We start from the raw sequence: 62,529 nt of genomic DNA on the forward strand, positions 1-62,529 counted from the left end.
GACGAAATTATGAGAAATCGCCCAAAAACAATAGTGTGTCTGTGGTGAAATGTACCCATAATCCAATAACTTGTTATTGCCTCATGTTCAAATGTTTCAATGAATATTTCAGATAAATAGCCTAACAGCTATTTCACATCATTACTGTGCATTGAGGAATATCCATTCTGATTATCCTCCTGCATTTTGCTTTAAATGTCCTTTTTTTGCATTTTCGTTTTATATGACCTTTTATGTATTTCTTGCACTTGTCTTGATGCTTTTAATGTCTAATGTAAAGCATTTTGAATCGCCTTGTTGCTGAAATGTGCTATACAAATAAACTTGCCTTAATTAGTCTATGCTGTGATTCCATCTGTATGTTTATGAGCATAGACTGTTCCTGCAGCCACAAAGCTCCCCAAGTCAAGCTAATCTCCCAGGTTCCCCAATTCTGTCTAATCAGGCTCTAAGTGCAGGACCTAGCTGTCAAAGAGGAGGGATACTGTCGTGTGTAATACGGAGTGGTCCTGACTGCCTTGTCACCGAGACCCCCGTGTCTCACGCCCCCATGCAGGCAGCTGCTGGTCTCATTCACATTTAAAGAGCTGCGTTCCTCTGACACCCTCCTCCACTGTGGTGCCAGCCTCTTTGATCTCCTCATGTTCTCCAGCTACTGGTGGCCTCCATCTTACCCAGTCCTCCACCTTCCCAGCATGCCTGCCTTTCATGGATGTGGTGCGGTCCCCTCCCTCTGCCCTGGGGGACTCCACATGTACTAGGTTGTTTGGATCCAAATTAGTGGTGAGGGACTATGGTGTCCCCCAGAGAACAAACTTTGTCTCTTCCTGACCTGACTCCAGCTGTGGCAGCGGTTAATTGTGGTAGTACAAATATTTTGTTTGTTGTTGGAAAAGTACATTTGAAAGAGTTGATATACTGGTTGTAATTCATTAGGCGTGATTAATTCACTCTGACAAGTATGTCAAGTCTGTTGTTTAGGGATCTCAGGTGAACTGTATCATGTGTATTCATCCTCAAACTAAGAAACAAGTTAGAGTGAATTTGATGAATTACTATGAGCTTAAGTGAAGCTTTGATAGATGAACATGCTTAATAAAGTGCTTTGGGCTTTGGGCAGCTGTTCATAAAACTAAACTTTTAGATGGCATTACGGTTTGATTAATGACACAGTTTTACCGTCAGAAGAGAGAGCACTCACGCTCCTTGTTGCAACTATGTCCCAGAATTCTTAGTGTTCTAAATCAGAGGGGGATCCATACAACTGCACAACTGCTACAAAAGAACACCTCTCAGGGCATTAAGAATTGATACACCTAAAATGCTGATGTCAAACGAGAAGCTTATTAACACCAACTGCACCCCAGACAAAAGTGCACACCAAAATCACACACTGCACCATGCAAATTGCAAAACAGTTGTGTTAAACAGTAGTGTTAAAATGCAGGCATAGTGATGCTAGGCTACACTGGTGCAATAGTGCCCCCTTTTGAAATAGAGATTTTTCTGATTTGGAGCAAACTGCTGCACCAAGCCAGTCTGTCTGAAAATCAGCCCATCTCTTAATTGAAAACAAAAGATCAAGAAATTTCATAAAGCCAACAAAATAAGAAAAAGCAGATTCTGTTCCATACAGAGAAAGAATCAGTTCTGTACAGAGGGACCCCACATAGTTTGGTCAGAAGAGTAGATAAGAGCTATTCAGGAGAGACCGAGGATCAAGCCAAGTTGGATAATACTATCTTCACTGGGATCTTCCAACAGGATGTATGTAATTGGAGAATTGTCTCACATGCACACTCAGCTAGAGCCTGCTAAGTATATCAGCTCTGGCAATCAAGACTTGATTAGACCAGCCAGAGCTTCCTCTGCCCAAAAAAGAAGAGGGAGTTAATCTCCGCACTCAGGCTTTCAGCAGAAGCTGTTTGTTAAGATTTATATGCTCAGCCCACCAAGGCTCTTGGGTGGGGAAGTAGAACGGACTGGATGAAGGAAATCAGTCCACACTTTCAAATGAACTGTAAACGGAATCATTTTTGGTCTGAATCACAAGCCTATTCTGCAGAGCTAAGCCTCTCTGCAGAGGTATGGTATCTTAGGGCACAGTTTGCATGAGTTGTGGTCCTCTTCTGCTACAGTAGGCCTTTTCAGGAAGATTGCCCAAAAACTCACATTTATCATTAGGACAAACTTCAGTGTTTTGTCTGAAATTAAAGAAAAATACCTTTAGCTGTGATTGTGACATTCATTAAAGTCAGCAGCTTGCTCGTTCACCATAGTAATGACCAAATAAAGTGTGAAGTGGGATGGGTGAAAAGGCTTGGCGTCGGCATTAACCACCAAACCAAAATGAAGTGAGAACAGAATTAAGGCAGAATCTAAGCACATTTATCAGAGAGAAAAATTCCTTGGGGATCAATAAAGTCTTATCTTATACATGCACATTTCATATTATTAAAAATAAATGACAGACATTTTTTAAAGTTTTAAATATTTTTTTTATTACATACAATTTACATAGGACACACAACTCCTTGATTGACACTGGGACCCGGGAAGAGAACTTTCTGACTGGATGGCAGTCACATGTAATCGGCTCCTCCCCCCACTGAGAGGACTCAGCAGGTAAGGAAGGGTAGAGTAACCAATCATTTACAGCTATTCTACAGAGTGGGTCTCTTCACTTAAACCAGATGTTCGTGTCTCCTACATCTGCATTGTAACCAGCTGCGTACTTCTTCCCAGGGAGCTGTGGACAGAGAGAGGAATGAATAACAGGGCAGGGGGAGCAGAGAGGATATGCCCGCTCGCATACTCTTGCTGGGAAGGTTGAGAATGTGGAAATCAAATCTTGTCCAGGTTAAAATAGGGCTCACCGTCACTGTTGTTATCTGCCTGAACTAAATGCACGGTGGCCCTGAAGTGTCACAACACATTAAAAAGGTACAGCACATTAAAAAGCCCCAAGACATAAAACAAAGTCATGACACACTGAAAAAAGTCACATTAAAAAGGCGCAACACATTAAAAAGGTGCAAAACATTAAAAAAGGCGCAACAAATTAAATAAATGCACAACACAAAAAAAAAAAATCACAATACATAAAAAGGTGCAACCCTAAAAAAAAGGCACAAAAAAAAAAACACACAACAGAAATCAGTCACAACACAACGGAAGTGAGCAACAACACCGGAAGTGACCAACAACACTAGAGAAGTGAGCAAGTTTTTTTGAGCAACTATGGATGCAGTTTTCCGGTGGACTACCATTGTCTACGTGGAAGAGGAATGTTCCATCTTGCCCGTTTCAGAAGTGAAACAGAATTTGTAACATTAGTCTAGCCTAGTTTACGATGTATGTGTGGGACTCATGTTAATGATCGGCATAAGATTGGACACCTTTCTTTTTGAGTTTTTGTTCATTTTTATATTTTTGTAATATCTTGTTTTCTAATATGATGTCCACTCAATCTGTAATGCAGATGTATTTCAAATAATAGATGGTTAATGTGAGTAATACTCTGACAGGCATATTGTTGTGCCTTTTTAATGTGTTGTGCCTTTTTTTAATGTTGTGTCACGTGTTGACTTTTTTATTTGCTGCACCATTTTAATGTGTTGTGTTCTGACACTTTGTGTGTCATAAAAACGTATGCATGGGCTTCAGTTGCCTTTGCTAAAGATCACACGATCCCAGGGGAAAAGGTCAAAGGGGAATCACTTGGGTGGACACTACTGTCAGACTCAAGGGTACATGGGCAGGTGTCTGATTTAAGGAGCAAGAGCTCTTTTTCCCCTTTAAGCTTTGAAGGAGTAGCCGCACAAGACTCATCCATCCCTGGGTGTGGGATGACAGTCCAGAATAATGGTATAGCAAAGTGCTTGTGTCACTGAGGGCGACATTGCAGTCCATCACCCCCGAGCTTTGGCAAACAGCATGTTATGAGTTACTGCTAATGTAAAGCCACATCAGTGACAGAGTGATAGACAGCCGGCCTGCTCTCCGTCAATTGCATTCCGCAACACCATTAGTCTTGTGGCCGCAAAATCGGAAAATAACTAGTGTTAACTGAAGCTGGCACTATTGCTACTTCTGTTCCACCTACAGTACTACACAATTAGGGCAGGTAATGGCGACACTGTAAGCATAAGCATCAGTCAGGACTGTGAAAGCAGTATGAGGTCGGTGCTAACTAGGCTGGGTTAAAAAAAATCGATTCTGAATCAAATTATTCTGAATCGATTCATGAATCTCAAAATTGATCTTTTATTGAATAAATGAATGAATAAATGAACGAATGAATAGTTCATTAATTCATTCAATGATTCATTCATTCATTCATTCATTTTTGGAAATCAGTATCGATACCCAGCCCTAGTATTGATGTGTTGCATAACTTGGCAGTCATGTAATTAAGGTTACGGGGAAAAAAACAAAACACTAACTTAGTAACACTAACCGAATCGATATTGAATCGAATCAAATCGTGATAATCGATTCTGAACCTTGTGAATCGGAATCAAATTGATTCTTGAAATTGGAATCGATACCCAGCCCTAGTGCTAACATAGTTGGTCTGTTAAAGCCACTGTAAATATGCTCCATTTCCTCCTGTCACACAAGTAGGGGAGAGAGCACATTCCTGGGCAGTATCTTATCCTGCTCTCAGACAGAAGTCAACTTCATCGACGCAATGCCAGCAGGAGAAATGCAGACGGGCTCAGCCTTTACGTATCTAAGAAGCTCGCTCAGGCATGGAGCGGCTCGGAGCAGAATGTCAGCTCCTGTAGCGCATTACATGGCCCGGTTTCTGCAGCCGGGGAGACAAAACCGCTCTCCAGTTAATAAATTCTAAAGGTCAAAACCGAATGTTTCCCTGCGAGACTGATGACTTGGAGAATATTCTGCATCTGGCTGGCATTTCCCTGCGTTTCCTTCCTCATCCGATATTTCAGCAGGAAAATAGTTTGTTATCAAGGCATTGCTGTTCTCCTGAGAGAATAGGAGGGAGCAACTGAATTCGTTTTGGAGAAAGAAAACAATAGAAATGATTTAGAAAAGGGTAGAGAGAAGGTGGATATCTGTGTGTTCTACTGTTGCATGCACCTCATATTCTACTTTTCTCTTATTCTTCTCATGGCAGGTCACAGGAAAGGTTTGGGGATTTTTTTACATACCGATCTATAGGCGTAGTAGTTGGCATCATATTCGTGGGACCCGATGGTAACCTCTGGTAGGAACTTAGGTATGGCGGGTAGTTCTGCCACCTTCTGTTTATCCTGCACCCTGGGGAGAGGAGCAGGAAAATGGCAGGCTTAGAAGAGGGCCTCCACAGGTAAACAGGAGAACCTAAAAGATCAGGAGAACGGCAAGGGGAGGCTAATACAGTATGTAATGTTTTGTGGCGGCCACGCACAGGGAACAAACAATCACTTATGACCGGCTGATAAGATAATCCTTTTCATCATTCAACAGTTGGATTCTCACACTGTGCTCATCAAATATTTCATAAAATAAAGCAACAGAATTGTCAGCAGGTAACTAATCAAGCTAAACTAGTCACAATGGTAATATTTGAAATTGGCTCCGTTGGGTTGTGTTGAATTAAGCAATAAACCACAAGAGGCCATGGGTTACAGCAATTTTAGAACAGTTAGGGGGCATTGTTAGGCATGACGTGAAACGGTTTATTGCTTAATTCAACCCAGTTCTGCCTCCCTGCAGGTTAACTGTATATTATGTAGATGTCCACAATGCTTGAACTGCCTAGCTATCATCTGAGATAATCTTATTGCAAACTGAGCCAATTTCCAATATTCCCATTGTGACTACCGTAAATCCTCCAATAGTGGCCTGTATTCAATTATAGGCTGGGTCTCTTATAATGGCCGGGGGCACGGTCAACACAGACAAATACAGGCCGGGTCAAAAAGTGAGGGGGAAAAAAAACTCTGGGCTTTACGGTAGTTTTGGTTGCTAGGCACGTTGTTTGAGGTGGTAACAAACGTGGCGCCGACCAGAAGAAAGTTTAATGTGAAATTTAAAGAGAGCTTTGCAGTATGCTGCAGAACATTCGGGAGAGCAAGCTGCAAAGCTCTTTGGCATCGACCCAAAGAGAATCAGATACTGGAGAAAGAAGAAGAGAAGCAAATACTGGAGAAAGCAGAAGGATGAACTGACAAGTAGTTTAGCTGACAAGAAAAGAGCAGGGCTAGCTGGTGGTGGGCGGAAGAAAGTTAGCTTGGAGCTAGAAGCTAAACTTTCAGACTGGATCTACTCGTTGCGGGACAAACACAACCGAGTCTCGAGGAAAATGATAGCGTATAAGGTGGTTTTAACACCTGCGCTCGGGAGAGGAGGTCATAACGCCCAAACGCAGTGACAAGACTGAGTTCTGGGCTTGTGCTTGCGACATTTTAAACTGTAATGGAAAAGTAAACGACTCTCCTACAATTATATATCATAGACAGCCTACCTTCATATTTTCTGCTTGTTATGTGCATATTTAGTTATATAAAAACGACCACAAATCATCACTATGAATTCTGTGAAGTATAACCCTGAAAATATTGCTTGGCGATGCATGTCATTGTATGGGAATTCCATATTACTGTACCAACGTTACTGTACATAGGAGTTGGTGGAATGGGAGTTAACGCAGCCCCCCTCCAGGATTCCAAATTGCAGCGCTATCGTCCAAATTAGCAACCCAGTTTTAAACCGACTCAGCGCCGTTAGATTTGAAAAACTGAATTGTTTAGAAGACATTTTGAGCTACAAAGTAGAGAGCTACAAAGTACATTATCATCACCAAACGTTGCCTGGCTTTATACATTTACGGTTTTTATGACGTTGTCACGTTAGAGTGGGCGTTAACGGCACCCCTTCCGCTACATTGCAAATGTTTTGTGTTGGCATTCTAGGATGCCGCTTGCTACAATGTTCCAGCCCTTTCTGAACATCGCACAGAATGCACTCTGGAGCTGCGCTTGTTGGTGGCTGTCTGAATTGATTTGGGGGGCATATCTCCAACTTGCTACATGATGCAACCAGCATTAAATCCATGTAAATCACTGTTTGTTTAATGATGTTGTGAAATGTTAACAGGATTGGTTGGCGCATTAATACTAAAAAATATTTGTTATGCGGTTACAGGTGTGTGGTTATAGAGTATTTTAAAATGGCTTCCAGCCAATCAGAATCAAGGACCGGAACCACCCGTTGTATAAATACAATTTCAAATACTTTAGCATTCGCTTAGGTCTGCCTGGTGAGGCAAGTGGATGGAGTTTGCATATTTGTTCCATTGTGCCAGTCAAGAACAATCATACAAAGAACTATTTCAAATAATATTTCAGATTCCCAGAGGCAAATTAGTTAAGTATTTAAGTGACTTACAGCATCCTCATATGGTGGAAGGTGACATCATCCTGCTCCAACCATGGTCCTTTCTCAAACTTCAGGTATTCTATGTCTTCTGCTACCTACAGGTGAGGAAAATCATCATCACAGTGGAGTCTGGTTTGTATAAGGCAGAGAGAACAAGTGTCCAATTTGCACATTCATAGAGTAGCATTCTGAAGAAATAAAATAAAATAAAAAAAGTATTGTAAACTATGACAAATGTAGACTAGTTAGTCATTATGGTCTTATTCACACCTCGGGTCATTCTTACCTTCTCAATGTCTTCTGCCTGGGTTGTGTCATATGCAAGCAGTTCCGAACTCTCGCTGAAAAATAGAATATAAACAATATCAAGCTGTGAAGTGAAATACAGTGCCTATGAAAGGTATTCACCCTCCTTGGACTTTTTCTACATGTTATTGTGTTACAACATGGAATCAAAATGGATTTAATTTAAGGATAATATTATATGGTCTGATTTACTTGAAATCAAATTTTTGGCCTCAACACAAGCACTATGTTTGGCGCAAGCCTAACACTGCACATCAACCTAAGAACCCACCATGAAGCTAGGTGGTGGCAGCATCATGTTATGAGGAGTATGTGTATTTCATGATGCATTAGGTCTAAATATATCAATATGGCTCTTCTGGTTCACTCACCTGATCTTTGGAAGGAATGACTTCTTGTAGGCGTCCTCAATGCTCTTAAGGTAGGCTAGGGGTACATTTTGGAGATATGGCTGAAAAATAAGAGAAAAACAAATCTACTTAAGTCTAAATGCATCTCTCATCATCTAATTAAAAAGGATATCAAATTATCAGGCATTTATCAAGTATTTTGTGGACAGCATATCAAATTGTAAAACACTTATCAAGTACTTTGTGGACCCTAGGGAGACCTGTAGTCGCCTAAGCGGCAACTAATGGGAGAAATCATTGAATTGTATATTACAATTAATATAATTCCTTATCGGAGTGGCTGACTGTAGTGGCTGAACATACAGTGGGCTCCAAAATTACTGGTGCTGTCAAGCCAAATTGTGTCCGTTTGTCAAATAGTGTCCGGAGGGATGTAATGGTCTGTCGTTGCTATACCAACGTAACATGCTAGCATTCCTGAGTAGCGTTCGCAACAGGAGAATCGCCATTGATTACTGGGCTAGCTATAAAAATGTATATAATATTTGCATTTGCAGTAGCTTAACCTGTCTATGGAAAAAAATGCAGATATCTTCCTTACAACAATATTGAGGTAGCAAGGCAGTTTTTTGTTTATACGTGTGGTATTTATTCAGTTTGGGAATCCCACGATCTCTCCGAAGCAGTAATAGTGCTGCCTCAGGATAGATGGAATGCTTTGTAACGTTGTGGGATTCCAAAACTGAATCAATACTACACATATAAACATAGAACTGCCTTGATAGCTCAATCTTGATATCTGCTGAAAAAATATTTTTCCATGGACAGATTTAGCAACTATGAATTATGGCTGAAGCGATTCTTCAACTAACTCAAATAACTACATTTCTAAAAAGTGTTTGCATTTAGACTTTGTTTAATCCATATTATATACAGTCACTGTGTTTTGTGCAAATTAGTATTACTGTTGCACAACACGCTTCTGCTGTTAGCAGGTGAAGTGAGAAGATATTTTGGATTTAATGGAGCGGATTGCAAAAGAGAGAAATTTTGCACATTGCGCTTTCACTGTGGACTGTGGACAGGTGAAGTGAGCTCGACAGCCTAGTCAGAGAGAAAGCGAGGGACAAAGAAAAGAGACAGGCCAGAGAAAAAGACAAGTGTCCAAAGTTTGGGATCATCTCAAGCTTAAACAAAACGAGAACACTGTACAGCGTATTGCAAAGCCAAACTATCTTTCTAGAAGAGCAGACGTCAATGCAACAGAAAGCATCCAGTCTAACGTTACACATGCAAGAATCCGAAAGACTTATTTATAATAACGATAATGAGTGTGTAATGTTGGATGTTGTAGAATGACACGAAGACGAGTAGAATCAGAACAGTGGTTTAATCGTTTAGGTCACATACAGCTATATTCATTCCTTAAAGGAGTAGTAAAGGGAAAAATCATGTTTAGCCCTGTTTTAAGGTTACTTATGATCATTATACAATGATGATCATTATCCAGATCAAAAAGTTGACAAAACTAGCACTTTTGAGAAAGTCTGCACCGTTTTGGTCATACAATGGATGTGGGTGGGCACCGTGAAAAAACATTCAAAAAACATGTTAAACAATGTTGGACAACAAAGGGTTAATGCATGCGTGCCAACTTATTGTATACCCTAGTTGATGTAATGGCTGACTTAAATAAGTAGAATTGAATACCCGATTTCATTTTGTTATTTACTTAAGGGTCCCATTACTTGTGAAACCTTGTTTTGAAGGAAATATTTTTTATTTAATCAAAAAATTGTGTTGTTGCCATTTACATTAATGGTACAGTATTCCTCACATGTTGGTATTTGGAGTTTCTCTATAATTAAATGTATACTGTTTGTGCATTGACTGTCAGGCATGCCAGTAATTTTGGAGCCCACTGTGTGTTTGATGTTTTGTTCCAATCACACAGCTATGAAGCTTACATAGGCTTAACGTACATTTTAAGGACCCCATTCCAATGTGTGAATCAAATGGCGTACAAAGTCAAGAAGAAGTTCTGAGCTTCAAGCACTGGGCCCCAAACACTAGTTATTTCTGGCAGGGTGTCTGGCACAATATTCAACTCAGTTCACACTAGAATTCCTCCACGCCTCTATGATTAGCTTTAAGGAGAGTATTTTTGCTGGGGCCACCATTACTTAATGCTAATTCCTAGCAGGATGTGTGAGATTACCTGCCTGCCAAATGCGAGAGGTCTCAAATGGCCAGTGCTAACATGAAAGCAACAACTAATTTCTGCAATAATTAAGTGTTACAAGAGGCATTTGACTATGGGACAGTTCCAGTTAAGCCGCTTTCCATTTTCTTTTCTTATCAAAGCCTGTGTGTCCTATTTTCTATTTTAAAGAGTGACACAACACCATGGCAGAATATTTGGAAGAGCGGTCTGAGATATATTTACAACATAATCAGTACAGGGACTATTATATCCAAGCCAGTAGTAAAACATGATGGCAAAGAAAGTTTAACTACAGGAAGATACATTAGGCAACAGGCAGGCAGGCGTACAGACAGAAAGAGGATATCATTAGTGGTGAAGTCGGCCTACCTTGCCTGACTCTTTCAGCTTCTTCTGCACCTCTTCGACTGGAGAGTCCACATAGATGACCAGGTGAGGAGGCAGGAACTCACAGATGCTGATGTGTTTGATCTCATTGTAGTGGTCCACACCTGTATTCCAGAGCACAAGGGAATCAAACTCAAGTCATGTCAAAAAGGTTGTTGTTGTGGCATATGGATGGGAAGTAGCTTCTGTAACTACATCACCCAAAATGTACTTAATGACAATGCTGGGTTGGTGTTGGCCTTTGACGGGCTGCTCACACGCAGTTAGATGCGTGTCCGTCAACATATGGCAGAAGGCATGTCTGCCGCACGCAACAACAACCAATCACATTGTCCGAAACTGCGCTCACAACAGCCCGTAGATTCCCTTTCATCTGCGCCGATTTGAATCGTGACACAAAAAAATAGATTTTTAACTACATCGCGAGGCATCGTTACATGCCTACTGATTACCCAAAACACGTTTTAATGCCAGGTGTAAATGGGGTCAGAGTGAGCAGGGGTTGTGGTCTCTGGGGATGAGAGCTGCCTGTCTAACAACGCAGATTTGCGTGCAAAATACGAGTCACCCTGCACTAGCTATGAGAGTGGAATACTGCTAGCTAACGTTAGCTAGCCGCCAAGAGCTAAATCATGTTGCTGTCATCCTATTTCTTTTTGAAAACGCTTCTTATATCCATCAGCGAGCTAGCTAGCACCAAATGCTAACAACAAGCTATGCAGCTGGTGCACACTCTCTCTCTCACACAGAATCTGAACTTGACAAGTAGTGTAAAGTAGGCTAGATCTGCCACTTGAATGATACATAGTCATGTTTTAATTTTGTGAGGGTACTAAAAAAAAAAATCCCCCCCGCACACGCATGAACATGCTGACGCCGGGCCTGACATCTTTTCTGAACACAAGCAAATATGGAAAAACCCATTCATAACCATACTCACACTGCTTCCTGATGTATCCCTGTTTGTACATTGCTTCCACAAACACCATGTCACTGAAGGGAGAGCGCTCCAAGATTACCCCTTGGCCTGTAACAGAGTAAAGACATCAATACAATACAGTTACAATGGACCTCATTCCTTAATATTTTCTTGAGTGTCTTCTTAAGCGTCTTCTTACGACCTTCGTAAGACCAACCCTAAGAAAGATCCCCGCCGGATTCAACGCATGGAAATGTTTTCCTAAACTGCCAAAATGTTCTCAGCTGTGCTCCCCTTCTTAAGTTGAATGTGTGTTCTCGTACACCTGAATTTGCAAACATAAATGCCCCGCCAACTCCTTACTACAGGGTCGTGTGCACACAGAATCCCCAGACAGCGCGGAAAAAGTTGATTGATGTTCAAGTTGACGTGCAAATTCTACGATCTGTGTCATGAGTCAGATATTATTTTGTTGATGTATAGAAATATAAGAAAATATTGTTTGCAAAAACAGCAACTGAATTGCGTCCTGATTATAAAGATGAATTGGTTGAGCTGGCCATACCAGTGGTGATGAGATGCTCAATGGCATCGGAGTACTGCAGCAGCCTCATGGTGTAGGTCCAGTACTGCAGGCGGTAGGAGTTGCCGTCGGCAGCCTTGGGGTCCATGTAGAACTTCTCCATGCTGCAGTTCCCGTTGAAAACTGATGGCAGTGGCTCCTTCTCACCAGTCATCTTGTCTGTGTAGTGCGTGTCTGGCTCTGGCATATAGAGCATCCCTGCAAAGAGCATGGTACCACTTAGACTCTCTCTCTCTTTAGCACTCTGTGGAGGAACTCTATTAGGAAATCGAATGAGCCTATTGCAGGTTCCTATATGATTACAGCTAGCCTCACAGTCAGGCAGGTGATTGTATGTAGCGTTTGGGTACAGGGATAGTTACCCAGCTTGTCAGCCAGCTTCTGTGCCAACGCTCCCTTCCCAGATGCCAGATTGCCATCGATGGAGATGATCTTGCTGTGCTCTGTGAACCTGGGGGTGGTCCTCTCGCCCAGGATATATGCCCAGTAGCCATACTGCAGGTTCCTCACTGGGCTTGTATGGATGGCAGCCTACATGCAGTCAATATGTTCAGTTGGAGTAAGAGTTTCATCAGAGAATATAATGTGTTAGCTAGGTAAATGCAGCAGGTCTGGAGGCCTGCCCAAAGAGAAACCACAGGATGAGTTTAACTTCCTGTTTGAGGGATCACCAGCTAGCTAGCATCTATGCAGCTCTACTGACAAATAACTATCGTACGTCAGCTGATGTTAACTTAGCTAAATTAAACTTATGGAGAATACATTTGACACAGTTAAGATAGCTGGGGTGCCCTGTAGATAATCTCTACAGTGAGCAACGTGACTGTAAGCTAAGCTAACCCCGTCGCATTGCTAGTGATGCTAGCAGCATGGACGCCCTTGTACTGTTCCTAGTGAACTTGAGGACCCTGCATCCACGCTTAGTTTGCTTTATAGATGTTTCATTAGGATCTTACCCTCTGTTTAGTTGTCCCTGCCTTGAACACCGCTGCCCCCGAGGGGATGACCAGTCGGATCACCCGGAGAGACATTGTTATTCTCCACCAAAACCTCAAATGACCCAAATATCACTCGTTCGCCCCGTACTTTCGAGGCGCGATAATAACGCGTCAGAGGGGTCTTTCGGTGTGGTTGCTTGAATATACGTCACATGTTTGTCTGAATCACTGCCTGAATACTTCAAACTCTCAACAATGTGTTCCTCACAAAATAAAAAAGCAATCAGAACCATGACTTTGTGCAATAGTTTTAATAGTAGTAATTACGTGAAGTTATTGCCATATTATCGCATCCTTATCCATGTTCAAGTCGTCTTTTATGGTTCTAATTTATTTGTCCTGTTTTTATTATGCTATTTCTTTAACGTTGCTTCTTCTCGTTTAGTGTTCTCATTGTTTCATGTGTATGTAAGATGAGTTATGTTTGTGATGATACTATGTGCTATGCATGTTGACAGCTTGAGAAAAATAAAAAGAATACCAACTTCGCCCTAGAGAATACTGGACTTTAGTAGGTCAGAGAAAAACACGTGTGGGGATGAACATCATTGCAATATAATATAGCCTACTATAAAATTATAAAATAAAGACCGTGTAGTGAAACTTTTTTTTCCATTGTTTTGCGGCCGATGACAGTCTTTACATTTTCATGCCAAAATAACATTTCTGAAAGCCCATGTTGTGTTATTGTTGAAATGCCCTTGAGGCCCATGTGAAAATAACCTGTAAAATAACCAATAGAATATACTATAGTACAACGATATTGACTGCAGACCTGCACTCCATCCAATAGATGGTGCTAATTGACTATTAACCAGTAACAAAAATCTCTGACCACTGGGGGGGGGGGGGGGGGGGCGTAGCTTGTTCTGTCAACATCACCTAACATAGCATGACAAAATAAAGAAGCAATGGGATATGGTCTGTTAATTCAAATGTTACAGAGCCTTTTCTGCCTGGAAGCAGCCATGGTCAGGTTCCATAGCTTAATAAATAAGATGCTGTTAAGGTCATTCAACAAAGTGTACAGCATATACTGTAGGTTGCATGGTGCTGATTGATTCAGATAACGATAATGACTCACTGCAATGCATGAGGGTTAAGGTGGTGACAAGTTACTCCCACAATAGTTCAGCTTTAGCCCAAACTTGACAAATGGCATGAATCATAAAGAATGCAGTGGGACAACTCTTCTCCTCTTTTGTTAATAGTATTTGTCATCTTCTTTCTTTTCGTAGAGGAATAAATTAGGTTGAAAACCTTCAAAGCTTAAACATTCAACATGAACATAAAAATTTAACCCAAAACAATATTAATAACAGCACTTGAAGTGAGTTGATATTCATTAATGATATTAAACATAAATGCTTACTATGTTTCATTCAACAACCCTTTAACCTGCTTTACCATAGCATTAAAGCAATGCAAAACTCATATACAGCATAGTGCAACAACTACCGTTTCACATATACTCATTAAATCAAATAAACACTTCAATACAGTTCATTGGATCTCATTCAAACAAACATTTCAGTACACCCTTTCCTAACAGTAGCGTCTTTATGCTCCCAAGCTGAACAGTCCTCTGTTGTCTCTGTCTCAACAAAGTAGCTACCTTTCTCTCTCCAGTGCAGAGCCATGCAGCAGACTGTACAAGGTGTTGTAATTTACCTGGTTGCCTAATTTATCTGAATGCTTGGGGTTTCTTCCCCTAGCAGGGAGGGCATGCAATGCTCTGCTTGGAATGTAGGTGGCATAACGCTATGGCTGACTGAAGGCTGTTTTATACTTCTGCATAAATGGACAGCGCACAGATGTGTTTCCCACATCCAGAAAAATGTCACAACGCGACAAGCTACGCAGAGCCCGCAGAGGTTTGATTTCTTTCTTTATTTGTAAAGGGACAGTGTACATTAGCTAGAAAGTACATTTCCTGGAGAAAATGTGAGGTGGGCTATCTGCTGCAGCTGTATGTAAAAGCTACTGCTGGAACTACTACGGGCCGGGCAATCTCCATGCACCCACCGGCGAAGACCGTGCGTCTCTAGCCCACTCAGGGGCTGAATTGTGAGGTCTGTGGCGTGGACAGTGGCGTGGTGGTGAAACTCCGCCCCCTCAGGTCAGAGCTGGTCGGGGACAGTGAACCCCTCTCCGGGCCACCTACCCGCCTACACCGGTGAAGACCATGTGTCTCTAGCCCACTTAGGGGCTGAGTTGTAGGGCCTGTGGCGGGGATAGTGGCGTGGTGGTGAGACTCCGCCCCCTCAGGTCAGAGCCAGTCGGGGACAGTGTACCCCTCTCTGGGCCACCTACCTGACTCCACCGGTGAAGACCGTGTGTCTCTAGCCCACTGGTCGCCTCATCAACGCCACACAAGCTGTTAACTTCTTGCGCAGTAACTCGAGGTGTCGGCGGAACGTGAGTGACCTGTCCAGTGTCACACCGAGATAGGTTGGTTCGGCGCTGTCTGGCAGGAGTGTTTCATCAATGTGCACTCGGAGCTCATGTTTTGCTTCCTTCTTGTTAAGGTGGAAGGGCGCTGACACCGTCTTTGCCTCGCTGAACTTCAATCTCCATTTCCAGAGGTATGCCGCTAGTGTCTGCATGTCCTGGCTCAGTGTCTCCTCCAAGGCCTGCCAGTCTCCAGCTGAGTATACCAGCGCAAGGTCGTCTGCATAGGCATACTTCCTGGAGACTGTGGTCGGCAGGTCGTTGGTGTAGATGTTATAGAGGAGGGGGGCCAGGACAGATCCCTGGGGGACGCCGTTCTTAAGGTGTCGCAACCTGCTTCGCTGTCTGCTACCGGTGGTGAGGGTGAACCTGCGGTTTTGGACAAGCTCCATGATCATGCTGACCATGTGCCTGTCCGGCAGCAGGCGGAGCAGCTTGCAGGTGAGGCCGCGGTGCCATACGGTGTCATAGGCAGCCGTCAGGTCTATAAAGACGGCTCCGGCCTTTTTAACCAAAAAGCTGTCCTCAATGTCTTGAGTCATCAAAGTGACTTGATCTACAGTCGATCTCCTGCGTCGGAACCCGGCCTGCTCCTGTGGGAGCAGCGGGTCAATGATTGGTTTGACGCGGGCGTAGATGAGACGCTCGAGGATCTTGAAGGAGATACATAACAGAGAGATGGGGCGGAAACTCTTGAGGTCCCACTCAGGCTTGTTCGGCTTAGGGATCGTAACAACTAGGGCTCTTCTCCAGATTTTGGGGATCTTGGGTTGGTGCAAGCAAGAGAGGAATGCTCTTAACCAGGACTTCAAGGCAGGTGCGGCATGAAGTATAAGCTCCGGGCAGATAGAATCAGGCACTGGAGCTTTCCCTGGCTTTACATGCTGAAGGGCAGCAGCAAACTCTTCTGGTGTGAATTCACCGGAGATGTTACCGCCACTAAGAGTTGTGTCCTTCCAGAGGTCAGACACTTTTACCATGAGACGTGACAGTTTGCGGTCTTTGCCCTCGTATGTCCCACTTTTCACAAATTGTGATGCGATTTTGTTTGCAGAGATGGGGCAGTGACGGGGGGAGTGTCTAGACCTACCAGTGAGGTTGTTAAGGATGCTCCATCCCTTGCGGCTGGAGTGTGATTAGTCGATGGAGTAAATGGCCTCTTCCCAGCGCTCTTGTCTTCTTCGGCCGAGTCTAGACAGCAGGGCTGAGGCAAGTCTTTCAGCTATTCTGACGTCCGAGTGGGATTGATTTTTTGGGCGCTTTCACCGCTTTCAATCTTATGTAAGAGTAGCCAAAGCTTCCTGGGTCTCCTTTCGGGCCAGCTCTCCCTAACGGTAGAGAAATTATACTGATGTAGACTAGTGGTTATACCCCGTCCTCCCAGCTCTGAGTCCTGGCATCTATGGGCCTTTCGTTAACCAGGTTGGCTGCCATGTAAAGGGACGTATGAAGGTCTAGGTTATGCAGGCCTCTTTTCACGACCCAAACAGCTGCTTTAGCGGCTCCATTCCTGTGAGGTGAGTCCGCTGGATGGATCATCCAGCTCCAGTCTGTTCCATTTTTGGCCGCCTCGTTCTGGAGTTAGGGTCAGTAGTGTGTATGTCCTCCTCTACCCCTGCAACGTCCCTCCCAGTATGTAGGTGTGCCCCTCTCCTGGGGGCTGTTGCTCCAAAAGTATGTTCTCATTCAATTTGACTCGTTAAACAAGGTGATTAAACTGTACCCAGCTCATTGATCATTCTACACAGCAGTTGCAGGTATAAAGCTTTTCATTCATTGCATTTGACTACTATCTTTTTCTTTTGCACCCTAATAGGCTACAACACCAGCAGGTTGGAACACCTATAACCACGGCCTGTAACTCATGAGTTCTTACATAACCCTTCCAGTCTGTCAGCTTGTATGGGCAATTCGGTGGCTAATTGCCCTGTAGTCCAGGAAACCATGAATGTAAACAGTGCCAACTGTCGGACTCACACCCTACACGTGTGAATACATTTCTCTAACATTTCTCATTTTCCCGAAAGTAAAATCTGCAAAAGGAGAAAAATATGTAAACATTGTTCAGTTTCTGCTAAGACCTGAATGGAAATGGTTGGAGAGAACTTCAAGAGACACCTACAGTGGTTATGTACAAATAAAACGTAATTTATACTCAGTCAACAAGTGTTGTACGAGAAATGTCTGTCGACAGAAAATAATGCGACATTAGAATGTTTGATGGGTGCAAGACGCCCCTGTCCAACACAAAAACGTGTCGACAGTGACCTAATTTCTGTCTGTCGACACTTTCAAAAGTGTTGTACGACCAAATATAAATTGGCCTTTAGTCATATATACACCATGAAGCCAAAAGTTAACATTTCAAGTGTAGGCCTTTTGAGGATGGATAGAGGGTACAATGGAGTTATCTACTGTAACTTACTTTTACAATAAATGTTCATACTTTTACACTCAATATTTATGTTAAAATAAACATAATATATGAATATGTTAGTCAATACTTTTGCTGCACACAAGCTGCAGTGGAAGGCTAAACTACCCATGCACAGAAAACACAAATCACACAGACGCACATTCATCTCACAGACATACTGTAGAAATACACGTCTGCCAGCATGTGCACACACACACACACACACACACACACACACACAGAAACACACACGTACACACACGCGCACGCACGCACACACACACACACACACACACACACACACACACACACACACACACACACACACACACACAGGAAGCAAGGTAATTAGTAAATAAAGTACAGTGCAGTAAAACAACAATAAGCCTCATTCAGGTCTCACGGCTAAAGCCCTGTGAGGCCAGTTGAGGGACCTGGCTGTGTATCTCTGCCAAATTTCCTCTGGTTTTATGGCAGGTTTTTATTTCACTTTTGTGCAGCTCAGTGTTTTTAACATTGCCAGTGGGAAGGCTTGTTTTCTACTTTGTTTATCATTAAAACAACTGGACAACCATGGCAACAAAAATACTCTAAACCTTGGGACAAAACAATACAAAAGGGAAATATATAATCTTGATCTTGATTGCTGATGAAGCCCCATTTCATGCCCCTCATGTAGTTACAGCTCAGGAACTTTTGTTTTTGTGTGTAACAGACGAATGCAGCCATAAACCTTTTCTTTCACTATTACCCCCCACCCCCACCCCCACACACACCTTTATAGTGTAATACCACAATCAAGAAAGGAGCTGTGCTGGTGTGAGCCTGAAATCTGTTTCCTGTCCAGAAGAGAGGAAGGCCTGGCTTGAAGAGAAGACAAAGGGAAAAAATTAAACATGGGGCAACAATTATGCCCCCACTCATCCCCTCTTGACAGCCATTGTGGTTGCTCCCCTCACCTCCCTTCTAGAACACACAGAAGCAATTGCCATAGTTAGCTAATAACATCACCCTGTACAACTGCGGTCCAAACAAGCACACAACATGACGCTCACTGGACACATTATAGGACCAGCTGTTAATTGAGCAACTGTTTTACAGGCCTTAACAAGGCTGTCACATCACACATGTTATAAATGCATTTCCATCCTTCACACGCTACTGCCTTCCCACAAAGCATCTTGGACTCTCTCAGGCCACTGTGGTGTGTAGGACCTAGACTTTATTGGTCTGCACAATCACTGTGACTGGGAGAACTTAAGGTTGTGTGAGCAGATAGCACTGAATTTGAATGTATATTTTAAAGCAAAAGCCATTTGTTTTACTATATGTTACTAAAGCAATATGGAACTCGAAGCCGTGGGATGTCACGGATATCGCCACGGCTAGCGGGAGTGGTTAGACACGACGCGCAGCGGAGTGCCGTTACACCCCGCTAGCCGTGGCGATATCCGTGACATCCCACGTCTTCGAGTTCCATAATGCTTTTATACAACGGTTGCCACATTTATCCGTCAATATTTCAAAAAGAAAGACAATACGAACTTTAGAATGTATTTTAATGGAACTATTTGTTAATCATTTGCGGATACTTCTGCTGAAAAAGGGAACATTGCCAGACAACGACAATGCTACAGCACATCTTTGTAAACATTCTGGACACTGCCACGGATACTAATACGAGGTGGATTGATATTAAAAGATGTGTGAACATTCCATTTTAGCGTGGGGATATCGTGGTTATCGCCACGGCTGGAATGCAAACTGACCAATAGAGACAATGGATCGGATCTATACCGTTGTATAAAACCGTTTAACGCACACCTACTCATTGATTATACGGTATCAACAACACATGGAAATAGGGTAGAACATGTCATACATGTTCTAAAAACAAAAATTTCCTAGATTTGATAAATAAACAAAAAATGTTTTGATAAATAAACAAAAGCTTGTCCATATTTTCTACTGCCTGCCTGAAACCCTCTTTGATTGTCAATTCCATTGAGCTGCTGATATTCTGTGGCCAACACTTCATCTGTTTCATTCAAGCACTAAAAACAATAATTCACAAGTTGTATGACTCAGAGCCCTGTCAGGAACAACAGTAACAGAGAACAGAGTTATGTTTTTCAGCTATAAAAGCTCGTAAAGTAGTGTAGGGACGTGTAGCAACACAATGCGCTAACAGTTGTCATTGCATCACTCGTCAATGTTGCTTCCTCCATCACTTCCCCCAAGCTGGGTTCAATATGTAACCACCTCCAGCAAACATGACTTAAGCCACCGAAAGACGTGGGCCTAGCCACCTCTTAAAGGTTTGGATATGTATAGTACTGCTAATATTACTATACAGACACAGTCGTGTGATGTCCCTGTCATAAGTACCTGACTGTAGTTATGTCCCGTTAGTCATGCATGTATGTATTGAGAGGACACACTTGTGACCTTTTATGTGTCATGTGTCATGCTACATAAGTTGTTCTTATGCATGTACAATAGGGTTATGATTACACGTTAACATTATATTGTATTGTCAGTTGGTTTGATAGTTATTAAAGCGGGTGTGGATCCTCAAAAATTTTGGGAAAACCCTAAAAAAAAAAAAACTAGCAAATGTAAAGTGAAGTTAATACAATTTTAATCCTTCTTATATTGTATTCCAATAGACCTAGAGATAGAGATTCAATAGAGATAGAGATCCAATAGAGATTCTGCACCTGAAGTTCTTATCTGATTGCCATACATCAAACTCTTGGGGGGGGGAGTAAGTCTATTCTATTCTATTCTATTCTATGGTGTATACTCTCAGATAAAAGGTACAACAAATCTGTTAATATGCGCTGAGGCAGCTGTGGCTCAGTGGCAGAGCAGGTTGTCCAAGGTCGGCGGTTCAAATCCTGTCTCCTTGGGCAAGATACCGAACCCCAAATTGCTCTTAATGAGCAGGCTAGCACCTTGCATGGCATTGTTGTGTGAAGCACTTTGGATAAAAGTGCTATATAAGTGCAATCCATTTACCATCTAGAGCCATTTTATTTTCTCAGGTTGTCCACGCCTTGGGGACAAAAACAGTTTTACAACTATTTCAACAATAGTCCAAAATTACAGTGTTTTTCTATGGTATGCTATCCTGGAACATTCCTCAGCAGGGACACCCAAGGACCCATTTGAAACCTTTTTTTGTGTGTGGCTATAAGCCAGAGGCCATAGGATAGCGTTTGTCCGGTTATCACTCCCTCCCTCCCTCCATTGAATGTTGACCTGTATTTCTCTGTTGGCACCGCAAGAGGCAGTAGCCCCAGCACACCAAAATAAAGGACACCAAAATCAACCCATTGCACAGTAGAGTAGGGGAGAGAGCATTGGACTCCCACCCGGGAGACCGAGGTTCAAGGCCCCAGTGGGGATTACTTTATGGGACTATACCCCAAACCTACACGCGTTCATCCTTTCACTCCAATCTTTTTATCCCTTACCTTTGTCAAGAAACAGAAGTTGAACCAATTGCAGCAAAATATCTAACGTTACAGGAATCATCAGTGTAACTGCTTTAGCCACTGACTGCTACCATTAATGTTATGGAAGCTGCTGCTAGTTGTTGTGAGCTCATGAGCCAACTGGCTATCCCGCTCTTATTGTGGTGGATTAGCATTGGAAGGATTGAAACTGATGTGTCCAGGCAACAAGACCTATCTTAATTTATCAGACATTATTTCATGTAATTTCAATTCACAGCTATTTCAGTGGCATGACTAGCTTCCGTTCTACCAGTCCTGAACAGAAACAAGCCACGCACATAAGCCAGGCTGGACCTGGCCTGGTTTGTGAAAGCGTGTACAGTAGCCTAAGGACCATGGCTATTCAATCTCATTTGGATTCTTCTACTTTGCAAAATATGCCAAGATTACGATCACATTTGGATGCAACATTAAAGAAATCAAATTTGTTCTCAACTAAACTGTAAACAGGGTGTTCTGTTCATGTGGCGACAATGTTGAAAGTTTCAGTCAAACATATGAGGTCCAATGAAGAGAGCTGTTTATAATCATCCTAACACACGCCACAAACGGAGAGAGTATTTCTTGCTCTCCATAATTATCTCTCCGTTCTGTCTGAGCCGGTCCACCTTAAAAGCCTCTCTTACAGTGTGGATATGATTTCCTGAAAACGCCCCATGCCAACAATGATAGGACAATTTTACCTGCTGCGAACTCTGCTGTCTGCTCCTAAAGTGTCCTAGGGATCTGGTTGCATTAGGCAAAAACTGATCATACAGAATAAATAGACTGTTTTGCAGCTGAATAAACTGATTGCTGAAGAAAATATGCTGCGATCGAGCACATAGCACATTCGTGAACTGTATTGAAAGGAGAACTTTCCAAAACTTGCTTCATCATTTGAATGTAGCCTATAGGTGACCGCACATCGACCACGGTCGGGTTTGATCTCTTGGATGTTCATCGCGCTGCGGGTATCCGCATTTCATTGAACCATCTCCATTTTAGGGGCTTTTTGTGCACATGTCTGGTTCTACAAGTGTCAGTCCGGAGCAGAGTGGAAGTTGTGTTCTTGTTTTTGAACATTAGTCTACTTGGAGCAGCAGAAGTGTCATCATGTTGGGTAACGCTGGAATCTATGCTGTAAAGAAGAGGAAGAAGCCTGCTCAAAAACCGTAAGAATACATCTCACTCTCTGACATCTTGTATGAAAGTGTTTCTAGGCCTTCTAAGTTTACGACGTTTTAAGGTGATATTAAAAACGCCTGTTGTAGGCTACATTGTTTGCTTTCTGTTTTTGGCAACAATTGTGCATTAGCATAATAAAAGTAGCATAAAAGTAGGCCTATAATCTACTTTTTTTTAGAGAGAGAATTGTGTCTCAAAAACAGAATGCAGCTGCCTACAGTGTTGACTTTTTTATTGTCATTATGATAAGGAATGTATTGCATAAATCGTTAAATAAGGAAGTAATAATTGCTAAAAAGAAAGTGAAAAAGTGAAAACATTAATTAAATTTTGGTCAATATGTAAGTATATCCCTGTCATCGTCAGCCTTCAGCAGATAGGCTATTTCTGCATTTTAACAAAACATAGGATCTTCTGCCTCTTTAATACCGTAGGTCTATAGCCTACTCTTCTGGTAGGTAGTTATAGTTCATATATAATATAGGCTACTCTAAAACATGTGCATAGGAAAAGCGTTTGTTGTGTAAAGAAGTGTGTGCGCCTGGACAGACTCGTGCCTCTCGGTCTTTTAGGGTCACCTTATTTCGTGTATAGTTTGGGTCTGGCATGGAAACAGGACTCTTGCATTAATCACAATCAAGTTTGCGAGTCGGCTGCTCTCACGCGATGCTTCAGGAGGGCGGGGGAGCGGGCTCGCTGGCCTCAACTATGTTATTGTAATCTGATACGGGCTTTTTCTCATTATGGAAACACACTTGCGTCGTTCCTACTTTTTCCGTTTAACATATTTAATGGCAGGCGTTTATATTACAATTATTTCATTTTCAATTTTTCAAAAGACACGCTTTCTAAAACATTGTGTACCACAACGTATTCAAAACGCTAACTGAAGGAACATATATGTAGGCTATGGCTTTATCCAAAAGGCGGTGTTGACACGCAGTGCGTGTTTCTGCGTTCGTGCGTACGTGAGTGTGTGTGTGTGTATCTAGATGGCTGGAACCTGTCCGTTTGTGGCCTAGTGTGTGAGTCCCATCTCATATCATAGCTCCCTCAAACAGACTGTTCCCAGTATGAATCCCAAAATAAAGAGGTGGCCTGTGCAGATGTCTCTGTGTTTATGGAGATGTGGGGCTGTGCAGAGAGGGATGAGGTTTCCTGGACAGCCATCTGGGTTTGGCAGCACAAAGGCACCATTGAGACTGACTGTAAAAAGGCTGTGGTCACTCAGTGGCATTCCAAAAAACCTCTGGCCATCTACAGTCTGTGCTTTTCCCTCTACCTCCCATTCTCTTCTCACTGTGCAGTGGTCTCCCTCTTTCTTTGCATTGGACCTGCTTTTATAAGCATCTGCCCATGTGCTATGGAGTAAGCTAGTAAGCATTTTATCATTTGTAAAGTCTAAAACTTTGCTTATTACAATGTTAATCCAAATCAATCGGTCGATGTGGAGGTTTGTTTGGTCCTCTAGATGTGTAGTTACTGTATTTCTTCCACATTAGGTCATGTTTATGGTCTCGTAAGACATACAATTGAACATCACATGGAGCAAGTTACACAGTAGTTACAGTACAGTGTACTTACATTGTTAAATGGCCTACCTGGTATCAAATATTAAATATCTATATTAGGCATTTCTACATCTTGTTGTGATTACCACTACAGCCAACTGTGTGAAAATATGGCTTAATTGTTTCCTCGTTAAACTCCCTGTGGGAAGGGAAATTGTGGGATTGTGTGTGTGTGTGTGTGTGTGTGTGTGTGCGTGCGTGCGTGCTTGTGTGTGTACAGCAGCACAGAGTTTTGGTACAACATACAGTACACTGTGTAGAAGTTGATATTTGTATGGCATTACAATGGTTCATCTGTCTCTGGAAGCTACAAACATCTCATTATGAGAGTATTGGTGACAACTTTATTTTTGGCCAACAGCACTGTGCTAAGAGGGGACAGGTGTGTATGTGCGCGTTTGAGTGTGTGCATGCATGTGTGTGTGTGTGTGTGTGTGTGTGCGGGAGTGATTGTATGGACGTGATTGTGTGTGTATGTGTCTGTGTGTGAGAGATTAGAGAAACCCTCACACATAGACACACACACATACACACACACACACACAGACTAGCTGATAGAGGCGTGGCAGAAAGCCAAAACAAACTGACTGCACAATAACATAGTGGGTCATTGTTCCTTGTTTTTCTTCTTATCTACTGGGAGGCCTCAACACCCAGCATCAACGAATATATCTAGTTCTGCTACCATAAGCGTTGCTTTACTCTCGGTGCATGTGAGACTAAAAATAGCTCTTGAGAATACTTGAAGGTCAGTACCCTCCTTACTTTGGTAGTATCACACTTCAAAGTCACATTGTCTGCCTTGTTTGAACCTGAATCTGTATCAAGGACCGAAGGAGTGATCCTACAGGCTGGTGTTACAGTTCTATGTCAGACTAGGGGAGGTGGGGGGGGCATGAGATCCTCACTGTCCCCCTCAGCTCCGAGGCCGGGGAGAGAAATGGGTGGGGGGGGGGGGTTTAGAGATGGAGGACTAGGAGGGAGCAGAGGAAGCGGATAAATCGATTGTAGCCGTGACTAGGAGGAAGGAATGCTAAGGTTCACCTCAGGACACCAAAAAGGAGGGAAGTGAGGAGTTAAGGAGCCGTCTGAGAACATATATTCTGAAATAAGGTTTATCCTTTTACCGCTGCCTAGTTTGCACTGACACACATACCGGAGTATAGGTGTCTACTGTGGGGGAATATGCTGGATTCCAAATGTTTTTTGCATGTGTTTATGTGCCACACTTTTATACATGTGTGGTTCTTATAATGTTTATTTTTGTGTGTGTGTGTGTGTGTGTGTGTGTGTGTGTGTGTGTGTGTGTGTGCATTTTGTATTTTGAGCCTTGTGTAAGTCAAAGTTACAGTAATGATAACCACACCACCCACTTTTAGGAGACAAAAGCATGCCAGTGTCATTACAACTTCTTCACTGCATCATGAGTCTCTTTGAATCAGAGTCAAGGGTCTTTGAGTTCAGCCCCTGTCTCTTTGCTCTTTAAATAGGCCATCCCAGAGAGAGAGAGAGATGAGAGATGAGGTAAACCCGCTCTTCTAACAATGACTGCCCTGATGCCTGTGCAGTCCCATGATGCACTGCAACTTAAGGTGGAAAAAAATGGGTCTGAATACTGGCTTTTGTCTCGGCAGGCATTTTTTGAAAGTGAGGTCAGTCTCACTCTATTTCTGGGAAGATACCGCTTGGGTTTAAGGCCGGGAATTGAGTTATGGACAAAATCCCCTGCAGGCAATTCAAGAGGGAGAAGAAATCCACATCCACAAATACTGTAAATGGAGTCCGAAATTACAGCTGACTTATATCCCCCATGTTCTGAGAAGAGATGGAGCCTTTGCAGTTTGAAAGAGAAGACAATTCATGTGCCAGAGGAATTTGGTGGTTTTGGTGATATTTGGCCTTCAGATCCAGCAGCTGTGGACGCCCTGCCGTGCCGTGGGCCTGCGGTGTACGTTGTAGACCCTGAGGGCCAGTTCCCCACAGCCAGGTTGAGCATAGTCCTGGATTGAAGGCCATGTCCTCTGGAGCATCCGCCATGTTGTTCTACCAAGCTTGTTTGTGCTATAGTGTTGCACAATCAACTCAGTAAAGCTAGCAAACTGCCACACTCCTATCCCCAAGCCTAGTAATAGCTTAAATGACAGTTTTGTCAAGCACACTGAAAATGTCACCTGAAGAGTGTACCCAGATCTTCATTAGCCACGCTGAGAGCTTCTCCAGGTCCCGTGATGGTCCACTGTTAGTTCTGTGGACTGTGGTTCTTCTCAGCAGGTGTTCCAGAGATAGGAACCTCCTGACTCCCACGGCCGAGGCCTTGCCTCGCTTCCTCTTCCTCCCTCTCTCTCCCAGCAGGCTTGGGTGGAGCCTCAGCATGTGTGTCTGATTTGCAATTAATGACATGTGTCTCCACCGAGTCTCATAAAACTTGACTTTGGCCTTCAACAAGGGTGGTCCTGAGACTTTATCATGCCCCTGTTGCCCTTCGAGTGAACAGCCTCAGTGAGCTCAGGAAAACAAACACAAGCCTGTGAATAGCCAGTGGTCAGGTAGGAACTTCTCAGTCTTGACACGGTGATAGAAGAACTTCAGACAGACAGATTCAAGGTTGCACTGTGTTCTTCATTCCATTGAGGTGTCTGCTTGTGTAGGTGCTTGTGCAGACCTTACTGTATTTCATCTGTTACACCGCTCATTATCTGGCTTTTCCCTTCTGTATTAAATGGAAACTCAGAGATACAAATAAATTATATAAATTGATTGATTTCAATCATCAGAAAGTGCATGTGAGTAACTATATGGTCAGTGCTGACTGTTCATTTGTACATTGTTATATGGTCCATTTACCTGCTCATCGAGAATTCATAGCAAAGGGAAATCCATCTTCTCTTGTATGCACATCCTGTGTGATTAATAGCAGCTCAGCTAGGGTGCTTTCTATGGTTTGTTATTTGAAGCAGGCCAGGTCTCAGGTCCCAGGCCAGGTCTCAGGTCCCAGGCTAGGTCTCAGGTCTCAGGTCCCAGGCCAGGTCTCAGGTCCCAGGCTAGGTCTCAGGTCTCAGGTCCCAGGCCAGGTCTCAGGCCAGGTCTCAGGTCCCAGGCCAGGTCTCAGGTCCCAGGCCAGGTCTCAGGTCCCAGGCCAGGTCTCAGGCCAGGTCTCAGGGCCCAGGCCAGGTCTCAGGTCCCAGGCCAGGTCTCAGGTCTCAGGCCCCAGGCCAGGTCTCAGGTCCCAGGCCAGGTCTCAGGTTCCAGGTCAGGTCTCAGGTCCCAGGCCAGGTCTCAGGCCCCAGGCCAGGTCTCAGGTCCCAGGCCAGGTCTCAGGTCCCAGGCCAGGTCTCAGGCCCCAGGCCAGGTCTCAGGTCCCAGGCCAGGTCTCAGGTCCCAGGCCAGGTCTCAGACCAGGTCTCAGGTCCCAGGCCAGGTCTCAGGCCCCAGGCCAGGTCTCAGGTCCCAGGCCAGGTCTCAGGTCCCAGGCCAGGTCTCAGGTCCCAGGCCAGGTCTCAGACCAGGTCTCAGGTCCCAGGCCAGGTCTCAGGCCCCAGGCCAGGTCTCAGGTCCCAGGTGTTCCCACTGTCTGGTCTGACTCATCTCTCGCTCAGCTAATGATAGAAGGTAGAATGACTCACCCAGGCGGCGGTGTTTATTAGTCACGTTTATGAATGCTTTGTCTCTCCTCCATCGGGGATTGGAGCTGCACCAATGCCACCAGACTGGGGCTCTGACTAGGATTTCAATACTGGTCATCTTTTATTAGCATGCGTCACATACAAAACGCCACTGGGGACGTCATACACTGCTGAGGTCTGTTGCAAAGCCCGCCAAAGTGATTCAGTTGTGGTTCATATTATTTTAAGATCCTCCTGTCTGTTGAAAAGGCTTTCGGAAATGTTTTCACTGTTACATGCTTTATGCTTCTTGTTTCATCACGACAAGGCCTTTAGTAGACATGACTGTTGCCAAGCATCACAAGCTCATGAAATATAGAATGTATCCATGAGCAATGAGTAAGTACTTTGCAGGTTGTTGTGAACTGAGTCTGCTAGTGGCTCTACCATAGTATTGTGTCAGTTGTAGTATAAGACTGGTATAGTCATTAATAGGACATTGTCATCATTGTATCAGCTTTCTGTCCACTTCTGCAGTAGCCTTATTCAGTATGAAGGCTTGTATGATGATGATCCCAGTTAGTATGAGCATAATCCCTTCCAGTGCTCTAATCAGTAGTGTGGTCTCTTTGGCCCCTCAGTAAGAAGCTCCCAGGGTCCGATGGCACCAAGTCTAACCCCTCCAAGCGACACCGGGATCGGCTGAACGGGGAGCTGGACCGTCTGACCGGCCTGCTGCCCTTCCCCGAGGACGTGCGCTCCCGGCTGGACAAGCTGTCTGTGCTCCGCCTGAGCGTGGGCTACCTGAAGGTCAAGAGCTTCTTCAAAGGTAAGTCTAGATCTAGGTCAGGTCTGGGTCAAGGATTACTCAACCAGACAAACAAAACCCCAAATGAACGATACAGTTGGGAAAATTTGTGTGTGTAAACCTTGACAACACAAAAAATCAACACACATATATGTATATCTAGCAATTTCTCGGCTGACCTAGAATGTACAAAACTTACCTTTTATTCTTCAGAACACAACAGTTAGAGTGCTCTTTCCTGGCTCCGACAGAGAAATCATTAGATGCTAATTTTCTGAACAAGGTCACATGTATAAACACATCTGAAAGCCCTGTTTTGCCTTTCTTTGTTATGCTGCTATTTTTACCATCTTGCTGAAAGACTGCTCTCCCTCCGTGGGCTGGCAGGTGATCAGCCATGGAAAAGAGTAAATCAGACTGTTGTTGCATCCATACCTTTCTAGTTGTGCCCAGGCTTGCTCCTGTCACACTTCTTTAAGCCCCACCCACATTTTGAGTCTCTGAAGCCATTTCTCTGTGCAACCTAGACCACAACAAAACCATCCAGTGATGTACTTCCGTGTTATCACTCAATGTTACAGAACCTCTGAGATTTGAACATGCCAAAGCCTCAACATGTTAACTAAACATAGTGTGGTTTTTGTTTTAAACAAAAGCCATGTTATTGGGTTTGAGTCTAAATATGTAAACATGCCTCTCGTATCTCCAGTTGTCTATTTCTCCAGGCCCTCGACGTACCGTACAGTAGGTGATGTCAGTTCATCAAATGTCCCTTCACTTTTTGTTGGTGTTGATGTGCTTTGATAGGGGAACGTTTTGGAGCAGGTACATGGGACAGTGCAAGCTCTCAGCATGTTGCTCAGGAATGCCGATTTCAGGAAAAGAGCACCTCCCTGCTCTTCATTCTGAACAGAATGAAGTTTGTGATATTAGGGTGAAATAAATACAGTATAACAGGACCTGTATTGATATTGAATATTGCGTTAGGCACAGTGATCTGGTTGCTTTTTAACAAGGACTTGGTTCAAAGCAGTGGGCAAACCCCTGCTCAGAGCAGGAGTTTGGCTATGATGCCTCTAACCGATGTACAAGGCCTGATGATGAATCATATGACTCACAGGCGTGAGTCATCTGCATAAAATAACACAAGCACTTAATTTATCAAGGCGCCACTGGCTTCCCTCTCATATCCTGTAAGTCTGTGTGTCCTTCCTCAGAGAGCCACAGGGCTTCGTCACCCTGGCTTTTAGCACCCCTCCCCCGCAACTTAAACAAAACAGCCTTCAAATCACCTGAATAAGTACAAACCAACAAACTTTATCATTAGCTTGAATCATCCGGTCAAAGTGTCAACATCTTGTCGAGAGCTTGCGTGTTGTCGTGAGGCGTTTCGCTTCCCCCCGTGGGAAAGAACAAGAATATAGGTAAGAGGGTGCAACGGCAAAGGGCGGAGTCAACACATTTTAGGAATGCCATGACCACCGGTTCAAGACAAGCTGTGTTTCCTCTTTACGAGTCTGTGTGACACGCTTATACATTCTTAAAATCATCAGCCTAGTGTTTACAGTGCCGGTCTGGGACTGTCCTCAGACAGACAGCTGTAGAGAGCTACACTCTAAATCCAGTTCTAACAGCTCATAAATCTATGAACTGTGATCTCATCTGTGCCCTCTCCACTTTCTGCGCCTCTTGTTGCTGCCTAGGGCAGGAAGAGTTACGAAAATACAGACGCGAATGCATTATTTTAGACTGTGGAAAATCCATACATATTTCCAGAACTACTAGCATAGACCATGGTCACCAATTTTATACCACACACAGAGTTTGTGTCACCTCTCTTTACTGCCTCGAAATCACACAGACAGGGTTGATTCAGAGCTGCCCTGCAAAGCACACCGACTCCTACACACACCCCTACAAACACTCTGCCAAGCACATACTACCCTACACACTCCTACTATACATACTGTACACTCTGCCAGGCACACAAAATCCTACACTCTTATTGTACACACACTCTGCCAGGTACACACACACACACACACACACACACACATACTCCCACATACTGTATTCCTCGCCCAACTCGCTCCAGGGATGAAGGGAAAGCATTGATATTCCCCCCTGGATAAACTATCTTCATGTTTTATTCTGTACAGAACTTCATATAGAAGAAAAAGTCATCAATATTACCAATCAATTACCCACTACTATTTGACGAGGCAGATTATGTGTGTGTGTGTGTTTGGCACTGTAGGTATCATTATGAATGTGTTTTGTCATACCTGTATGTGATCACAGTACATACAGAAAGGTTCAAACCATAAATCATGTTTGCCCTTTTCGCCCATACATAAGCATACCTATGTTTTTGTTGTTTATTCAAGTGAGAGACAGCCGTGTCAGCTCCCGCCTTCCCCTCTCTCCTCCCAACAGCCTGTTAGGTCATAGGCTAAAGGTCAAAAAATGCAGGGAGATATTCCAAACCTGCACACTTTCAAACCTCTTCCTCCTCCTCCCTATTCTTCTTCCTCTTCCTCTCCCTTCTCCTCTTCCTTCTCCTCTGCCTCCTCCTCATCTTCAATCTCCTCCTCCTCCTCCTTCTCCTCTTGGAGTCTGTGTCCTCTACTTCCCCATGTCCTTCCTGTCACCCGCAGCTATCAGTTCACAGTGCACTAGTGCACTATATAGTGGGTCCGCCATTTTTTTGTAGTGTTCGAATTCTCAACGGTTAATTTCATTCACTATATAGTCCCCTACAAAATACCCACAATTCACGTTGATTTCTAGTGAACATACGATGTACCCTACAATTTCTCCCGTATACCACAATGCAACGCTGTCATGTTTTACCGAAGGAGAAGACGTGAAGAAGAAGACGGCAGCTATCGGTGGCTGCAGTTAGCTAACATTACGATGATTCCTCTAACTGTTTTGCTGCTAATGCAAGTTTGAGTTTGCCTCTGTTTATGCCCGAGAAACAGAAGTTGAATCAACATCATCAAAATAATTACAGGAATCATTGTAATGTTAGCTAACTGCTTTAGCCACCGACGGCTAACGTTAATGTTATGGAAGCTGCTGTCATGAGCTAACTGGCTATCATGGTCTTGCAACTTTACAGCTTGCCATTAGCAGACAGCACCATAGTTGACAAAACTACACTTGTGTTCTGATCTCAAGCTATTATAAGCCCAAAACGGCGGGGTCATCGGAGAATTTCACGAAGTAAATGTGCATCACCTGTTTAAGCAGCTGAGTTTGACACAGCTGTAGCCGATCGGCAATTGCTAGTTTTGCATCCTATGTCCCATTCATATCTCAGCCAAACACAAATATAGTTGCATATGCTTGAACTTTTCCACTTGCCAGCTTGTGCTTCTCATTATTATCGTTGGGGGAGTTGCTTGTGCACTAGAGGGATTCTTTATTGAGAAATAGCCATTATATTGTATTCAGACATAATGTAGAATGGTACTTCCAAAGATCACAGCCGACTGATGCACCCTCCCTTCCCTCGACGGAGGGTTATCAGCTGGGCTGGAGTTCCGTCTCTCATCGCTGACCAGAAGCTGCCAACTTGGGCTAATGCTAGTTAGCTAGCTACATTGTAAATTCGTCAAACTTAATAATTACCACATATATGATTTAAAAATACCGATAGCTAGTTCAATCATGATGTAAGTTAACTAAGATATCTGCTAAAAATTTATATTTTTTCCATCAGCAGATGTAGCTACAATGTCCGCAAACCGTTAATCTAGGTTGCCAAATAATTGTCGCCTCAATGGCCACCATATTTGTTGTTAAATTATTGACCATTTTATGGGATTGGTTTGTTTACGTGATCCATGAATATCCGACACAATGACGTTCCATGTACTGTCCGAAAACCTTTAAATCGTTCCCTATGTAGTTCACCATATGAGGAACACTACATAGGGAATAGGGAGTGAGTGAACAAGGGAACGATTTTGAACACAGCTACAGTCTGCAATACAATTTCTCAATAAAACAGCTGTGCCGCAGACCCCACTAAGACTACATGATCCAACTTTAAAATGCTTTGCAGTTCATCCCAAGTGAACTAACTAAAAGCAGCTTTGCTCAGGTTTGAGGAGACACAGGGAGCATCAAGGTCTTGAAATGTGTCGAGCTTAGTTTCAGAAAGACTGTACAGTATATCAAGTGTATGGGAGAGATTGAATGACAGAAGATTTGACACATGAGAATGTGGGTCATTGCACATACAGTAGTTTGTCAGTCCATCTGCTATGTAGGCCATGAGTGCCCTATACAGCACAGTGAAACAGTGTTTGCACACACACACTTTCCTCAGTAGTAAACATTGCATGTGTGCAGCTCTAGATTGACATGACCTACGTATATCTTCATCAAGAGTCTGGCACAGCTCAAGGACAATCAGTCGAGAGATCTTGATGAAAATAGCATGATATATTGATTTCCTTCAAATTACATTGGTGTACAGTGCCTCACATGCAAAGAAGAAACTTCCTGCAATATGAGGCTGCATGTCACACTACAATGTGTTCCGTCAGTGGTTTCCCATGATGCCATTTTTAAGTGAGGGGCAGCTAGATGGCACTGGAGAAATGTAAGGCCATTTGTTTACTAGTATGGGTCTGGTTGACCCACCCTCTGGTCCCTCTCCCCTGGCATGTGTACCCTGCGGTTGCTCTACACCTGAAACCACACACACCTGTCGCAACTCAGAGGGTCAACCAGTTGAAATACCATAGCAACTATGCCAACGGTGTCCTTGCGTGCCACATTGCTGACGGCCAACTGACAATGGCTTTGAACCCGCACTCAAAGGAGCTGGCTTGCATTGTCAGCTTGTTCGTTCTCTCATTTGATATGAGAGAACAATGGCCGCCAGAACGTGTGTCATTTATAAATCGGATCATGTATTATTCTTCAGATCCTCTGCTGTAAAAGTGAGAGGCTTTGATCAGTCAATGTGGCGCTATTCATTGTCTCTATTTTCCTTCCGAGAGGCTGATTTCCCAGACACTACACAAAGTGTAGCTTGCCTATTGCCGAAGCTTGCAAATGACTGCCAGGTACCTGACAGCAATTGAGGCCTTTTTGGTTTGCAGTGTCCTTCCAGTGTTAGGAGTAGGGATGTGCGCAGCAACTATTTTCACTGACGACTAGACAGTGGTTTTGTAACCGATTACACGACTAGTCAAAAAACAGGATTCCCAAGTTTCTACAACAAGTGCTAGTTAGAAAAAAGGATGTTTCTGAAACTGCAAGCTAAGATGCATGACTATTCTTGATCTTTCCCAACCACTCGGCAGCAACCAATTTGCACGTATTGCGCAGGGCTGTCACACATACAAATGTATCCATGACCCTTGTGGAGACAAGGTTCGGAATATGATCAAAATCATCTTAATGACCAAGGGAAAAGGCAAAAAAAATGCTATAGTAACATTTAGGAAAACGTGTTGTCATTCTTTGCATCTTTTATGTAAAAAATGATTTGTGCCTTGGCCAACTGAACTGATTTGTGTTTTGATTGTGACAATGTGAGGCAATGCAAGATATTTTGGCGCCGTTTTTGGACTCTGTTGGTGACACATTTTTGTCACACTGTTAAATCTGTTGCCTTTTGAAGTTCATTGAAAACATCCTACAGTACAGTACGTCTGTTAGTCATTATAACTGGTGAGATGACATCATTTTCTTTGTAATTGAATGTATGCGAAATGCCTGTTGCACATACACACAGAATGCTTCACCGTTGGCTGAGGTTTTCCATTTGCGGGAAGGAGGAGCATCTGTAGAAGGGAAGTCATCAGATCACTGGAGAAGTCTTCCCTTGTTTGTTCTGGGTCGTAAATAACTGATCATCATGGCATTTTCTTGAAGGACACGTCCTTCTTTTTGCTTCCTTTGCTTTACTGTCTATAAAGTATAATTCACCTGTCAAACCAATATCAACATCTCAGAGAAAAGGACGTTTTACTGAGGTGACAGGACTTATTTTCATTGAAGGATTGCCTGTTGGCTCTCAGTGCAAGGCTCGACTTTCAGAATATCGTGAGAAGGCAAACGACCACTGGGAAGCGGTTTTAATGATGTTTTCATTTCTTCAGACTCAAGTTTGGTGGAAGGCTCATATTTTTGGTCTCTCTGGCCCACAGCGTTGCCTATCCACTATGCCTCATGTTCTAACTTTGATACTTGAGTTGGCTGCAGTTGGGCTTGGCTTCCAAGATTTACTGTGACTTTTAGTAACTTCCACAAGGGATCGGTCAATTTATCTTAAGCCATAATAAACAGATTATGAGCTAATTCAGGATGTTACGGCGTCCAGAATCAAGCATTGTTAGACAGTCCCAGACATGCAGGCTGTGGAGTCTCAGTTAGACTGGGTGGGGGTGGAGGGGCAGTGAGTCACAGCCACGGGGCATTGTGGAATTTCTAAATATCAACATTAAAATGTCAGCCAGGAAAGATGACACAGCTTCCCAAACAAGAGGAAAAGAGTTCGGATAAAAACAAAATAGTTATGTGGACACACAACCTTGATGCAAACTTTGCATGCTCTGTTTTGGGATGTGTGTTTATGGTTTGTCTATGGCCAAGGGTGGTGTAACGGTTATGTGAGGATGCATGTTTTTTGTGTTTTTTCAAGCGTATGATTTTATGCGTTAAAAAAGGTAGGCCTTTTTTTTCCAGTGCACCTGTCTTTGCGCAGGCAAGACAGCAACTTGTATTCCAACTTGTATTCTGTGAAAAGGCATACCAGGAGGAGAAAAGGCATGCAGGGGAGAAACGGAAGAAGTCAGATGTAGGAATGATTTTGATTGCTGGACAAGTCATTGTTTGATGAACCAAGTTCCACAATTTCTAGCCTACAGTACAAGTTGAAAATAGGCTATATATTGTCATTTTAATCCTTTTACTTTAGCTGTTATGATGCTAGCTACATTTTGCAATTTGGAAATTAATAGTGCATTTGCCATGCCATTATGTAGGCCACATGTTATCATTTGGATTATTACTATAGGCCCTCAATAAAGATGATTATGATCTAGTTACGTAATACTAGTGTTTGCAATTTAATTTATTTAAATCATTGGGATAGCCTTCATGTCCAGGATAAACTAGCGCAAAATTGAATAGTGGAAGCAGCCTACTCGGAAGCAGATCTACATAAAAAATACTAAATTAATATATCCTGATAAAAAACCATAACTTGGGAAGAAAGTGGTGTAATCACAGCCATTGTGTGTGCATCTACCGTATGTTCAGTAGGAAAATAATTGTTCAAGCTGTTTTTCTATCTGTAATAGACTAATGGCCTATGCACCCAAGAGGAGCCAAGGGCAAAAGTCATTAGACTATGGTGACACTATCTATAGACATGCTCCGTGACAACCTTGAAACCCTTGGACTGTCTACCACTCCGCCCTAAGATTTATTATGGGTGATAGATATGACACTCACCCCTGTGTTCTTTATCATAAAGTGGGCTGGCCATCTCTTTCTCTAAGGCGTAACTGTCACTGGTATTTGTTTTTTTTCAAAGCCATTATTGGTAAACTTCCACCTTACATCTTGTCTCTGTTGGACTGGAGCCTTGGCACCTACCAGACTCGATCTAATGATTGGCTTGTTCTCAGGGTTCCTCGAGTGCATTCTGAACTTGGAAGGGCTGCTTTTTTCCATGATGCTCCTTATAGCTACTTGGAATACGTTACAACAGACTCTAAAGCTTGAGGTCCTTACTTCAGTCACGGAGTTTAAGTCCATGGCTCTAGACCTACAGTATGTAGTTCAACCTGTAACTGTTTTTAATTATTATTATTGTACATTGCATTTGTTTTGGTTGATTTGATTTGTGTCTGTGTAAACTTGTCATCACTGTAAAGGGAAACCTCAGTGATTCATAAGTATAAGTAAAGGTTTGAAATTAAATTAAATCAGCACTACCTTGCTGCGCTGTCAATGGTGCTGACTTGGCCTGAGGTGGGCTGCAACCTGGCCTCGCTGTCCATGGTGCTGACTTGGCCTGAGGTGTGCTACAACCTGGCCACGCTGTCCACGGCACTGAATTGGGGTGTCTTGTGCTGGGACTGCCCTTCAGTGCGCTCTCTTGGGGTAGCCTCCCGCCCCCCGGCCGCAGGGAGGATGCCACAAGGTGTGAACACGACCTCAGCAACGAAGTAATACCTTACATAGGATAATGTTCTCTCTTGGTCGTCCTCGGATAAACTCTCCCTCCAGCAGCATTTCCTCCATGCATGCACCAGCACCAAAACGGTCCAATTCCAATGTATAAGCGCCTTGTGTCTGATTGAATACTACAAACTAGCTTGACTATCATTCAAACAAGAACCTATACCTTCCCCAACTAGCCTGGCTCAAATGAAAACATAGCTACCTTATGGGTGATGGTTAAAGAGACCAGCATGACTTCTTGTTTACTTTTTACCCACATCACTTGATTTGTCGGGATATGGGTGGGACACCCCTAGTTCCCTGACAAAGGAACGGTACAAAACATGAACACCATAGGGCAGCCAGTTCAAACCTAATGACAAACAATCGAATCAAAGTCATTTCCCTTCCCAAAATACCTAGATTGCACTGCTGGTTGATAGGAAGCAGAGCATCTTTCCTCTCACTCCACACATGGAAGTAATGGGGGCATTTATCAGCCTGAGTGACAGGAGGATGATCCTATGGCCATTGTGGTCCACCTGATTGGCTCTTGTTTGCAGTTAGCACCCACCCTTTCCTGCACATCTGCGTGAGAACAGAGATCTGTGTACTGGATCTGCTGGAACTAAATGTTTTCAAATCAAGATAATATTCCCCTATGCATAGCTGGCATGCTCCCCCCCCCCTCCCTCCCTACCTCCCTCCTTTCAAACTCTCTTCACTTCACACTCGGTCTCTTTCTGGCTTGCACTCAGTGTCTCTCTTATTTCGTCAACATTGCCTCTTTCCCCATCTGATGCATACAGAGTACACAGGTCCTTCAACCATAAATACTCTACACTAGAGGTCTTCACGGGTCGGGTATACCCGAGGGACCCGAGACCCGACCCGAGACCCGTACGGGTTCGGGTCCACGTTTCCTCGTTTTATTATGGTCAGTCGGGTCCGGGTCGGATCCCATTCTATTACCGTCGGTCCCGGGTCTGTTTATCATTATATGTATTACCCGAGTGGATCTGAGAAGATCCGTGATCAGCGCAGCGCTGAATCGTTTCTTTTTTTTAATCATTATTTTCTTTTGGCGCGCAGCGCTGAATCTCACGAGAGAAACGCATGCGTGATTGCGAGTTGAGACAGAGCGGGGAAAATAGCAAACAAAGAAAGATGGACACCGTTAGCAGCTTGTCTGATGTTAAACTAAAGTTACAGAATAATGAATATAAAGAGGTCAAACCCACCGGCACCTCTTCTGTCTGGGCCAACTTCATGCATATTGTCAACAAAGAGGAGAAGAAAGTAGGCGCTGTTATAAATAGCGATTGATTTCATATAGCCTAGACTAGTTCTTCACGTTAGGTCTTTCTGTTTTGATCGATTATTTGATTGATTGTATGAGGCTACCATATGTTGTAGGGAGACTACGACCTGATAAACGTTTTTAGCAGTGTGGCATTTTAGTAGCAACTTTAAATAGTCTGTCGGATCCGCCGACCCGACCCGAACTCGGGTCTCTGTCCTACTCCTGCTCTCGGACATTTATCGGATCGGGTCTGTAATGTCTCGGGACAAATTCGGGTCGGTATATATATTTTTTTCAAATGATCCGATCCAGTCGGATCTCGGAACGAATTTATCGGATCCATTCGGGTTCGGGTCCGTCTTTTTGGACCCGAGAAGACCTCTACTCTACACTGCACTTTATACTGCAGATGATAAGATGGTATACTACTACATTGTTGAAGACAGGTCTATTATGCATTAAAATGCTCCAGAGCCCCCTTAACAGTCAAACCAAATTGTTGGCCTCTCCCTCCACTTACCGTCCTCTTCTTTCTCTGTCTTTGAATTTCATTTAATTACATACTGTCGGAAAATATATCAAATCTTTTAATGGACTTGTTTGGCCTCATTTTGTGAACGACGAGCGTGTTTGCCTGGAGTGAAGTGCACAGACAAACTTCAAAAGCTTGTTGTACTTTGGTGAGTCCTGTAATGACCTGTCTATGACAGACTAAGCCACAGTTGGATGGTCTACTGTATGTGGGCCTCTCAAGCAGTGTCAGGTTTCATAAGCACTCTGAAAAAGTTTGAGTTTAATAGACAATCGGCTGTAGTATATGAGTGCCCGTCATGTTTTTCGTTTTTTGCTCAGTGGTATGAAGATATCAACATATCATTGAATTAAATCCAGAGATCTTTTCTAGTTGGTATTGCATTAAGGTCCATTCTCTGCACACTGTGTAAAATCCTGTGACCAACCAAGGCTTTCATTAACAAATATACTGCATGCAAATGTGTCCTACATCACAGATACTGTAGATAGACAGGTATTAGAAGGATGTGTTTGCATTAGAGTCATTACAGTAATCTTGGAAAAATAGTTTCTCAATAGTAGATTGTTTTGTTGTTGTTTTGATGTTGTTGGATTGTTTTTTTTACATACAGTATGCTTACTGTAGCAGAGAGTTGAAGCTAAGATGGATCTCAGCAGATTAAAGGGGAAACTGGATCTGGAAATAGCTGGATACATGCCAGGGATATTTTTTTTGGCTCTGTTCATGTGAGACCACACAAACTAACGCTTGCAAAAACAGTCCAGTGCACTATCTGGCAGTGTCAGGTGTTGATTGTGTTAAACCTGGGTTTTGTGCCAAAAGACAGGTTTTCTCATCGCTGCAGGACTGATCTAGCAGGCTGCACACAATAACACACACACTCACACACACACGCACACACAAACGCACACACACACGCACACAAACACACACACGCACACACACACTCCCTCCTCCCACATAGGTCCCTAGGGCTTTTGTAAGCAATACCGACAAGAGCGCTTCCCTTATCTGAGAAGCCGCCACAGGAAAATCCCAGGATGTGGCCTCTCCCCCGCTGCTCCGTCCACTCTAGTCACGCTAGTTTTTTAGGGGGTAGGGGCCCCCGAGCCCCCCCCCGCCTCCTCTTCTTGGCAAGAGCTCACACACTACTTACACAAACACTCTCTCTCTCACACACCCAGTCAGACACACACACCGAGCGAATATAAACACACTTGCATTAAGTCATGCACATTTAGAGATGCGCATAAATAAACGCACATGCACAAACACACACACACACACACACAAATACTGTATACACACACTTATTCACACACACACACACACACACACACACAAACACACACACACACACACACAAACACAAACACATTATAGTAATGCAGTTAAACATAGCCTCACATCAGAGGACAAAATGCAGACAAAACCCTGACCCAATTAAAAACTCTTAGGACCTATGTACAGCCTTTAAAATCACACTCAGATAAACTAAGAGACAGACAAGCACAAACACACACATGCGCTCTCTTGCAAAAAAAATAAAAAAATAAAACAGCATGCAAATCCAAGCCCCAAATCTGGCCGATCTAACACACCCCCCTAGGTTTTTTTCTTCTTCTCTCTGCTCCATGATCGCGTGAGGAGGTCGGCCCCTTAGCGGCACTGTGTTTGTTTTCATTCTGCTTTTTCTTTCCCAGTGGTGAATTGTGCATTGTGTTCTTCGGCCAGTGCCCCCCCCCCCCCCCCCACACACACACACACACCCACACACCGCTTTCCGTTGTTAGCTGCTGCTGTTTATTGCACTGTTATGTGCAGCCTTGCCGTTTGCTCTCAGCTCTCCTGTGCTCCGGCCTGCGTCTGGGGTCGAGGGGAGCCCTCTACCTGTCTCCCTTTCTCTCTCCCTCTCTCCCCCCCTCTCTTTCTCCCTCTCTCTCTCTCTCTCACTCCCTCTCTTTCTCCCTCTCTCTCTCTCACTCCCTCTCTCTCTGTCTCTTTCTCTGTCTCTTTCTCTGTGTGTGAAGCTGCTCTGCAGGTCAGAACCTGCTCTGCAACCTACAGTATGATGCACCCCCGCTCCCACATGAGGGGGAAACAAAAGCTCCATTCACCTGCAAGTATTTACTCTCTCTGAGCTCTAGAGATTGGGTGGGCTCAGTGTGTGTGTACAGTATGTGTGTGTGTGTGTGTGTGTGTGTGTGTGTGTGTGTGTGTGTGTGTGTGTGTGTGTGTGTGTGTATGTGTGCGCATGTGTGTGTGTGTGTGCATTGTATATAGGGCTGGAAGTAAGCTTCCTAACTTTAGAGTGTTGCAAGCTAAATCAAATCAAATCAAACTTTATTTGTAAAGCGCATTTCATACACAGAGGCAACACAATGTGCTTTACAGAGAGCAATCGGGGGGGGGGGGGGCATAGGTCCCGCCCCTACATATTCCAGAGGGACACAAAAAAAACAGTTTCACCCGGGGACCAGAAAGGTGAGCTGTAAAAATTCTTCCCTGACCTCTCTCAACGAGACGATCGAGCAAGCTCCTGGAGTATGTTTGTCTAACGGCTAAGAACATTTACAGAGCAATAAACATGGGATAAATACTCCATAGGAGAGACATGACTATCAGTAGAGTGTACAAATAGTTACAGAGATGCTGCCTACATGGTCGGCCATTACGTGTTAGCTATCCTTGTAGTCATAGTATGATATTTAAGCGAATCATAAAGCAAAGCACAGTGAGCACTTAGCACAACAGGCTCATAGAGAATCCCAGAAAGCAGAGGTGGGGAGAAAGAAAGCAGAGAGATAAGAGTATTATATTATATCCCGAATTGCTCCCAATGTGCAGGCTAGCACCTTGCATATAGCTGCCGTGAATGTGTGTGTGAATGAGAGGCCTTCATTGTAAAGCGCTTTGGATAAAATCACTATCTAAGTGCGGTCCATTTACATGTACAAATATACATGACGGTTCTCAGAGTATACGGTATTATTTGTTGTTAACATAAAAAATAGCATTCTGCATGTTAACTTCTGTTCTCTGTGGTGGAATAGTAAGCAAAGATGAGGACGCCTCATACGTCTTTGCTGTATGTCTGGATGGTACAGCACATGTTGGATCCTTTCAGTAGCAAACACAACTCTGATTCCCTGAGGGCTTGGTTTACAGCAGTTTACTGTAATTACCTTGGAGTTCAGTGTTCATATTGGACAGGACTTTTGTTTTGAAGTGAAATAATATTTCCTTTTTGGTGATGCCTTCTGCGTTGAATAAGTAAATTCTTGGCACGGCCATGCTTTTCAAACAAAATGCAATGAAATCACTGTTTTATCTTTCTCCAATATTACTCTGCTTTTGAAATGCATTACAAATATGCATTATTCATATTGCTAAGGGAGTCTTCTGAGCGGCTGGAGTCCATCTGGTTCTCACAACACCCACAACATGATGGTGTTCTTGTTGCAAAACAGCATATGATCAACATAGAGTTACAGACTAAACAAGTATAGTGTTAGAATGAGATGGTGTGTTTGTGTGTGTGTGTGTGTGTGTGTGTGTGTGTGTGTGTGTGTGTGTGTGTGTGTGTGTGTGTGTGTGTGTGTGTGCGTGCGTGCATGTTTCAACAGATGTGTGCAAATGGCCACCAACATTACATTATGTCATTTAGAGGAAGGGGGAAAAGTAGACTTTTCTGTATTCATCATGATTGATGGCATTTCCTTACAGAACCCTGATTTTCATTTAACCAGTGGCAAAGCTTCAAACCGGCACAGCGACAGCAGAGCGCTCTCTGGTGACGTCATCCAGCACATGCCAGTTGTTTCCACTCTAGTCTCCTAATCCACTGTGGGGATGGGGGGATTGTGGAGTTGGTCAATAGGGAGAGTTTGAGTGGAGAGGACAGGTCAGTGAAGGACGTATCAGACAGTAATGGGATAAAACAAGGGAGTGACCGAAGAGTGATGGATGATTGACAGATGTGAGAGGGGAGGGAGGGAGTGCAGAAGGGGGTGTCAGCAGAGCAGATGAGAGGAGTGATGGAGGCTGGAGGAGTGAAGGTTGGGTGAAGGGCAGAATGGGTGGCGGTGGCCAGAATGTAAAAGAAAGGAATGAAGGATGCTTTGAAGTGAGGAGAAGTTGAGAAGGAGCTGGTATTTTGTTAAAAGCTCCCAAAACGAGTCCAACTGAAAAAAGAGAAGCCTGGCTGAGGATTCAGTCAAGTGTATAAACTCAGAGTGAAAGTGGAACAATCCAAAACCCTGACGCTTTATTCTTGCGTGTGCTGATGGGAACTTGTTTTTGCTCTGTCTCCCCTCCTTCCTCCCTACCTCTCCCTGTCCACTCCCTTCTCTTCTTTGCAGCGACCATGAACAAGAACAGTGTCACGTTCCCGGGTGGGAATGGCCTGAGCATGGTTGGGAATGGGATGGACCCCAAGATCATCTCAGAAGGAGACATGTTGCTCCAGGTACCAGAGAATAACACAATCCACTTCAGGACAAAGCAAATATAAATAGCATATACAAATATATATTTATACAAATATAAAAAGCAAATAGCATATTAACCCTTCATGATGTCATTATGCTAGCTTTCACTCTTTTGTCTGTTTACTCAAATTGCTGATAGGACAAAAGTAAAGATTGTAATAGTGGAACATGATTATAAGTATGTCATATTTGCCTATGATGGGTTATAATACACAATGATGTAATATTAATGTTGGCTCTTGAGAGAAAGATCAAGACTCAAAGACAGATGGATTTACAGACTTGAGATGACGCCTGTGTAAATAGAGTCAGGTGTTGTTGGTTTGTCGGTTAATCCAGTTGTTCCCAGACCATCATTCAGGAGGTTGTGACAGGTGAAACAATTTGTCCTGTCGTTATTTGACCACAACTGGTCACGGTTTACTTCACTAAACAAAATGTACACTCTACCTTGTGCTCGGCACAGTGTTACCTCACCCTCACACGTCAGGTATATTTTCATGCCGAGCGCTGACTGGTTTTGGTTTCTTGTCTCACGACTGAGCTTGTTGTGATCACCAGCGTGCAGGAGACCTGCCGAGGTAGAGCCCAATCTGGCAACCTGGGCGAGTAGTACACAGGCTGCCAAAACTACCAATTGAACAAAATGTGCTCCTGCCTGCAGTGCTGTCATTGACGTGTTTGTTTATGTTGCTCACAGCTGAAGTGCTTGTGTGTTTATGTGGTCATGATTTCACTGTGTTGTATTTACAGGCTCTGAATGGCTTTGTGCTGGTGGTATCTGCAGAGGGGTATGTGTTTTATTCCTCCCCCACCATCCAAGAATACCTTGGCTTCCATCAGGTGAGACACACACCCTCATTCATCACAACTCAACACAGTACAGTGTTATCAAATACCAGATCAATCACTCAACACCCCCACCCCCTTTCAACTTTCACCACTAACTGTCTTTACATAGTATAAGCCCAACTGAAAAGGGACAATTATTTTGATTCACCAAGATTGATGTGGAGCTCCACATGCAGAGCACTTGAAATTATGAAATGGATTTCCATGGAGAAGCATGGCAGTTTAGGCATTAAATGGATGTAGCAGGCTTTTGTTGAATTCATGCCTGAGATGACCCAGCCCCTCTGAGAGGCAAGAAAGAGACGGAGAGAGAGAGAGAGAGAGAGAGAGTGAGAAAAAGAGAGCCAAGGGCAACATTTGTTGTTAATCAGCAGGAACAATGCCCTATCTTTGCTGGAGAGCACAGCCCAGTGCATAACTCGGCACACATCCACATTTTCAATTATCCTCAAAGCTCCTCACCCACCTGTTACCTAACCCAAATAGGCAATTGTTGCAGGAGAGATCCTGTAGCAAAATTTGGAGCTAAGCTTCTTCTAGCTCACAGTATTAAGTATACATAGACTGCCTCTTAATTGTAACTGTCTTCCCCCCAGACTAAGGGAGTTTCCATCGTTGTACTGTACATACGGTACAGTACTAGTCCACCATCTACCGTGGTACATCTATCGTGGAACATGTGTTTTCTATCATTCATGCTCTTGGTCATTATCTGTATTCCATACTGTTGCAAGTCTTTGATCTGCTGTCACTGAACTGTGTTGTACCAGAAACTCATAACATCAGACAAGATTTTGAAACAAGAGTGAGGAAACATAATATATGTCCGACCTGACTGGCTGGCTGTAACCAAGTCGCTTGGAATGACTTCCTGTTCCTGTTACAATCGCTCTCAAAATGGCTGCCTTTAAAGTCATCAAACGTGGTTCAAGGTTGCTCATCCAACCAGGCTAGACAGGACTTCTTTTGGGTACTGATAGGTGATGAGACAGAGATTTGTCCCGCCTCCCTGCTATGCAGCCTATTAGATGCATCTGCCTCTGATAGCTGTCATCGTCCATCAAAGGTTCAACTGGACTCTCGTCAACCAATCCCCGACTGGCTTGGAGATTGAGTGGTTGTGCGTGGACGTTGGCGGCTTTTTAATCGTCAACGTCTACAAGCCTACGCCCTCGCGAATCACACCAGTGCATCTCCCAGTCTTCCCTCACCCCTGCCTCTATACTGGCGACTTAAATTGCCAGCGCGAGGACTGGGGGTACAGCACCAACACATCCGACGGAGAAAACCTGGCTGCTTGGGCAGCTAACAACAGCCTTGCCTTGTTGTACGATCCCAAGGGCGCAGCCAGCTTTGTCTCAGGTCGCTGTAAAACTGGGACGAATCCTGACTTGGCATTTGCGAGCGTCAGCGTTGATAACTGGCTCCCTGATAGACGTGTGCTAGGAAAGTTCCCGAGGTCCCAACATCGACCATCGCTGATTACCATGCCTTAACTCGTGGACCTCATCCGAGCGAGCCGGTGAAGCGATGGTACTTCTGAAAGGACAACTGGAAACGCTACTGCCTCCTTACCCATAGATCCACGAGGTGCCTCCCACCACCACCACAACACCAACAACGTGGACGAGGCGTACCGGGAACTCTGCGGCATACTGGTGAAAGTGGAAAAAATCCATCCCACGTGGACGTCGCAATAGCTACAAACCATGTTGGGATGCGGAGTGTGAGAGTCTCTACTGTGCCTTCCTCCGCCCCCCCCCCCCCCCCCCTCCCCCCACCTGGAGCTGAGTCAGACAGACTTGCCTCAGCCTTGATGTCTAGACTCAGCCGAAGGAGACAAGAGTGCTGGGAAGAGGCCATTAACTCCTTCAACTTCTCACACTCCAGCCGCAAGGCATGGATCATCCTTAACAATCTCACTGGTAGGTCTAGACACTCCCCCCATCACTGCCCCATCTCTGCAAACAATATTGCATCACAATTTGTGAAAAATGGGACAAACGAGGGCAAAGACCGCAAATCGTCACATCTTGTGGCAAAAGAAGTGTCTGACCTCTGGAAGGCCACAACTCCCAGCGGCGGTAACATCTCCGGTGAATTCACACCGGAGGGGTTCGCTGCTGCCCTCCAGCATGTAAAGCCAGGGAAAACTCCGGGGCCTGATTCTATCTGCCCGGACCTTATACTCCATGCTGCGCCTGCCTTGAAGTCCTGGTTAAGAGCATTCCTCTCTTCCTGCTTGCGCCAACTCAAGATCCCCAAAATCTGGAGAAGTGCCCTAGTTTTCGCGATCCCTAAGCCGAACAAGCTGAAGGGGACCCCAAGAGTTACCGCCCCATCTCTCTGTTATGTATCCCTTCAAGATCCTCGAGTGTCTCATCTATGCCTGTGTCGAACCAATCATCGACCCGCTGCTCCCACAGGAGCAGGCCAGGTTCCGATGCGGGAGATCAACCGTAGACCAAGTAACTGTGATGACTCAAGACATCGAGGACATTTTTTCGCTCCTTTATAACATCTACACCTACGACCTGCCGACCACAGTCTCCAAGAAGTATGCTTAAATGCAGACGACCTTGCGCTGGTGTACTCAGCTGGAGACTGGCAGGCCATGGAGGAGACACTCAGTCAGGACATGCAGACACTAGCGGCATATCTCTGGACATAGAGTATATTCATTGTCTACTCTTATTCACTCTAATGTCTACTCTAATGCCGCTGCAGAAAGGACTAGCCTTTACATGGTAAGCGCCCCAGCCCATTGGGCACCCCGGTTCAGCTGTGATGAGGTTGGCTGACTGTATAGTCCCGTGTTTTTCCCCCACAGTCAGACGTGATCCACCAGAGTGTGTTCGAGCTCATTCACACAGACGACCGCTCCATGTTCAGAAGGCAGCTCCACTTCGCCCTGAACCCCAAACCCTTCAGCACTGAGCAGGGAGGAGATGGTGAGTAATCTGAGAGAAGCTGTGGTGTCAAAAACGGTCAAGTTGAGTCAATAATTGAGTGAAATTGTCAATAACATGCCGAATATATGCATGCAATTTCTGCAATCACTCCCAAACCATCCAATGTCGAATCCGGGGTTCATGTTATTGGTGAAAAGCTCCTGGCTCAGGAACCTTTTCTCCTCTCTCTCTCCTGTCCAGGTATGCAAAGCAGCAGTGACATCACCAGGAACATTGTGAGCTACAACCCAGAGCAGCTCCCCCCTGAGAACTCCTCCTTCCTGGAGAGAAGCTTCGTCTGTCGCTTCCGCTGCCTCCTGGACAACTCCTCTGGCTTCCTGGTAGGTCGTGGTGACCCTTTCTACCAGTGTCTCTTTCTCGGTCGGTTTAGTGGCAACATCACTTCCTGAATCTCACTCTTTCCGCCGTCCGTAGCTCTCCTTCATTTAACAACTCTCACACTCTTTTCCAAGGCCCTGAACTTCCAGGGGAGGCTGAAATACATTCACGGGCAGAGCATTATGGGAGAAGATGGGACACGTACCCAGTCCCAGCTGGCTCTGTTCACCATTGCCACACCTGTGCAGACCCCCTCCATCCTGGAGATCAGGAGCAAGACACTTATCTTCCAGACCAAGCATAAGCTGGACTTCACCCCCACAGGCGTTGACACCAGGTGATCCTCAAAAGTCCTCAAACTTAGGTTTCCTTCGAACAATTACTGCACTAATATTGCAACTTTAGTTTGATACACCATCAAAATCAAGGAATTTATGGCCCATGGAATTGAAAGCATTTATGTGTCTCTATTTCTCTTTTTTTTCAGAGTTCCACATATTAAGATGTTTCCAACAATAACACATTTCTTTTTCTCTGCAGGGGGAAAATTATTCTGGGCTATACAGAGATTGAATTGTGTATGCGTGGCTCTGGCTATCAGTTCATCCATGCAGCAGATATGATGTACTGCGCTGACCTACACCTCAAAAGTATGTCAGACTACTCTCCTTACTTTGAACTTCATTCACTTTTTAATCAATAGCTTCTGTCTGTCTGTTGGTGAAATTCCAAATGGGCTGAGTTGAAATGTCGGATTCTTACATGTCCTTTCTTGTTAACAGTGATTAAGACAGGAGAGACTGGCCTCACAGTGTTCAGACTGCTGACAAAGTCTGGGGCTTGGGTGTGGGTCCAGGCCAACGCCAAGCTGATCTACAAAGGAGGGAGACCTGACTTCATCATCGTACGGCAGAGAGCTCTCGTGTGAGTATCCGTCTCTGAACTTCCAATCACCACATCATTTAGTGACATCTCTTTTTCATATATATCACTGTCCTCTCATATTTAACCTTTACAATCTGTCTCTCAGTAATGCAGAGGGGGAGGAGCATCTTCGCCAGAGGAAGATGCATCTCCCATTCAACTTTGCCACCGGGGAGGCCCTCCTGTACGACACAGTCCCCACGTTGGATGCTAATGACTTCCAGTCCAATGGCATGACCCCCAGAATCCCCAAAATGGTGGACCCTAAAGAGGTGGACCCGCAGTCACTGCTGGGCTGCCTGCTCAAGCAGGACGAGTCTATCTATGCCCAGCCGGCAGAGATCCAGCTTCCTGTGGACCTGGCCTTCATGGACAGCCGAGCCCTGGTCAATGTGCCCAGCAACCACTGGCAAGTCCTGGGGTCGCCGGCCGACGGCCCTTCGGGGGTGAAGCAGGAGGAGAAAGCAGGGGATGACTCGGTGGAGGCTATGATCAATGCCCTGGAGAAGATGGCGCAGGCCAGCGACCTGTGCGCAGCACTGCAGGAACTGGATGTAGACTCAGGTGAGATGAAGGACTGGGAGAACGCCCTCCTGAGGTTGAGCCAGGGCGGTTTGAATGGGGACTCCACGTTGGAGTTGAACGACATCCTCACCAATGACATCTTCTTGTATGTGGAGGACGCCTTGTTCAAGGAGAGCGGGATCAGTGTTAGCCAACCGAGCTGTCAAGGGACAATGAACAATAATAATTGGGGGGAACTATTCACTAATGCGCCAAGCCGAGACGCACGGCCATGTAAGAACCATCTACTGCAGAACCACGATTTCAACAATGCTCAAAGCCCCCCATTGAACAGTCTACATGCCCAGAGTCCAAACAGTGGGCCGGTCGGCATGGTGGGGCAAGGGCCTAACCAATTATTCAGTGGCACCCAAAGACTGTCCCACTTTGGTCCCCAGATCCAGAAACTGGACCTGAACATCCCCACCCTCCAGCAACTGCAGCTTAATGACATTTTCACCCCATCAGTGGAACTCCCAGGACTTAATCTCCCAGCTACCTCAGGCCAGAATGATTCGGTCACATTTGACCCCCGCAGTTCGGGATCTTGTGTCCAGCCACCAGTCAGCCACATGGCATGTCCTGAGGGTATGGCTGGCCAACACGTATGTTGTAACACGTCGCACAAGCATGGCCCTCCCAATGGAATGCAGGCCCAAATGACAGTGAACAGGCAACCGCAGAACTCTGTTGGGCAATCCAGCAGCCATGTAGCACACAGTTTGCCGTCCTTGATCCCTTGCAATGGCTTCGCCTCGCCCCATATTGAACCTAGTGACCTTAACGTTCCCGGTGCCTTCCCAATGGCCTGCATGCAAGGAAGTGCCCCATTTCAGAGAACACAGACAAACCACAGAGGCCAGCATTGGCCACAGAGTCAGCACCAGAAGCTGCCTCCCAACGGCATCCTACATAATGTAAACAAACTCCCACCTGGCTGTCACAGTCAGCCTCCAGACACCCAAAAAGTCCTCACTGCAGGCCTCTGGCCACAGAACATTAACGGACTGTACCACACTCAGCAAGGGGGAGTGACTAGGGACCAGTCTGCTCTGTCCAGCAGCTGCATGTTTGAGAGCTGCTCACCATCCCTCCCCAACGAATGCCATGTGGATGGCACTGGGCAGGTTTCCCTTCTGTCTCTATGCCAGCAAAGGATTGACACCCCCCAGGACCAGAGTCCTTCCGCAGGGTCCTGCTACTTCCAGTGGGGGCACAGCGACCCGGTGGTGGGCACATCGGCCATCCCCCAGGAGAACACCAGTATCAGTCCACTCGCTATGCAGCAGTACCTGGTGTGCCAAGGACAGACACAGGTAAGGTACCACAGCCACATCAACCCAGCATTTTCAGATGTATGACTTTGGCTTCTATATTTCACTAAATGGAAAAAGTAGGGTATAATGTTCTTGAATAAGACAACATTATTAACAATTTCTTCAGCTGATGGTACAATTATTTTTCCACTAGATCCCAAGCCACCCTGCAGACAGCAATGGATTGTTCTCCGTACCTCCAGCCATAGATGGAAACAAGTACTTTACTGACCAAAACCAAACTAACTGCTGTAACTTCTAAAGATGTATCCCAATCGACCTGAAAGGGAGGACAGAGAGAGAAGGAACAGAATTCCTTGAACTGTATATCAGCATTCGGAAGAGAGTGTAAAACCTGTACCTTCATCAACCTGTCTCTGAGACAGATGATGATGAGTATGAAGTATGGATCCTCTAGTGTATGTAGCTAATGGTTGATCATCAGATGATTTAGGCCATCTCAAATTCCCAAAGTCAAAAAAGCAGAAAGATTTGTTTTTTTGTTTTGTTATTTTACAAACGATTTTAAAAAATATTTTAAATAATTACATGATCATGATTAATCGCAATTTGATTGCATATCCATTTTTTTGCTGGCGAAAGCCCCCAAATGAAGATATTTCTATTTAAAGACATCACATTATTGTGGCTTTGTGATTGTGATTATTGACCGACGTCCAGTGATCCCCGGTCAGAGCAATGTATTCGTCCCGCACCAGTAACCTACTTCCATTCTTGTTATCTTTTCCATGTCATACAGCTGGTGGACTTTTGTGACTGCGGTGCCTCTTGAAGGTGGTGTACACAATGACAATGTTCAAAAATACATTCATAGGAAAAAAAAAAACTATACTGTATTTCAACAAAAGGTGCATTGCAGAGTGTATAGTATCACACTATGACATATACAGACCTACCATGCACATGTTTTGGTATGTTACACCGTGTAATACTAATTACCCGGTCATTACAATCTGTCCATGTTTTTTGATGTAGTATGTTGAAGCTGATGCATCCATAGTATTCCTCAGGTGTTATTATGCTTTGATAACTTTGCATTTTCTAAGCATGTATTTTGGTTTATTCTAACATCACTCAGCCAAATGCCCACTTGTTATACATTGTTAGGTACAACTACATGTGCTTTTATTCAAAAAGAAAATAGGAGCATAGGCCTTGTATTTACACTACAGGAGACTCAGGCAACCAAAGTCCTAAAATTGTGAAACTCGCAACCAAAGTCCTAAGATTGTGAAAATCACAAAATGCCAAATGACTCAGCATAATTGACTGGATGGCGGTTACTTTGAGGTACCTGTTGGTTTCTGAGTTTTTGACTCCATGGCAGTTCCCTGGACGCCTCCTGTCATCACCCTCTGATTCTCTGCCTTGTTTCCCTCAGAGAGAATCTGAGGCTGAATCAATATTTGCCACCTTACCCATGACCAAGTTCTGCATTGTGCTTGTTTGAAAGGATTGGACAGGTAAAGCAACATGGTTTGAGGGGCTCGTCATTTCCTCATCATTGTCAGTATTTTCAGATTATTGAGACAGAGTACATCTAATATGGCTGAAAACATTTACTTTGGTGAATTAAATCAAGCAATTTGAAACGAGATTGTACCTCTATTGTGCCTTATGAGTGCTTGCTCTGAGCAGGACTATATGATGTACCACGTGCCAAGTTTCCAGAAGGCTCTTTTTTTCTCTCATCGATGCTGGCAAAGAATAGACGTTCTTATCTGCCCTTTCCTAAGTTATGGTTTTGTTCTCACAATATATGAATATACCTGTACATTTTTCTGCTTCTGTAATTGACATGTTTTGTTATTGTATGGTCTTAAATCTACTGTACATACTGTATACTACTCTTTGTAAATCATTTTTATCCTCATAATTATATATTATTTAGTATAGTGCACTTTGTATTTAGCAACATACAGTATAGTGTATGCCATTTCTTGTTGATAACACCCCTTTTTTCCAAACTGTTCTTTTTCACATTAAAATATATTTTCAATGAGTGTCACATCGGTTTCTCTCACATGACTGATTTGCTCACACACATGATGAAATCACACACACTATATATATATATATATAGTGAAAACCCCAGGAGGTGGGAAGAGGAGGAGCACAGTAATTCAGATCAAGACCGGGGAGCTCGTCCGTGCCGCAGCACATTTATTTAAATTTAAATAGAAGGATTCAAATACTTGTAAAAAATAATGATCTCCCATGGAGACAACCAAAATTCATGGCCTCGATAGGCGACTACTTGTAGTGTAGGGCTACTGCATCAGCTCCAAAAATAACAAAAACCTAGGGTTAGCAATCTTCTTCCCAGTCTGCATGGGTCACACGCAAGCACATGCACGGTACTCACTGAGTCAAATGATACTGTATTTCTCTTGGTGGCCTTTTTGAGGTTGTGGGGCTCGTCAGTCGATTGCCTTCAGCCGGGGCTCTCCCCCCAGCAGGGGCTGATGAGTTGATTGCGAGCAGCTGGGTCGCAGTCTCGCCTGAGCAACCACAAAAGGCCTGTACACCCCCTCGATCACCTGGTCGCGCTGTCCATGGTGCTGACTCGGGCTTTTCCGCTCAGCTGGGGCTCCTCGGCTGGCTCTACCTGGTAGGCGCTGTCCACGGTGCTGAAAAGTAGTTGTATGCATGGGGCTGTCCATTTTGGGTACGCTCGCGGCCTCAGAACGCGGACCTGTGGCAGGCTCACTCTGGGCTGGGACCGAGAGGATGCCACAATATATACATATATAATACACATTATATATATATATATATATATATATATATATTGTGGCATCCTAGATATATATGAAGACTAATCACAATTGAAATGAATGGTCAAGCTTGCGAGTCATAACTGCAATACCTGTATCAGCCATATGGGGGCATAAAGGACTTTTCTGCAGTTTTATTTCACAGGGCAAGCTCCATATTCGCTTAACCAATTGTAGCTAGCTACATTGATTGAAGAAAAAAACATACACGCACCTGCGAGTATGGTGCACGGCTATATAAGTGGGCTGCGCCTGCATAACTACTCCTAGAAATGTTCAGCTCGCGACGACTGAGAAGAAAGGTAGAGATGACTTGCCAGTGACTCACTGTGGAGTCGGCGGCATCCCTCGGGGTGCCCCGGCCAACACTGCCTAGTCTGCCTGAGAGATTCTGTGGTTCGGCCTTCAACTGCAACGTGGGACATTCACTCTGCTTCCGCTGCATGGGGCCGCAGCACACCAAGGCGGGTCTGGTGCCATCTCCTGCATGTCAAGCCTGCGCTCCACTTCAGCCTCTGGATAGGCTTCGTCGAGCGTACTTCTTCGACTGCCAGCCAGCACCACTGAAGAATGAAGAACCTGTACCCGCAGAGGGCTGCTCAGACAGATGTGAAGATGTTGGCGTGCCTCCTCAGCAGCCGGTGCCGATGCTGCCCCTTCCTCCATTGCCATGCTAGCCATCTACATCGGCCTGCTAGCCAAGGGTCTGTGCTCCGCTTCGTTGGAGCAGAGAGCGGAGATGGTCAAAGCTACCGGGGCCATTGTCCAGTTTGTGAGAATCTCCACTACCTGCCTCAGTGGAGTTATGGCCACCTCTGTCGTCCAACAAATCCATCTGTGGAAGTCGCTGACCGGTCTACATGAAGAGAACGAGAGCGTCCTCATCAACTCTCCAATAAGCAAGTCTGGGTTGTTTGGTGCGGCTGCCACCTCTGCCTAACCAGCCAGTTCAGAGTGACCAGCCCGGCCCGGTGCTGAACGGCACGCCGGCTGCCCACCTGCAGGCTTGGGGAAAGAAGCGGCACATTTACTGACGGTGCGCCGAGGTGCGTGACTGTCCTTTGCCTTGCCCCCCATGCTCTTGTAAGAGCGGAGATGGGAATGTTTCCGGGAAAGGTAACAATAAAAATACACATGATTAGGGGCTGGGCAGCCTCAGCTGGCGGTCCCTCTTGTATTTCCCGATGTTCTGAATCTGAATCCACTTCTTCTTCCGACTTCCCATGTATTTCCCATACATGAAAAATCAAAAAACTTTGCAGGTAGGTACAGTCCTATGCAAAAAGTCCTCAACTGGCATTGTGGGCCAATAGTCCTGATGGTGGCGCTACAGCAACCATCTAAACTTTAAAACTTCACAAGCAGCACAAACAAAACAAACAAATCAGCCGTACATGCTACCACTTTGCAACCACCACCAAAATGTAGGCCCAAGTGAGCAGAAACTTCCATATGCTTTGAGCTGGCAGGAATTATGAAGTTGATCACTCATTTTCCTAAAAAACTATCAAACACTACTCCTCCCACATTTTGGGTCAATTGACACCCCAATTGCTACACTACATCTTTAGACTGTCCTCCACATAGACTGTCCTCCACAAACGATCCTCACAGATTGAAATATCAAAAATTGAACTACTGCAAATACTCTTTTTTTTACTAATACTAATTTTTGACAGTATTTTGAAGTCTGTCCTCATTTTGTCCCCTCAAACTATTGCTGTTCATACAGGAAACAATACACTCCCCACTATCCTATAGTGCAACAGCTATGTCTCCACCAATCAGTGACGTTGATGTTGGCAACCCTGCCCCAATAGCAGACCTTAAAATTACAATTGGCTAAATACACTGATTGAGAGACCTGTGCCACTGATTGTTTGATTGGTTTCCACCTGTTTTGTTAGTCTGTGTGTGTATATAATTAGCCTACATGTAGCTCCCCTCTTTTTGTTTGTTCATTATTTGCTGTAGCTGTGCACTGTCCCTGGTGTTGTCCTGTGCCAACCTATAAGTCTGTAAGCTTCTAAGCTTCGTCTTTTGTTCTCCACTCCACACTGAGTGTATATCTTTGTTTCATTGTTTAGTCTTTGGTTTTGGTTTTTGCCCCTCATGGTGCCTTTATTTTAATAAACATTTTGTAGAAACTGCTGAAACCTTCATGTTACATGCACCTTGTGATCATGATGTTTACATCATAGTGTGGAAGCATATATGGCTTCTCACATGGCAGGTAGTTCAACAAGAGTTCAAGCCCAGGGGGATGCAGAATAAAATACTAATGCATACTCAGGCATTGTGCTGTGACAATTTTTTTCAACAATATTTTTTAATTTGTAGCTGTTATTGTTTCATCTTGTTTGCATCTCTTCATCTGACCAGACTTTTGTCTGCTTACATCTCAATCAGTCCACAGTAAACATTATTTTTCCCTTTACTACTCCTTTAATCGTCTACATGCCCTATTGATCCTATTCCGACCAAGTTTTTAAAGACATTTTTAACTGTGTCTGAGGACACTAGCCATTGTTAACTGCTCCCTCAGTACAGGATTTTTCGCACTGGCTCTTAAAACTGCCCTGGTAAAACCCCTTCTCAAGAAAAATAACCTACTCAGACTTACTGAGACTCAGCAGTCCTCATTAATTTTAGACTGATCTCTAACCTCCCATTCTTAGGTAACATTCTAGAAAAAAAAATGTATTCCAACATTTAAATGACTTTCTAGTTTTTGCCGTCATCATACCAGACTGTTCAAGGTTGTTAAAGGGTTGCTATAGGGGTGGGACATAACGTTTAGAGGAATTTGATTGGAACATTGACAAATGGGCGGGTTGTACATACATGTATATACTGCAGAGCAGTTGACGTTTTGATTGACAGGGTGGATGTCGTGACATTATTGGCCTAAAATCTAAGGTACCTGGTGTCGTAATTGCACGTGACCTACCGTTTTCCAGGAAGTAAGAAATTATATACTTTGATATAAGATTACAACAAAAGTAGACATTTTTTGGCATACATCGTTGAATAGGTGAACACTATGACCAATTATGTGAACCAAAATGGGACAGAATGCTTTTTTCATTTCTGTGTGACTTTAACGAACTCATAATCAACGCTGATGCTTAAAAGCTCTCTGTCCTTGTCATTCTGGACCTGAGCACAGCTTTTGACACTGTTGATCATGATATCCTTATTGAAAGACTTGAGAGCTGGGTCGGCCTCCGGTCCAGTCCTTGATTCGTTCAGGACCTACCTAATTGGTTGAGAGGTTTTTGTCGCCCTTGGTGATCATAGCTCAAAAGATAGCACAATATTAGCTACCATAGCTATGCAGATGACACACAGCTCTATATTTCTATGATACCTGGTGACTACAGCTCAGTTGACCACTTGGTAGAATGCATTGCTGATATAAATGCAAGGATGTCACAGAATTTCCTTCAAGACAAAACAAATGTGTTGATCATTGGTGATAAAGTTGAAAGGGAGACACTATCTGGGCACTTAAAAACAGTGACACTGAGCACCAAATGCCAAGTCAGAAACCTAGGTGTCATGTTTGATTCTAATCTTAACTTTGAGGCCCATATTAAGAATCTGACAATGACATATTTTTATCACCTGAGAAACATTGCTAAAGTGAAACCTTTTCTCTCCCAGACTGACACTTAAAGACTAATGCATGCTTTTATAGGTAGGTTGGATTACTGTGACGCTCTCCTACAGTATCTGGTCTACCAAAGAAAGCTATTAGACAACTCCAAATGATCCAAAATGCTGCAGCACGTGTCCTCACTAAGACCATAAGGAGGGCACACATCACATCAGTCTTACAATCTTTAAGACTTTGAAGATTTTTCTAATGTCGCTGACTCCGTCACATATTGTCGCTCAAGTGTGATTGGATAGCTAGATAGAAGGCTTGTGCGTTGCCATGGATATGCTTGTTCCACAGCCTTGTTTTAGTTTTGGCTGTCATTTGACATTTGCCTGTCATGGAAGGAGTAGAGGAATGGCTCTGAGAGCCTGTGAGGAGATATCCCCATTTACTGTATACAATTCATCCCTGCCCCTTCACAGAGATGCCCAAGTACTGTGGAAATCATGGGAGGAATTCCGGTACACCGGTACAGCCATCTTTCCCGATCATAATAAAAACAAACCACAATGAAAACCACTATCTGAATAACTTCTTTACCTCAGATTAAACTCTTTCCCTCAGACGGCCGCTTCTCTCAGAATGACAACAAACCATAGATACGACGTGAAGTGTCGCCCGAAACATAAATGCTACATGTCAAGCGACACTTTTTTTTTTGTCAAGCGACATTTGTCGAGCGACACTTTTCAAGAAGCATAAATTAGGCTTAAAACTCACATGAAATAAGCAAACCCATTGACGAACACCAAACTTTGATTACTGACAAGTAGACTGAGGGTAGTGAAGTGATGTCTCTTTACCATGTTCACTGGCTCTGTGTCGTGTCATCACCCTCTCAATAAAAACCCCTTTGTTTGATCTGCATCTGAGTCAAACTTCAACCATGAATCCAGGAATTAGTCACGGTATCGTTTTATGATGAAGCTGTGGCAAAGGGAGACAGCTGGGTTTGATGAGGTTGCCATGCCCTGCAGGTTGGCACACAGCGATGTCAATCATGCCCATGATATCCACTCTCACATCAAAGCTGTTGGCGTCTGTAAAAGTAATTCAATAATCCCTTTTGGTACTGTTTATAGAGCTCACCTATCCATACCTCCCTGATTGAGACACTGAGGATTATAAGATAAATCTCCCAACTTTATTTTCATTGCGCTTTTTCTATGATTGCACTGAGGAATACTACAGTAGGCTTGGCCTAGTATATTGAAGGAGGCGCACTAATGATTCAGTTTCAGAAATCTCTTCAAGTATGGCAGAGTACCTTAAAACTCAGTTATGAAGTGACAGTCATCATATTTAACTAAGTTGAATGATGTCCATGGGGAACCAAGCCACAGATTTTTTTTTTAACCACAGTGCTCTGAAAAGTTTAAAACCCATTTTCCTTTGTCCAATTTCCAAAGCAAGCAAAAGCCACTGTAAAGAAAGTAGAAAAAATGAGCTCTCGTTTTCAAGGCTTCGCAAACGGAAAATAGCTTGCGTGCAAACATGAGATTATGCACAGCTGATTGTAAGACTGGATTTCTCCATTTTCTTTTCTCCTTAATCCTTTTTATGTACCCAGAGCAGAACTTTCTTTGGGGCAGCTCGCATTTCCTTGAACCAATTCCCTTGTGGAGAATGTGTGGAACTTAGACAATCAAATATGTGCTTCTAAAGATCTTGACTCTACTCTCTGAAAAGTGGTAATGAAAGTCTAAACTTTAAGTCTTTAAAGTTTAGGAACTTTTAAATGGTGATTGAGGGATGTGTGTGTGTGTGTGTGTCTATGTGTGTGTGTGTGTGTGTGTGTGTGTGTGTGTGTGTGTGTGTGTGTGTGTGTTTGTACGGCCTGAATGAGACTAGTTGAATGACTCAACATTGTCTACAATTGCATCATTTGGTCCAACTCAAACTAAGTCAGGATCAACTTTCTTAAGTAGTGATCTTACAGTGGGCCTGGCTTGGTAAAACCTGTGTGCTCTGCCTCATCATGATGGTGGAGGGTTGACAACTTTCTGGTGAGGAAAATGTGAGCATATGGACTGAACTAATACTTCCATAACTTGTGTTCCTACAGCTCATTATGCATATTTGAGATCATATCAACAAATTAATGATACATCACATTCATTTCAGTCAGATCTGACACCATTGTGTTCGCAGTATTTGGTGTCTTCAGGGCATGAATGTCTTTCGCAATCATGGGCACAGCTGTGCCTAGCACGGTTTCCTCTGTTGAACCAATCACAGCCTCCAAATTGACAGGCTCCAGATTACAGTAGCACATTCATCACCGTTGGATATATCCATGTCGAATATGATGGTGGTCGTTGGGCGAACACCAATCCAGAGCACCAAGCACAGCCTTACAGTACATGGTTGTCTCTACCAAATAGGCAGCCTTCAAGGCCAACAGAGAAAGTCTGGCCTTGACGCATTTTCATGAAAAAGAGCACAGCTTTTCCTTTCTGCTGCCCTGCCCATGTCTGAGCATGGAAAGCACATTCACGACTGTGGTGGAGCCTAGCCCCTGGGACGCCACTGTGTCTACAGTTAACAAACATAGAACCTCTCTGGGATCTAATCTGAAGTTAGTTTGGGAGAATGATCTTAATCTTACTTTCACTGATAGCGAGTGGGATAGCATCTTAAGGAATTATAAGAAAATGTCACGGGAACTTAGAACTAGATTAGCACAGTTTAAAATACTTAACAGAATATATTGGACTCCTTCAAAGTTACACAGAGTAAAATTAAGACAGTCCAGACTGCTGGAGGTGTGGGGAGAGCCCTGGTACGCTTATCCATATGTTGTGGTCCTGGCCAGCAGCGCAAGATTTCTGGTCAGCCATCTATGAGAATATTAAACTGATAAGAGCCACTAACCATCCGACATTCCCGACAGAGGTTGTGGCTGTGACGGGGCTGCCTCTCTGGAGCTCTGTCCACTACAGGTCAACCTCCAAGCCTGTGCCTCATCTCCTCCTGGCTATGCGTTTGTAGAGTTGGGATGGGACCAACCTGCTTCCCTGAGAGCTCTGCTACGTCCCTTTGTGAAAGCTACCAGAGTCGTTGGTTGGAATGGAGCAATGACGATTGGCTCCCCGCCGCTGGAACCCAACGTCGCCACCATCCTCGTGCCTGGTTCCTCTGCCTGGGGTTCAGCTAGGAAGCCCTCCATGCCTGAACCCAAGGTAAAGACCACTCTGTCCCAGGTGGAGAAGAGCCATGCGCTGGCGGCCATCTGGCGAAGTGTCCGGGCGCCGCCTCATCGGAGTAGCAAGCGGAGGTCTCAGAATTTGCTGGGGCTGTTGCCCAGCTCGTGAGAGCCTCCGCTGCCTGCCTTGTTGGGTTATGGCCACCTCAGTCATCCAACAACATCTGTGGCTTTCGCTGACCAGTCTGCGTGAAGAGAGCAAGAATGTCTTCCTCAACTCACACCAAGGCCCCTGCGGTCGATCGACATTGTCTTCTGTCCTAGCCCCACAGTGGTGGAATGAACTGCACACTGATGTCAGGACAGCAGAGTCACTGCCCATTTTTCACTGCACACCTCTTCAAGAACTACTAACCGGACAAATGGACTGACATGCACATACATGGCTGGGAGGAGGCCCATTGGTAGGCCCCTCTCCGCACTGGCCTGTGAGCGGCTTAAGATTCTTGATTGATGCTGCTAGGGAAAGGGATGTCTGGGGCCCCTGCTGGAACTGCTGCCTCCGCGACCCGACCCCGGATAAGCGGATGAGAAAGGATGGATATTTTTCTGATGATATAGCTTTTATGGCACTGTGCACTGCAACCCCCCCCCAGGCGCCAAACAACACCTTGATCACAGAATTCATATTTTACCCACCTCTTTCTTACCACTACACTCGTTTGTGATTAAACTACAGGTATGTGCTATGTATGTATGTTTATAGCTTACTGCAACTGTATTCGGTCATAGAAAGATAGGGATGAACATCATTGCAATATAACATATTATTATATTCTAAATTAAAAACGTAGTAGTGAATAATTTTTTATTTTGCGCCTGATAACATATTCTTTACATTTTCGTGCCAAAATAACATTTCTTAAAGCCTGTGTGTTCTTATTGTTGAAATACCATAGAAGATACTGGATCTGTAGGATAGGATACTGTAAAATAACCAATGGTGTATAGTAAAACGATATTGAATGCAGACCTACTCTCAATCCATTAGATGGTGCTAATTGACTATTAACCAGTAATAAAAATCACTGTCCAACCTTATTGCACTTGTGGAGATGTGAGTGTGTGTGTGTGTTTCTGTCAAAATCACCTACATGTAACATAGCATTCCAAAATAAAGAAGAAATGGCATATGGACAGTTATTTCAAATGTTCCTTCAATTGAATTGAAGGGACATTTGAAATAGCTTAACATATCCCATTGCTTCTTTATTTTGGCATGTTTTGTTACAGCTCTTCAGTGCCCATTAGTATAAGCCTACTAAAAATGACTTTGAAGGTGATCTATTGATTCATTCCTTCTTTGGAAGAGATCCAACTTAAGTGCCATTGTTGATGTGGCAAAGAACAGCTTTACAGAGCCTTTCCTGTCTGGACGCAGCAGTCTACATGGTCAGGTTCCATAGCTTAACCCTTTCATGCATGAATTATGGGGGCTTTTGCTCCAAAAGTATGTTCTCATTCAAATTGACTTGTTAAGCAATTTGATTAACCTGTACCCAGCTCATTGATCATTCTACACAGCAGTCACAGGTACAAAGCCTTTCATTCATTGCATTTGACTACTATCTTTTGCACCCTAATAGGCTACAACACCAGCAGGTTGGAACATCTGTAACCACGGCCTGTAACTCATGAGTTCATACATAACCCTTCCAGTCTGTCAGCTTGTATGGGCAATTCGGCGGCTAATTGCCCTGTAGTCCAGGAAACCTGTAAACAGGGCCAACTTTCGGTCTCACATCCTACACGTCATGTGTGAATACATTTCCATAACATTTCTAAACTATTTCCCCAAAAGTAAAATCTGCAATAGGAAATAATGTGTAAACATTGTTCAGTTTCTGCCAAGACCAGGATGGAAAAGGTTGGAGAGGACAAAACACCTACAGTGGCTAAAATGTAAAAATGAGACATATAAAATGAGACATACAAAATGTAAAAATGAGACATACAAAGTGTATGAACAATTTCAAGTGTAGGCCTACTTTTTGAGGATGGATAGAGGGTACAATGGCGTTATGTTCATATTTTTGCACACAAGCTGCAGTGGAACGCTAAACCCATGTACAGAAAACACAAATCACATAGGCATACATTCATCCTCATAGATATAGAAATATACAGACATGTCTGCCAGCATTTGATTGTGCGCACACACACACACACATAGGCATACACAAACACACACACACACAGGAAGCAAGGTAATTAGTAAATAAAGTACAGTGCAGTAAAACAACAATAAGTCTCATTCAGGTCTCACGGCTGAAGCCCTGTGAGGCCAGTTGAGGGACCTGGCTGTGTATCTCTGCCAAATTTCCTCTGGTTTTATGGCAGGTTTTTATTTCACATTTGTGCAGCTCAGAGTGTTTTTAACATTGCCAGTGGGAAGGCTTGTTTTCTACTTTGTTTATCCTTAAAACAACTGGACAACCATGGCAACAAAAAATAACTCTAAACCCTGGGAGGAAAACGATACGAGGAAAACGACAAAAATGTACCATCTTGATCTTACTCTTACTCATAAAGCCCAATTTCATGCCTTTCATGTAGTTCCTTATCTTGAGTTACAGCTCAGGAACATTTGCTTTTGTTTTTGTGTCTTAAAGTAATGCAACCGTAAGCCTTTTCTTTCACTTTCTTTCTTTCACACTGGACCACAAACAAGAAGAGAGCTGTGCTGGTGTGACCCTGAAA

The 62,529-nt window shown here is 44.0% G+C and overlaps 2 protein-coding genes across 3 annotated transcripts; one reads left to right on the forward strand and one right to left on the reverse strand.

Moving 5' to 3' along the window:
- Positions 1–2,529: 2,529 nt before the first annotated feature.
- ndufa10 (NADH:ubiquinone oxidoreductase subunit A10) lies at positions 2,530–13,259 on the reverse strand. 2 transcript variants are annotated; one of them, XM_084443073.1, is made up of 11 exons: positions 13,115–13,259; positions 12,521–12,689; positions 12,141–12,356; positions 11,597–11,683; positions 10,639–10,760; positions 8,067–8,146; positions 7,676–7,730; positions 7,399–7,484; positions 5,178–5,286; positions 2,877–2,917; positions 2,530–2,749 (listed from the first exon to the last, which is right to left on the reverse strand). In XM_084443073.1, the coding sequence occupies exons 1-10, from the start codon at positions 13,187–13,189 to the stop codon at positions 2,888–2,890; spliced, it is 1,029 nt and encodes a 342-aa protein (XP_084299199.1). In that variant the 5' UTR covers positions 13,190–13,259; the 3' UTR covers positions 2,530–2,749; positions 2,877–2,887. The 2 variants fall into 2 exon arrangements, with proteins under 2 accessions (XP_084299199.1, XP_084299198.1); XM_084443072.1 differs by lacking the exon at positions 2,877–2,917.
- Positions 13,260–22,308: 9,049 nt separating this feature from the next.
- LOC311313045 (aryl hydrocarbon receptor-like) lies at positions 22,309–52,133 on the forward strand. Its single transcript, XM_084443069.1, has 11 exons — positions 22,309–22,698; positions 28,526–28,713; positions 43,088–43,194; positions 43,970–44,059; positions 46,899–47,019; positions 47,221–47,360; positions 47,493–47,695; positions 47,899–48,008; positions 48,141–48,282; positions 48,389–50,162; positions 50,317–52,133. Exons 1-11 carry the CDS (start codon positions 22,640–22,642, stop codon positions 50,422–50,424), a joined length of 3,042 nt encoding a protein of 1,013 aa, XP_084299195.1. The 5' UTR covers positions 22,309–22,639; the 3' UTR covers positions 50,425–52,133.
- Positions 52,134–62,529: the final 10,396 nt, after the last annotated feature.

The sequence above is a fragment of the Borostomias antarcticus genome (genome assembly GCF_949987555.1).
Source record: "Borostomias antarcticus genome assembly, chromosome: 9".
NCBI classification, from domain to species: Eukaryota; Metazoa; Chordata; class Actinopteri; order Stomiiformes; family Stomiidae; genus Borostomias; species Borostomias antarcticus.

Bases quoted from the DNA above. Each gene is read 5' to 3' on its own strand.
- ndufa10 (XM_084443072.1), bottom strand. From the start codon at position 13,189: ATGTCTCTCCGGGTGATCCGACTGGTCATCCCCTCGGGGGCAGCGGTG. The intron at 10,761-11,596 runs GTGAGTATGGTT...TCTGGAATACAG, and splicing joins GGGATACATCAGGAAGCAGT to GTGTGGACCACTACAATGAG. The intron at 5,287-7,398 runs GTAAGTCACTTA...TCCTCTCCCCAG, and splicing joins TTCCACCATATGAGGATGCT to GGTGCAGGATAAACAGAAGG.
- LOC311313045 (XM_084443069.1), top strand. From the start codon at position 22,640: ATGTTGGGTAACGCTGGAATCTATGCTGTAAAGAAGAGGAAGAAGCCT. The intron at 43,195-43,969 runs GTACCAGAGAAT...TTGTATTTACAG, and splicing joins AAGGAGACATGTTGCTCCAG to GCTCTGAATGGCTTTGTGCT. The intron at 48,283-48,388 runs GTGAGTATCCGT...TCTGTCTCTCAG, and splicing joins GTACGGCAGAGAGCTCTCGT to TAATGCAGAGGGGGAGGAGC.